Consider the following 70,103-nt stretch of genomic DNA (forward strand, 5'->3'; position numbering starts at 1 on the left):
TCTCAGCACTTGCCATGCTGCTTTACCTTGTTTAACAGTCTGAGCGAGAGTTCTGCAAAGGCTGAAATAGTCTGTAGCCTGTCCGTCCCCAGACGAGAAGAATGTCTGTCACACACTGGATTATTAAGGACAGACCACTGTTTCACTCGTGCCTGCATGTTTAATGAGTACTTCTCCTCCTGTAAGAGCGAGCTGTCCTGGGGTTGGGGATTTAGCTCAGTGGTAGAGCGCTTGCCTACCAAGCGCAAGGCCCTGGGTTCAGTCCCCAGCTCCGAAAAAAAAAAAGGAAAAAAAAAAAGAGCGAGCTGTCCTATGCCCTCATTGTGGTTGTCCAGGAGTGCAAGCTTACATTCAGAAAATGGATGAGACATACGGAGACAGGTCTCTGTCTAAAGCCTCGGTGCCCTGGAGCTCCCAGATCATAGACACTGCATGGCTTACTGCCATGCCTGATCTCCTGACAAGGTCTCGGCGATAAGAGGGTATAGGTAAGGAAATAAGTTCAGATTAAGAAATGTATCAAGGTTCTCATAGTTCAGAGTATCTGACTCTAGCCGGTTGATTTTCAGGACGCACGCCATAGTCACTCACGAAGAAAGACAACTCTAACAGGATAGCCACCTGCAGAAGAGTGACTCCCCTTCTCAAACCATCTACAAACAGATTCAGGATGGATCGGCACCCTACATGAAAACCATAAAACAGAAGTAAACAGGAATAAGCCTTTACTTTGGAATCAACAGTGCATTTTTATGTGATTATAAAAACATAAGCAACTGAATCAAAAAATAGATAAACTGAACTCATCCCCAACTAAAACATTTCTGCATCAGAGGACAGCGAAAGATGGCTTAGCTAGGAGCTACTGTCCATGGCTGAGACAAAAGAAACGCTTGAGTTCCAGAGTTCAAGGCCAGCCTGAGCAACAGAGTGAAACTCTGCCAAAAGAGAAACAAAAGTATGGGGGTAGGGGGGTAGGTGTGTACGGGGTAGGTGTGGGGAGTAGGTGTGTAGGGAGGGTAGGGGTAGGGGTAGGGGGGCAGGTGTGTATGGGGTAGGTGTATGGGGGTAGGTGTGTGGGGGGTAGGTGTGTATGGGGTAGGTGGTATGGGGTAGGTGGTGCAGGGTAGGGGGGTAGGGGGCAGGTGTGTACGGGGGTAGGTGTACGGGGTAGGTGTGTGGTGGTGTGTATGGGGGGTGGTGGTATGGGCCTTGAACCCCAGCCAGTGGAAGGCTGGGGCAGAAAGACCAGCAATCTGATGCACGTCTGGGCTACATGGTGAGACCCATACAAACCTCCCCTGCAAAGAAAGAGAGAAGAAAATCTTTTTTTTTTTTTTTTTTTACTTTTTTTTTCCGGAGCTGGGGACCGAACCCAGGGCCTTGGCTTGCTAGGCAAGCTCTGAGAGAAGAAAATCTTAAACCCCAATTGAATCCAATTTGTATAATGTGCACAGGTCCTGAGGGCACAGATCTGTTTCTCAACTACTTGGATAGCAGGGTGAACTACACCTGCTACAGACTGAGTTCAAGACCAGCTTTCACAGCTTCATGAGGCTGTTTCACAATAAGGAAAAAGGCTTTCCTGGGCATGAAGCTCAGTGGAGAGCGCTTGTCTAGCACACATAAGGCCACAGACTCAACCCTCAGGACTGAGTGGGGCAGGGCAAACAAGGATCTGAATTGACACTCATCACAAAGACTCACAAAGATGTTAAAAGGTGCCCAGCATCATTAGTCATTGGGGAAACGCACAGGCACAATGGAACATCACTTTAAATCTGATAAAATGGCTGCGAAGGGGAGATGGGGGAGGAGGAAGGGTGTGGAGATCCAGGAACCCTCACCCACTGCTGGTGGGAATGTAAAATGGATAACAGTTTGGCAGTCCCTCAAAGACTTAATAGAATTAGCATGCAATCAGAAGCGCCAACTCGATATAAACCTGAAAGAACTGAAAACACAAACACACACACACGCACATGTGTGTGCATTGCGACAACCCATTTCACCACAGCCAAAAGGTAGGAACCGCCCAAGTGCTCATTAGCAGCTGTTCTGATAAACTTACATCCTCACAGAGGCGTCTAATTCACTTTCCAAAGGAAAGACACGGATCTATCCCACACTGTGAGTGAGCCTCGGAAACACGCAAAGTACAATAAAAGCTGGACATAAGAGGTCTTAAATTCTGTGCTTCCACTTACATGGAATAATCTGTGAGGGTTTTTTTATGGAGACAGAAGCACACTGGAGACTGTCGGGGCAAGGAGCTGGGTCAGGGGGTCTGTTTACTGGGCATGGGTTTCTTTTGAATCCTAAAAAAAAAATGTAGAACTAGATAGAGGGGGGCATTTCACAACACTAGGGCTATATTGAATGCCACTGAACTGTCCACTTTTTTTTCTCTTTTTTTTTCTTTTTTTTTTCGGAGCTGGGGACCGAACCCAGGGCCTTGTGCTTGCTAGGCAAGTGCTCTACCACTGAGCTAAATCCCCAGCCCCAGAACTGTCCACTTTTAAATAGCTAATTTTATGGTACATGAATGTCATTGCACTAAACCAATTTTTTTAAGTTAATAAAAATAAAACATGCCTGAGTCCAAAGCCAGGGCTTTCATTACTAACCACACTGTGGACAGTTACAGGGCATGGCCCAGAGCAAGGATTCTACAGTGGCTGTGGCTGTGAAGCCAGCCAGACAAGGGCCTTGAACACACCCATCTCTAGTTCCTGAATGCTATCCCTGCCGAAGGGAGACGGCAATATCTGACCTCACAGGGCTGCGAGAAACTTCATTCTAAAGCAGAAGATATAAACAAGCCGGAACATGAGAGCTGGTTAATATTAATTAATAAGGCACCGGCCCCTCTGCCACCGTTCTAGAGTCCATCTAACAGCTGTGTACTAGCACACAAACGCTGTGTCAGGAATCTTCACGGGCTCTGGGTATTTGAACTGAGGTCATCAAGCTTGCACAGCATATGCTGTGCCCACTAAGCCATCGCCCCAGCACCAAAGACGCTTCTAGGTAAAGTGCTCACTGAACAAGTCCGAAGACAAGAGTTTGGGCCCCTAGCATGCACTCGAAAAGCTAGTCATGGCAGCGTGGGATTGTGATCTCAATGTGAGGGAGGCTGAGACAAGGAAATCCTAGGGGCAGCCAGGCAGGAGTTTCCTGACCAGTTGGTCTAGACAAGCAGCAAGTTCCTGCTTCAGGGAGCTACCTTGTCCAAAGAGACAAAATGGAGATCAATAGAGGAAGACACTGATAGTGACCTATACGCACACACACACACACACACACACACACACACACACACACACACACACACACACACGGGGAACTGTAACAGAGGAAGACACTAACATTGACCTACACACACACACACACACACACACACACACACACACACACACACACACACACGCTCTCTCTTGTCCCTACACACCCACAACACCTGGACCCCTACACACACACACACACACCTACACACACACACACACACACACACACACACACACACACAGGGGAACTGTAACAGAGGAAGACACTGATAGTGACCCACACACACACACACACACACACACACACACACACACACACACAGGGAACTGTAACAGAGGAAGACACTGAGAATGACCCACACACACACACACACACACACACACACACACACACACACACACACACAGGGTGGGGAGAGAAAAACTGTAACATCTCTTTACTAATCACAGTTATAACATGTTTTAGATAAAGGGTATGTATACATGATAAGAGACTAAGAACTAACTTAGGACTAGAAGGGAACTTTCTGACTAAACAACCCAAGAAACAATGTACCCACCAAACCTGCAGCCAATGTCACACACGACCACTGACTGCACTTGGTACAAAGACTGGATCTTCTCCCCTAACAAGATCAAGAACAGACAAGGATATTGATCCCCGTTGTTCCTCCTCAGCACCAGCCTGGCAGCTCTAGAAGTTACAGCAAGGCAAGGAAAAATATAAACATTCAAATTGAATAGGAAGTAAATAAAGTCTCTATTGACAGATGACATACATGACTTTCTATCTAGGAAATCCCATGGAATCTCAGAAAAGCATCCTGCATGGCCTAGGGAGTAGAATGGGTAAAGTGCTCACCACACTTTTATAAGGACATGAGTTCTGATCCCCAGAACCCACGTGTGAAGAAGGACATGACACACACCTGTAATTCCAGTGCAGAGAAAGGGAGGTGGGTGGCATCCAGAAGTCTGGTAGCCAAACAGTCCAGCTAATTAGTGAGCTCAGGTTCAGTGAAGCTCCAGGCTCAAAAAATAGGGAAAAGCGCAGTGGAGGGTGACACCCACTGTTGACAAGCCCTTTCTGGACACTTCCCATGCTCCAAGCATCATCCTGGGTCCCAGAGATTGACAGTGTTTCCAACTGATGGAGCACACAGGTATTCAGCTGCTCATACAAATGGATGTCTATCACAATAAGACCCGGGGGAGAAATGTTCCATGCTGAGAAGACATGAACCAGAGAGGGAAACCCCATCTAAAGGGCAAAGGACTGACTGTTCACCACCGAGGTAAGGGCCAAGCTAGAACCTCTGAGGATAAAGTCTACAGGCTGTGGAACTTTCCAGTACCACAGAAAACATGTCCGCGGGCCCTGAGGCTCAGGGAATCAGATCCCTTCCAGGCAGCAGAGGCACAGCACTGTGGAGTGAAATGGAGGAGTAAGGGCAGCAGGACACCACGTGACACTGGGGGAGGGAGCCGGCCAGGTCCTAAAGGCACAGGACTGTAGGCTGGAGACAGACACCGTCAGATCTGTTCTGAAAATAGCAGCCCAGCTGTCGTGTAGAAAATGGCACGAGAAAGAGGCAAGAGTGCATGTGGGAGCGTAGGCAGAAGGCCAGAGAGAGGTACCGCGGAGTCTGGACTGGGCACGGGGGACCGGGCACCGGGGGACCGGGCGCCGGGAGATGCTGTAGATGGGGGACAGGTCTGGAAAGCAGCCGAGTTTTCGACTGCACACTTGACACACTGGACAATGGGGGAGAGAGGAAGAGAGGCTGTGGATCTGGAAAAACGTACCCCCTGGGTGGCCCAAAGCATTCTTCATCCCTAATAGCGGTTTTCAGAAGCAAAGATGTCACAACCAACAGGCTACCAAGTCAGATCCCTTCCTCAGGCTCATTACTGCTGCCGCTTTGCTATAGAAATTTTAATTGGTTTTCAGCAAGCCACTGTATTCACGGGTAAAACAGAATAAGACAGTGCAAAAAGCACTTCGAATGCTGCTAACAGAGACAATAAGTTTTTTTTTTTTTTTTTTTTTCCGGAGCTGGGGACCGAACCCAGGGCCTTGCGCTCCTTAGGCAAGCCCTCTTCCGCTGAGCTAAATCCCCAACCGACAATAAGTTTTGACAGCTTGAAAAATTACGAGGGACCATCAGAGCTGTCCATAAAGGAGAAGGGGGCCATGGAGGTGCAGCCCCGCCCCTGTGGCAGCTACCTTCCCACAGCCGACTCCAGACAACTGTATACCTTCAATCTAGACACCAGTGCAAAGGCAAAATGAGCTCCAAAGACTCAGGGCTGGAAAGCAGCAGACCACCGCTCAGCCCAACGCTCAGCCCAATGCAGGCTAGGACCTAGCATACTATGATCTTCCCATCATGCCCCATCTCCAGCTGAAATAGGCTCTTCTGATCCCCAAGCCTAGAATGACTTCGACTGGCTGCCCCATCCCCAGGACTCATAATGGCCACTTCCCAATGTACCCTGCTTTCCTATCCCAACCCCAAGCCAAACACACACAGCCTCTGTCCTTATTCCTTTCTGGGACTCTACCCTCATCCGCCATCTAAGAATACTTGCTCTCTTGTCTGCCATGCTACAGAGAGTGTGCTCCTTCACTGTGTTACTGATGCTAAACCAAACCCCGCTAGAGGCAAGGCTGCTGTAACATGCAGCTACACAGCAAACTGGCTCAGGAGGTCAAAAAGTAGGTCACCGAGGCCGAGCCCAGGCCTCTGAGCGAGCAGACCAGATGAGTCACGCCCGCTCAGTTTTCTTCCTCCTTACACAGGAGCATCTACTTAACGCGCACGGAGCGCACAGCACTGCCTTGGTCCTCTCTGCACACACAAAGCATTCTCAAAACAAGAATGAAACCATATTGAACAGTAAGTCTGACTACAAATTATGACAAAATCAGCCTTAAATAAAAGACCTTTTCTTCCTCCCTTCCCCCAACAGGTCCTTGCTATGTTGCCCAGAGTGGCCTCAAACTTGAGTTAATGATCCTTCTGTCATGGCCTTCCCTTAACTGGGATGACAGACACATGGAATCGCGATGGCTTAATAGACATCCTCTCGCATAAACTTTTCTTCCAACTCTTAGCTCTTTTATAAACTCTGCTCTCTGTACATAAAGCCCAAAGACTGATTCATAATGTTACAGTTAAAAGTGAACTTCCGAGCTGTTCAGTCCGATTCCTTGACTTTGCTATTGAAACGGAGGTGTAGTGGAGGGGGAAACCTCAGCCCAACAAAGCTAGCCAGCACCAGACATGAGACTGGAACTCCCTTCCAAGGCCAAGTTCTAGGAAGGAGAGCTGATGCCCACCTTGTTCATTCTTCTGTCTTCTCTAGTAATAAAACCACAACTTTATTAAGGGATGGCAAACCACCTCTAAAAGACATTTCCCAGACTCTTGTCATCAAATACGGCCAATGAGATAAGAGTGTGAGCATATTGGATTTTCAGGCCTGCTTAGGAAAGGAAGACTCACCACCCCCCCTCCATCTCTCTCCTCCTTACCGGAGGAGCCTGAATCCTGGACAGCTCAGGGAATCCCGTAACAGCACCAATAAATAGCCTAGCCTGATTTTTTTTTTAATGAAAAAAAAAAAGTAATTTCTGCTCCTTAGCCCACCATTTTGTTGTTGCTGTTGCTTCAGGAATATGCAGCCAAAGATGACTAACGCGCTTTGTCCCCCACCCTGCCCCCTGCAAACCTGCTCCTTAGCTCAGCCAAAGGGAATTCCTTCAACCAGCCAAGCCAGCCAAAACCTTAGAGTCAATACCAATAATTCCATCTCCTTCACACCTGCATCCATTAACCGTTCCACTAGCAATTCTTGTCAACCAGCCCCAGAAGAGACCAAATCTGCTATTTTTCTCCCTGAGAACTGAAATGTGGGAGGCCAAGTCAGAAGGATTGCCCCCAAGTTCAAGGACAGCCTGGGCTACAGAGTAAGACCTTGTCTAAAAACCAGAGGAGTAAAAATCTAAAAGACAATATAATTTTATATTCTAAAAATAACTTTGATGGCTAACAGCAACACACAACACAAAAAGATCTGAAAACCGATGACCAGCAGTGCACAGGCCAATTTGGGAGACTCCAGAATCCAAAGCACTATTTTAACAGCTACCAAAGATTCTTTCGCAGGGAAAGGGTCAAGCTGCCCACTCACTACCCAGTGATGACCTGGCTGTCCTCATAGATCTCTCTAGCTTTAAGGGACATCCAACTGATTAACTTTACAACATGAATATATATATATATATATAAAGCCCGCTAGGGCAAACTGGTCTTCCATTTCATTTACAAATAATTTCAAGTAGGAGGCTTGAATAAATAATGTTTAAAGATTCAGTGGGTCCTCAGTAAACTTTAGCCACTAAATAGGTCTCAAGCCTGGGACATGTTTGGAGCAAACATATCACTCACATTAAGTCCCCCAGAAAAGGAGGACCACCTGACAAATCACCACAGCTCCCGGTTCCAAAGGACACCAAGAAGCAAGGTTTAGCTTCCTCAAGCAGAAAGCATGCTAGATTTTGTAAGAAAAAAAAATGCAAAGTCAATCTACTTCTACAGTTTTGCTTCAAGGATGCACACTTCTGGGGCCAGTGAGATGGAAGCCTGCAAAACGGCTCTGCACATAAAAGCACTTGCCGAATAGGCCTGACCAGCTGAGTTCAACCCCCAGAACCCATGGTGTAAGGAGAGAATGGCTCTAAAAAATGCCTTCTGACCTCTACACGTACACATGCATAAGCCTGCACACACACACGCGCACACACACACACACACACACCATATATACCATGCACACATACCACACATACATACATCATACACACCACACACACACACACACACATGCACCATATACACCATGCATACATACCACACATACCACACATACACACACCATACACACATCATACACACCACACACACACATATACACCACACACACATGCATGCACCATATACACCATGCATACATACCACATATACACACAGCACACACACACGAAGAATTATACCACATATGATAACAATAAATAAAATAAATTAAGAATGCACACTTCTCAGCCAGGCCGGTAGTGCAGGCTGAGACAAGAGAAATTCAAGTTCAAGACGAGCCTGAATTGTAGTCAGTTCAATGCCATTTAATGAGACTCTGTCTCACAGTTAAAAATGAACCGGGAGACTGGCTTGTCTTACAAACATGAGAGCCTGAGTCCCCGTCCCAAAATCCATGTAAAAATGCATGTATCCATCCAGTTCACCCAGCTCAGCATAACTGATAGGCTCCAGCCCAAAGAGATGACCTATCACAAAGGAAGTGGACAGTGTCCTGAGGATGACAGCCACTGCTGTCCTATAATCTCCAGGCAAACACGCCCCATACATATACACACGATAAAATAAGAAGTAAAACCTAGGGCTGGGGATGCAGTCAGTGACAGAGTGCTTGCCTAGCATGCACATGGTCCTTTAATCACCGGGTGTTTTTGTTTTCGCTTTTTAAGTGAAGGGCTGGGGTAATGGTTCAGTGGTTAAGAGCACTGACTGCTCTTCCAGTGGTACTGGACACAACAGACAATTCACAAATGCTTTTATTCTAGCTCCAGGAGATAGGATGTCCTCTTCTACCTTCCAAAAGCATGTACACGCACACACACACACACACACACACACACACACACACACTAAATAAGTGAAAAAAGACTGCACATACCTTATACATGCTGTGAGGTTGTTGTTCGAAGTCACTGAAATATTCCTTTGGTAAAATAGTTCCCATAAAGGTTAAGTGCTTAGTTCTGAGCACAGATCTCCCTGCATGTGAGTCCACACCATAAATCATTTCACTTCTCCCCACCGGCCTCCCCAGAGTTGTCCATACAAAGATGTGTATGCAGTCGGCAGAGCACAGGCCCGCGGTGTGCAGAAGGTACTCGGTAACTGGTAGCTATTCTCACTGTGTAAGTGGTTGCCTAAAGAAGGCTTTTCAAACCAGCCCCATGTTTCAACACAATATATATGAATGACTCACTTTGTAAAGTACTAGGAAGTCAGGGAGAAAAAAGAGAATGAATTTAAAAAAAAAAAAAAAAAGTTCACTGTTGCAAACAAAAGAGGCATTGGACTATGGACCAATTTCCCTCTGACAAATCTGAAAGAGTGACCTCTGCTGGCTAGTGGAAACAAGTTCCCAAGCACCTCTTCCCATGATTGTGCAAGGGTTGAGCCTACCAAGATCTAGTCCCTGTCGCTGGGACAAACACCAGGTGTTGTATTACAAGGGACAGCCATCTTCACAAGGGTTACCACGCTGTAATTGGGATGTTAACAAAGTTAGAGGCCAGCCTTTCCACTCGCTCATCCACCCAGAAGATTCTTTTTCCCCCTTCAAACCCCATGGTCTCCTATTTTTAAAATACCATAATTGCATGCAAATGTTATAGCAGAAAAACAACACAAGGGGCATTAAAAATCAATCTTCCATGTAAGCCTCAGATTTTCCAGCATGAAGATCCAAGCGCAGAAGTGGTGACAAATGTGGAGAAAACAGTGAAAAACGTCAGAATGCATCATTAGGAACGTTACAAAAGGAAGGAGAACCCTGGGAGCAAGTCTGACTCATCCGTAGTGGAAGGCGGCTTACACACAGGGCCCAGAAACCCTGCTAGGAAGCAGTGCGGACCCCTTTCTTCAGGCTGAGTCTGTTGGCCGAGATGTTTACATATAAAGCACACGCCCATCTCCTAAGGTGTGAGGTATCCATTGTATCAGTATTTTTGTTTGTTTTCAGCTAGTTTCAGGCCATGTTAAAATGGAGATTTCATATCCTAATTCAACCTTCTGCCTTCTCGTAAACAAACAGGGAAACAGACCACCGTATCCCCTTGCCCCAGTTAGCCATGTCCCCCAGTCAGCCTCACTCCATTCCTTATCACCACGCGTTCACATTCATAAACACTGAGTCTGAGACTCTGGGTCAGGGTCATCCTGAACAGTGCTGAGTTTAAGTCTGAACAAGGAGCAACCATGTAAAAGGTACGGTCACTCACATGATCCAAATCCAGACATTCCAGAAGCTCAGAAGTTGCCTCATTCCTTTCCAAGTGAGCACACAGCCTCTCCCCTATCGCCATCCCGACGTCTGTCACCGTGACTGCCACCTCCTCTTGAAGTGTGTACAGATGCATGCTTCCTTCAGGCTGTTACACGGCTTACTCTCTGGATGACTACTGGCACTGAAAGCTCAGGTGACACAGCGTGGCACACCTGTAACCCCAGGATGACACTTTCTAAGCTAGCCTCAGCTAAAAAGGGAAATCATGTTTTTAAGAAATAAGAGTTGGGTAGTGGTGACACCCACCTTTAATCCCAGCGCTCAGGAGACAGTGGCATGTGGATCTGACCAGGCCAACCTGGTCTACAAAGTGAGTTCCAGAACAGCCAGGGCTACACAGAGAAACAAAAAGAAAAAGGAGAGACGGAGGCACAGAACCATAATCCAGCTTAGAGGGAGAGGCAGGACGATGACTGCAAACTAAGGTTAGTCTTCTTGGCATAGCAAGTTCCAGGCCAGCCAGGGCTACATACCCTCACTGCGTTTGAGACTATTGGGGGAAATTCTGTCATAAGCATAGAGATGGCTTTTGGAGAGTAAAGCCCTTTGGTTGTGTACTAGTTGATGGAACTGAAAAGCCCTGTTTAGTGTTAGGAGAGAGCTTACCAATGTTTTCATTCTCCAACTTTTTTTTTTCTGCAGATTTTGTTTTTATTTATCTTAGCTAGGCAATTTATATAAAGAGAAACAAACCTGAGGACAAATGCTGCTGTGTTACCCAGGGCTCACACTTGGCCTCCACGCCTTTCAACAACTTCAGAAGTGCCGCTGGGTTATACGGAAAGAGATTTTTCCCTCTGCACTGCGATTCCGCTGCGGCGAAGAACTGGCAGGTGGACAGAAAGCGGCCCCAGTCTTTCTGCAGTAGTTTTAAATATTTAACAAAGTACTCAAGGAAACAGGTTTCTGAGGATATCAAGAAGTCAAGAACTGTAGAACCAAACGCTATATTCTTTAAGAAGAATAAGAAAATACAGTGAGGGTTGTAGCCATGTCCGTGTGTGGAGTGGATCCATGCTTCCTTTTCTGGAGTCAGACTTGCATTCTCTGGTCAATCATTCTCCAACTTTATGAGTCACTTTCTCCATGGGTCAGCCCTACTCTGGTAGAGTATCTCAGGTAGTTTCAAGCTCCATCTCCCTAAGGCCAGTGCTGGACACCTATCTTCCCTTGAGCCGATGAGATAAATGAGGGCTTTGAAGGCCAATTCATCTTTGCAAATGTTTTTGTATTTTTATCTTTTCCTTGCCTTTTATTTTTAGCGTATCTAGCCTCATGCTTTTACATGTCTTTTGCTAACAGCAAAATTGGTTAACTTTTCAACTGTTTCTCTTGCTTTGCTTTTTTGTTGTTGCTGTTTGCTTTTGAGACAGGACTTCTCTGTGCAGCCGACTGTCCTGGAACTCACTCTGTAAACCAGATTAGCCTTGAACTCTGAGACCCACTGGTCTCTGCCTCCTGAGTGCCGGGACTAAAAGTACTGGTTGCTTTATGATCTTTTAATTTCATTCTTTCTAGTTTATATTCTCTTAGTGGTGGGTTATCCTTAAACTACAGAGCACATCCTGTAACTTACCAAAGGCTACCTCGCTGGACGTGGTGGCAGAGGCTGAGGATGGAGGCGCTTAGGCGCTTGCGAGCAGCCCGGATTACACAGTATGACTCTTCCAGAAAGACCCCAGAGCATTTCCACTCCCAAACGCTGACGTACCTGACTCTGAATGTACGTACTAATTCTCCACGTACTAAAAGCCTGCGAGAGGCTGCTTTGTAAGTCAACGCTCATGCTTAGCTTCCCTCTGCTTTTCTTGCTCCCTTCACCATCTTTCCATTTTCCTGGGGAGTCGTGGGGGGCGGAGTTACCTCCTAGGTGAGTTCATGTAAGGGTTCTCGGCTTCTGTCTGAAACGTATTTAGCCCACTCTGTTTGAAGATAAATGCTGAGTATGGCTCCTGGAGATGTGGTTTTGTTGGTAGAGTGCCTGTCTAGCACAGTCTCAGGTTCTTCCTTGCACTGCATAGCCCTCCACCGTCTCAGATGCCTCTGATCCCAGCAGCAGGAGGTGGGAGCAGACACGGAGTTTAGGCTGCCCTGAACTACTTGTCTAAAAAAAAAAAAAAAAAAAAAGCTGACTGGAATTCTAGGTTAGTAAACAACTTTCAGGACCAATTTTTTTGTTGTTTTCCTAGAACTTTTGTGACTTTTTCAAATCTTATTTGTATAAACAAAAATGAATTGTGAATTCTGTGTATTCCCACGGTTTCCAGTTCTCTGCTGAATTCTAATTTCACTGAGGGATGTTATTTACTGTAGTATGTCTGACAGCTCCATCGGGAACCCCTCTGCACCTACGAGGGCCTGTTGATTTTGTTGGTCGTTACTCGATCGGTCTTCGTGTGCCTGATTACTTTGAGCGATGAGCAGTGTGTTTGAACTGTTGCTTGTGGGAATCAGGGTCCTGGGGTGTTGTTTTCCACCAGAGGATTCATGATAGCTTCTTCTGGAACCTGGAGGTGCTGGTAGAGATCATTTAATTCAACTTAACAACTAGTCTTCCTCGTTGTCCTTTTGCAAAAGGACATACAAATTCCTTTTTGAAGGCCCCAAGTTCCAAACTTTGTCTCGTATCCCGAATCTCTGGGATCAGTCTCCACCTTGCTCTTATCAATAAATGTAGGCTTCTCAGAAGCCAAGCTAACATGCTCATGACCTACGACCTTGCCTCAAGCATAATCGGACACTTGATCCACTTGGACCAACTTCCTTCCATCAGGAATTCGGCTGGCATTCAGAAGCAGCTGGTCAGTTTCCATTACACGTAAGCTCAGGAACTACAGGCAGCTGAAGGAGTAGAAAGCCAGTCAGCAGGGCAGAAGCAAGCCGAGAACCAGATACTGACAGTGCTTGAGTTCTTCAGGGGCATGTGATCCATCCTTGGGCTCAGTGACACTTCCTATGCTGGGAGGACCAACTTTCCTGTTTTGATACCATTTGGGGGTGGAAATTGTCTTGTAGCTAGGAGTGATGACACCCAATCAAGAATCAACCTGGCTTCAAAAAGCCATCCAGTGAAAGGCTTGTGACTTCGCAGCCATTTTCCAATCATTTCTCCGCCAACGATATGCCGGAGGATTTCCAAAACTGGATACCAGCGGAATCAGTATCCAGTAAAAGCTGTGGGTGCAGGCCAGGTGAAACCCAAGCACCCAGTGGCTAAGCAGCAGCCACACAGCTACTGCAAACCCAGTAGAGTGGGCGAGCACCAGGACACCTAAGGATGCTGTCTAATGATGAAGCATTCTGGGAAGCTGCAGCTAACAAAGACAATGCAAACGAATCATCCCTTCATTTCAGAATTGCAGATAAAGGCTTGCTAAAGGTACTGACTGAAATCATGGCAGGAGGAGAGCTCACAGGGTCCAAGGGGAGGCAAATCCATGCTCAGTTTGATTTAATGCCAACTAGGCCAATTCAATGGCTATGCAGTTTGGGGGCAGGTGAAGGACTGCATCAGAGTACACGGGGATATGTGGGAAGGTTAAATAAACTCATTGTAAAGGGCTGGGGCTGGGAAGCTTGGGGGCTGCAGAGATGGTTCAGCAGCTTGCTGCTCTTTCAAGAGCTGAGTTCACCTCACTGGGCACGGTGGCACCTTCCGGTAACCTCGGCTTACTTTTAAGTGATGAGCAGAAGCCAGGCAAGGTGAAACACACCTGTATAGAGCCTAGCACTCAGGAGGCTGAAGCAGGAGAATTACCATGGTTTTGAAGCTGGCCCTGACCACGCAGAAGGGTCTGCCTTCAAACTAATTAACTAGGATAAAACATTCCTAACAGAACGGTAGTAAACCCTTGCTAGGAATGGTTGGGCTGGTGAGGGATGGATGTATTAAGTGATTTAATTTTAACGATGACTGGGGGTTAGGAGAGCAAGAGGCAGCCTTAGCACCTAAAGGTGAAGTTCAAAGTAATCTAAGTCAAGCTGACAGGACTGTCAGCCTGGGAAATACAATCTGTTTAGAAATACTTTTTTGGCAAGAAAAGAAACCTCTGTAAGAGATGGCTTTCAGCACCTGCCGTCTTTGTTTATTTAGTTTTGGAAAAAAAAGAGTCAGACAGACAGACAGACGAGAGGGGAAAAGTGTGTTTCAGAATTCAGTCTCTTTGAAATTAAAACTAAACACAATCATCCACCAAATTAGTCTGGTGTAGGGCAAAAGCCGGTTACGCTAAAGTGAGCCCCTGCGGGCTTCACACACGACGACTCGGAGGCCAAACGGCAATGGTTAATGAAACACACAGATTCAGAGTTCAGTGAACAGTCTTGGCAAAGAATCGCCACTTTATTTTCTACCAATTCAGTATCAATGATATACAAAAGGATATAAACAGATTATCATAAATATCAATAGGAAGACACACAAAACACTCCTGAAGACATCACCACCGGAACCCAGTGTGACTTAGCCGTGTCTACTCAACAGAAGGTTAAGTCTACAACTTTCCCACTACTCTGCAAAAGCAATTTGTGGCTTCCTATGTTCCATTAGAGACACAAACACCGGTGTCGAGAGAGTCGTGGTGTGAAGTCAGAGAAAGGCTTTCAGAGACTAATCTCAGGCCATCGCTTCAGTAGGCTTGTCAGCAGGTTACAACTTCACCCAAGCAAATGCTTCTCTCCTGCTGACCTCCCTCAAGTCCTCATTGTGTGCCCCCCCCCTTTTTTTTCTTAAAAAGGGAGGGCCCACAAATATACAAAGGAAAAAGTGACCCCTCACCTTCCAAAGGCAATGCAGATCTGAGGGGATGGCAGTGTCCTGCTCCCCACCAGGCAGATGTGGTGTGGTCAATACCTCAGACACAGCACATCCGGAAAGATTCATATTGCTATCAAATATACTTTCACCCAGAGGACGTGGGAAAGGCAAGAACCTAAACTGAACCAGACATTTCGTAGGAGTCCGTCCAAGTTTAAAGGAACGCCCTCTTCAGTAGGCTACAAACACGCCACAGTTCTTTATGGAAACATAACATTAAGATTTGTCTCCTGAAATGCTTCGGTCAGAGGCAGCAGCAAACATAAAAGGCCTATGGCTTTAATTCACAGAACACATAGTGCTAGGCTTCTCTGGTTATCTGTAGGAAAGCAACACACTGGAAACACTGAAAAAGAGATCAAGAGAACTTCACACACAAGGTAGACGGGGGATTTAAAAGACCCAAAAACTTAACAATCAAGGTGAGGAATTGTCCCACAGAGACATTTTTGAGGCTAGCAAGATTCATTTGTAATTTGCCATATGCCTGTTGAAGGGCAGTAGATCTGTAAAGATGTGATACGCCAATGAAGAGGACAAAGGCCAGGCATACACATCGCATTTAAGATTCATATACAATACTGTACTGACTTTAAAGAAAAAGACAACAGCAAAGGACTTACAAAGGAGGCTTTGGCCCAAAGCTAGTCCAGAGAATATCTGCCAGCAGGACTTCCCAGGATTCATCTCCAAAGAAATGGTCTAATAAGCCATAAAATGACCACATGTACATGTGTATTTGGGACGTACATGCTCCTAAGGACAGTGACACCTGACATTCCAGTTTCACTTGCTTATTTGATGACTATGTGCTTCTGGCTCTAAAGCTTGTCCTATTATATTTTAATTAGCCAGTTAACACAGCAGAGGCTGCTCTCCATGTGAAGACAGACTAGACTCACACCAGAATTGGATCTGGTAAAGACACACAGTAGGAGAAGGGAACCTTTCCCCCTCTTTGAGGACCTCTGCCAACTGTTTAACGTCATTTCAAAAAAGAAAGCAAAACTGGCTGGGAAACGTTGGGGCGCTCCCATCCTGTACAGCATGGTCCAATGAAGTCATAGATGCTGCTCAAATTATTTCTCAAAAGCCAAATGTGAATGCTTAATCGTGTACCTTAAGATTTCAATTTTTCTACATTCCTTTATATAGAGTTAGCATCTGTAAATCGAGACTCTTTTTGGACAATCATGCAAATTTAATTTGTCCCTGGAAACAAAAACACAACTAACAGATTAACAAAATATGTCCTGTAGACAACATTTTTACTGTGAGTTTTTCTCTGCCATTACCATTTTTATCCTTTAGTAAACAAACTAATCCCAAGTTTATGTTTTGTGAGTTTACAAAGAGCTAACCTCTTAGTGCGATTGGGGGACTACGTCAAGACACCCGCCTTTAACTTCTGAGCTGCCTCCACTGTTTTCAAAAGTAAATTCTAAAAACAATTGTGAGTAATTGTTATCAGGTTATATGAGCAAGGCTGCCACAGACGCTCCTGTAAAACTGAATAAAGATTTTATTATACCACACACACAAAAAGCATTTGGTACAGAAAAGGCAGTTTTCGGTTATTCTGCTGAGAATTTCTTTCCATGATTTCTCCCATTAAAGTATAGTTTTCAAAGCAGGCACCACGACAAAGGAAGCATCTAATTAGTCCATTTTCTTCTGATCCAAGAATGCTGAACATTTACTGTCCCATCTGTAGTTGTATCAGCAGGGTAATGAACACAGTTTATATTACTTAACTATTCTTTGAACTCCAAGAACTGTTGAAGTCTTTTCTGATGTTCTGCAGATGCTTGCACAGCACTAAATGAGACATAAATGCAAAGCATAAGCTTTAGTCTACATTAAGCATATTAAGTGAACCACAGAGCGCAGAGTCAATATTTTTCAAAACAATTAAAAATGAATAGAAATCCTCACTTATTTAGTACTTCTGAAAAAACTGGATGAAAACATTTTTTAATCTAATGAAGGCAAGGGCTTGCATCGGGCAATGGCATGTTTCTACCTTCTCAACGACCAGAGCAAATTCAGACTGACAAGTGCGGGCATCACTCTAACCTGCTCTACTATGGAACCTGCTGTGCAGAGTTCCAGGCCCTGCAGTACATTTTCTGGATTTTATTATTTTATTCAAACCAGATTCAAACATTATCTTTGAATTGTGGAGTATTTGAATTGCCTTTAATATAAAATCCTTTAAACTAAAATGTTTGGTTAAAACACAATAGATTCCATTAATCGTTTTCAAAGGTAACAGCTTGGTGGCTTGGATTTATTTCTCCCTTTGAACATGTACTGTGTTGTGGAGGGAACAAAGCTCTCCCTCCACTCATCACAAGCTATTACCTTGGTGGAAGGCAGGCACATACACCCGAGAAGTAGTACACAACTTCTTTGTAAACTTCTGGGGTAAAAATCAAATACAATAAAACCGTTGGTTTTCTCGTTCTTAATTAGTAATAGAATTGAATAAATTCTGGACAGCTGAATTCTCTTCAGCACCACGGAATTCTTGTTTAAATGCCTGTGATACAGATCACCCTAAATGCCGACGATCATCTCTGACACCATGAAGAAATCCCCAATGAAGCCACTCACCACCAACCTGCTCCATGACTCTCCCCTCCGCTAGCAGGTAGAGACTTGCCTTAAACTCTAGGTTCTGCTACTCAAGGACATTTTGATGCTGTAAGCTGGAAATAAGCCAAATGTGTCCAATGATGGGCCAATGGGTGGCTATGATGGCTCACGCCTGTAAGTCCTGCATCTCTAAGATGGGGGCTGGCATGGCCAACATGGCAAGTTCCAGGACACCAGAACTACACAGAGACCCTGTTTCTATCTCATCTGCACCTGTAATCAGGTATTATACAGTCATAACCCACTATTTAGACCTATACATGATCCATTTTTTTTCTCTATCAACACCAAACAAAGCAAAGTAGGAGCCTAAATAGCACCTAGAGGTTCAGAGCTCCGGGCCACGTGGCTCACTGGTTAAGAGTGCAGACATTGCAGCTAGAATTAGTTAGCAAAATCTGGTCTGAATCCTGGCTCTGTAACTGACTATCTGTGTGGCCTGGTCCTGGATGAGATGCTTCAGTAACTTCCCCACCACCCGACAGCCAATCCTGTAACTAGATATAAACCCGCGTGTTTGAGCAACTCTGGAGCTAAGTCTTTTCCTACTGTACCACTCTGTCCTGACTCTGCTCATCAGTGCCAGTTAAATAAAATATAGCTTTCCTCAGAGGAAGGAGAAAGGCAGAACCACAATCCGCCATCTACCACTTAGCTAATATATCCTTATCCCCCAGCACCTGGCAACTAGTGCTGGAAATGGAAAGAGGACAGATTTTTAAGAACAAGTGAGACCTCCTTTCACATTCTAGCACAAACACGCCTTCAGACAAGATTTAACTGCTCTGTGTCTCCACTGACACACCTGTGTCAATTCAGATAACCCCTGCCTCTCACTAAATTGTTAAGAAAAGTAAACAGAAAACCATAATTCATGGTCCTCGTACTGGACAACATGGGTCTAGACATTAATACATAATTTTTGTTTCCTTGTAGGAAATGAAATAAATGTCTCAATGATCCAGGATCATTTACAGTTCTTGTCTATTCTCACACGCCGAAGTGTGCCAGGACTATTTGCTGTTCCTGCTGCCCTGTGCTACGGAAAGAGAGGAAAAACAGAGCAGGCAGCACACAGTATTCTGTTTACTGACTGCACACAGAAAGGCACAACCTCTCATGCCTTCTAGAACGCATTGCTATTACAATAAACACAGCTCAGTTAGGAAACCAGTATCCTTCATCCTGTCCAGCTAGGGCGTTTCATGAGAGCAAAGCAGTAAACATCAATGAAACTAAATATAAACAGGCCTGGCGTTTGTGGTTTCTCTCTGGTTTCTGAAGGTGTTGTGATCTGCCGGTGTTTTTCCAGCATGATTCACAACGTGCCACAGCCTCATTTATGGAATATGCTGCTCATCCCAGCACCCACGCCTTACGCTTCCTGACCAAACTGTAACCAGAACATTATTTAGCATATTCTTTTTTGGAAAGGGACTCAGGACTTTTTTCTAAGGATCTTTTGGTGACTAAAATGTGCGTGCGTGCGTGCGTGCGTGTGTGTGTGTGTGTCTGTATGTGTGTCTATGTGTGTGTGTGCCTGTGTGTGCCTGTATGTCTATGTGTATGTGTGTAAACATATCATACACGCACCACACTTGCTATTTTGCAGCTTTGTCATTTGCAAGAAATCCCCAAAGACAGTCATAAACATTTAAATATAAATACCAAGTCCATATGTAAGCCCTTAATCCCAGAGACCTATCAAGGCCCTAGAAGGAACTTTCTTTTTTTTTTTCTTTTCTTTTTTTTTTGGATCTGGGGACCGAACCCAGGGCCTTGCGTTTGCTAGGCAAGCGCTCTACCGCTGAGCTAAATCCCCAACCTAGAAGGAACTTTCAATACACATGCCTTCTCATGTTGGCTCTTGAAGAGCTTCTGAGAATAGGCCATCGGTGTGATCAGATGGGTTAACTTACTTCAGATGTTCACCAAACGTGGTGGTTATACGGTAGATAGCGGTTTTCAGTGAGGCCCTGAAAGCAAATCGTAATGTTTTGTAGGATGTGTCCACGAGGCTTCCTGAAGTTCGGGGTGGTTTACTAGAAGCGTGGGGCAGCTTGAAGTACTTGTCAACAGCCTAGACCAGAAAGACAGGAAACATTAGTTCAGACTATCATGAAGGGCAGGGTGGGTGAGAAGGCCTGCGAGGTCTTGGTGGGTAAGGACACTTGCAGCAAAGACAGATGACCTGCATTCAGAGTTCAATCTCCACACCCCACCTAGGAGTGATCTGACCCTTAAAGCTGTCCTAACTTCCACATGCGCACTGCATGCCCATACCCACCAAATAAACAAATGCAAAAAAACCAATTTTAAGTAAAAAATGTTTAAGTCAAGTCAATCTAACAAATGAAATTGTTACTATAGATTACATAACATCTACACAGTCATGTGTGCTCCTCAGTGACCAATCACAACACTTGGAAACACCTTTTCAGGGCCATCCCAAGTTTCCATGGCTCAGCAGAGCCCCACAACCCCATGCTCTGTTCATCACTGGTGACAGGGGATGACTTATCCCGATCTCAGCAAAAAGGACCAAAACGTTAGCCTTTAATAAAGAAAAGCCATTACTAGTCTCCTTTTCTCTTTCTTTTTGATTTGAACTTAGGTTTTGCAGTTCTAGGAGATGGGTGCTGGTGAGCAGGTAGATGGAACAAGAGAGAACATACACGGTGAAGCTGTTAGGAAGCAAAAGCTTTTAAAGGCCAAGGACAAAAAATACAATTACAAAATACCACAGCTGTTACAGTAAGACGGTCGAAAAGTCGAGCTGTCGGCTGTTAGCTCTGCCGGCAGGAGAGACTTCAGTGGGAGCACATCACAGTCACTTTACTCACACCAAAGACAGCCACCAGGAGTGAAATGACTCCAGCCCCTGTGTGTCATCTTGTTGTTCTTTCTTATTTTAGCACCCTATTTTTGCTCAAGGATAAAACATCCACTATTCCTATGAATTTCGATAATAGTTCTTGATTTTTCTATTTCTCCCCTTCTTTTGGTTTCTATCAGCCATATTTGAGACTTTCCTCAGATCTGGTGATGCTTGGCTCCTGACTGCAAGTGGAACCTTCCAAGGAGCTGACTAAAGCTTCCCAGAACTGTCAGGCTTCCTGGTAGGTGATCAGCATGGACTCTGAGGTGAACTCCACCCTCAGTCATTTGAAGTCTTTGTCCCTAGATCACCCTAGGGACAGTCACCTACTACCCTGTGTGAAAGGCTGGGTCCCATGTTCAGTAGAACTCCTTTTGTGCAGCCAGTCCAGGCCATGTCCTGGTCTCCTGAGGATGAACCTCAGGCTGCAGTGGGAAAAGAGCAGACGGCAGCAGAGGACCCACGGTCCGACTGGCATCTGATCCACCCTCCTGTGGAGCCCAACCTTGGTTGTAAAGGCACCCAGAGTCTCCCACTGCCAACGCAGGACCTGCCCCTGGAATCTGCTAAGCGTATCGACTCAACATCTGCCTTCCAGCTTCACGAGCTGTGCTGCCATTGAGTCCAACCCTGCTTATGGATTTATGTATTTTAACAATAGTAGAATTTTGGAAAAGGAACAAAATTTAATGCATATGTTAAGTCTGCCATGTTAACTTCAAGTCCAATCATTTGTTCTTTCGCAACAATCACTTATTAGAGCATTTCCTGAGGCTGAGACATACTTGAAATACTTCTAGGCAGTATGGGAGGTGGTGTTCAGAGAAACATTTGAGCAGTTTTAAGTAACCCCGAGTCATAATGGAGACATTATTCCCACTGTAATTTTCTCACCCTAATTAGTTACTACCTGGATCCACTAAACTTGTGATTTTTAAAATCTAAAGTTACCTTACCTCCTGAATTCCACCCTTCATGCCACACATCCACATAAAATCATATGCACACGCACAGGCACATACAATAGCCTACAAAACACTGACAGAATGACAAAGTAATGTAAAAAACTAGGGTTGGGGATTTAGCTCAGTGGTAGAGCACTTGCCTAGCAAGCGCAAGGCCCTGAGTTCGGTCCCCAGCTCCGAAAAAAAGAAAAGAAAAAAAACAACAACAACAACAAAAAAACTATACAAATTCAAGTCAGAACATAAAGGTAGCAAACCTTTATCCAACATTTTGAAGTTTTAGACTAAAGACAAAAATAAAAACAAAAACAAACCAGGATATTACTATGCAATCCTGACTGGCCTGGAGCTTGCTGTGTAGACCAAGCTGACCTCGATCTCAAAAGATCTCCCTGCTTCTACCTGCTGGTATTAAAGGCCTGGGCTACCACACCTGGCTCACATTTTTCAGATGAAAGGTAAGATGCAACTGAAATGGGAAGTTATCCTCTGCATGCAATTAGGTGCCCAACAGCTGCCATGCAAAATCTGAAACACATCTCGTCTGTGACTTAAAATCAAAGATGTATTGTTATTCCTAATACATCCAAGCTCACCAATAGTTCTGCTGTGTTCCTACAATCAAAATGCAATTACTTTTTTTTTTTTTTCTTTTCTTTTTTTGGAGCTGGGGACCGAACCCAGGGCCTTGCACATGCTAGGCAAGCGCCCTACCACTGAGCTAAATCCCCAACCCCTGTAATTACTTTTTAAACTTTCTGAATCTTGTTGAAGAAAACATAGACAATATAGTTACAATTTGCAATATAGTTACAACCAATTTCTGTCAGGTTTATAAATACAAACCCAGGAACTGATACCAGGACCACATTCATTTACGACTGTTCCTGTCCTTGTCTGAACATCTCCACCACTTGCCATACTCTCATAAATTAAATTTGAGGCACAAATACCATAAGAGATCAAGGGAAATCACCATGTAGTCTCTGGAGTAGATGATGACCTTATAAACACTGTTCTTGCTGCTGAGTGACTACTAGTGGGAATCCACACACGTTTTTCTTTCTTCTTCAGAATATGCTGTTCTATGGCTGGCAAGATAGAGCAGCAAGTAAAAACCTTGCAGCCAAGCCTGATGACTGCGATTCTCATAACCCACACCGTCAAAGTGGCAAAGGCGCACGTGCATATATTCACATACAAAAACAGTAATAAAAAGTTTGTTAGAAAAATTTGTCCTAGAGCCAGGAATAGTGACGTGTTTATAACTGTGAAGACATGGATCCCTGGGCCTCACTGGCCATCCATACCAATGAAGAACCCATCTCAAAAAAGAAAGTGTTTGGCACCTAAGAGTATTCTCTGGCCTCTGCAGGCATGCATGTATACATGAATGTGCATACAGTATGTGTGTACTCATGTGCATGTGTATATAGATACAAACATACACTTATATATCCACATACACACATACAGAATATTGTTCTGTCAAAACTATTTCTCATGTATGTGAATTACACATATGACATAGTGCCCGTGTGTAGGACAGAGGACAGTGTCAGCTGTCAACCTGCACTCTCCACTTTAAGACAGTCTGTCACTGTATATGGCAAGCTAGATGGCAATGGACTTCCAGGAATTTTCCAGTCTCTGCCTCTCATCTTGCCATAGGCATACTGAGATTAGAGCTATATCCTGAGGCTGGAGAGATGGCTCAGCAGTTAAGAGTACTAGTTGCTCTTCCAGGACCCGTGTTCTATTCCCAGCACCCACACAGCAGCTCACAACCTTTTTAACTCCAGTACCAGAGACACTAACAACCTCTTCTGGCCTCTGTAGGCACCAAGCACACAAATGGTATACAGACTTGCATGTACGCAAAATATCCACACATGGAATGATTTTAATTTTTTTTTCTTTTTTCTTTTTTTCCGGAGCTGGGGACCGAACCCAGGGCCTTGCGCTTGCTAGGCAAGCGCTCTACCACTGAGCTAAATCCCCAACCCCATGATTTTAATTTTTAATTACAAAAAGGATATGCACTATCATACTCAGCTCTAAATGGGTTTCAACTAGGTCTACATGCTTACACAGCAAGGGCTTTACCAAACCATCTCCCTAGATCTGTCTGTTTTTTGGGTAGAGTCGTTCCATGTTTCTAAAGCTACTCTGTATCTCAATGTGTATGTAAGGACTGGCTGGCCTCAAACGAGCATTCTCCTGCCTCAGCTGCCCAAGAGGTAGATTACAGGCATGTGCTGCCATGCTTGATTTCCAAATCTTACAAGATAATCAATGTCACCAAGGTCATTAAATTTCAGAACCATGCTGCCGAACTCAACCACTGGTCAGTCATAGCTGCTGGGCACTGAAATATGACAGCACTGAATTTAGACGAGCTGTACAGTGACATGCGCATAGGATTTCCAAAGACAGAGTGAAGAATACAAAATCCCTCATTAACAATTTTATACTGATCAGAGTAAGATGAGCTAACTAAACTACATGAACACTAACTCGAATTGCTAACAACTGCACTGTGTTGACGTAACTCCACGAAGATGAGCCACTGCTGTCTGCCTGCCCTCTCCTGCTTTGTCTCAGCCACTGCTGAGTAGAGCAGCACTCACCCTGCCTCCGCCGGCTCCTGTGCTCTGGCACAAACAGCTGACCTGACCTGACCTGACCTCATAGTCCTCACCTTCTCACCCGCCCACTGTATATGCTTGGTGTGAACAGTCACTAAGGTCCTCATCCTCTTCTCAGTACCCACCTCGGATTCTGTGAGGAGCATAAGAGAGACTGCTTATGTTAAGTCTAAAGTGGTTCACTTGAAATAATCTTTAGGAACTGGGAAGAGGACCGAAGTCCAACACCCAGCACCCACACAGCAGCTCACAACTGTCAGTAACTCCAGATGCAGGGGATTTTACCCAGACACACATGCAGGCAAAACAATTCACATAAAATAAAAACAAACAAATCATTAAAAAAGAATTTTTAATCTAAGTCTCAAAACATGATATGGTTTGAGACACCACACTATCTTAAACATATATTCTATCTACAGAAGCCAAACTAGACTTCTACTTTTAACAATAGCTATGTTTCCTTTTAAATAATTAAGTTAAAATGAACGACTTAAAATATTGCACAGATGAAAGTTCAAGTGGTTAATGGTTAGGACATGAACGTGTGGTGAGGAGCAGCTACGTCAAGCTTTTGAATGCATCAACAGGTCAACACGGGCAGCTGTGGTTCACAACAATCACTGCAGCACCGGAGCCAGAACTAAAACGCTCGTCAGCCGACTCCATGCACGCATCCTCTGCCTGCGGCCCCTGCTCTCCATGCAGACCACATGTGTGAGGAGGACCTCGGAGAAGCAGCAAGCATCTCAAGTGAAGAGTGGGCAGTGACACCAACACAGCACACTCACGGACAAACACCCTGGAGAACAATTTACCACTACCTACCTTTGGGCCCAAGGAAGCCTACGGAGAGCTTGCTATTATGAAAATAACTGCCTACTTATACTTCCACAGTCATACATTAGCAAAAGCCAAAATAAAGACAACAGAAGTGTCCTCAGACATTGCTAAATGTCTCCGAAGGGACAAAATGGCCTGTGGTTGAAAGCACTCTCAGTAGTGATGACTAAAATAAGGGACTACAATTATTGTGTGCCAGCAACTGAGGACAGTGCTTCCAAAGCATCACCTCAAGTAACAGCGCTAATGCAGCCAAGCACGACGAACTCTGTTCCCGTTAACAGCACCTCAACAGGTAAAGAAACCACTCTAGCCCCTTATAACTAAGTTATGCCTGATAACCTTCATAAAGTGTGAATATCCTAATCTAAAATTTTGAAGTTCAAAATGCTTTGCAATCTGAAGTGTTCCAAAATGGATTCTGAGATATTTCAAGTGAGGGATCCTCAATTACTAGAATCTATCCAAATATTCTCAAATCTGAAAACCTTAAAATCTAAAACACTATGTGTGCGGGTGCCAGAAGTCAACCTCAGGTGGCACTCCTGAAGCTTCTTACTAGGAACTGGGAGTCACTGGTTAGATAAGCTGACCAGTGAGCCCGGGATCACCAGCTCTGAGACTGTAAACCACCACACCCGCTCTGCCATAGTTGCTGAGGGTCAAGTTCACCTCTTCATGCTTATGTGGAAGCACTTGACCATTTCAGTACCAAGCACTTCAGAAGTGACACTGACCATGCAGTTCTACTCTATGGCTATGACACTGATCTCAGAAAGCAGGAGTAATTATTCTGTCTGGCCACCCGGGAAGCAATGGCCTGGACGTGAATGTGGAGCTCTCCAGAGCTGGGTGCCCTGGATGGCTGGCTGATGGCTCTCCCAAAAACTTCTTAGGGCAAAGCCCTGATGTTAACTGGAAGCTCTGTTGCACTGCACAGGGGTGGTGACAGTACAGTCACGAGAACAAGCTCTTACTAACCAACCACTTATGAGGTCAGATAACCTGAGTGCTATACAGAAAGGCACAGAGTATACATTTGACCCCCCACACCTCCTGAGGCAGGAACTACTCAAATCACCCAGATGTGGACACTCGGATATACTGGGCCTACAATGTATCCTTTTCTGCATTTCATAATTCCCGACATGGAGATGAAGCTTCTAATTAATGGAATTTTGAATGCAAAAAAATACAACAAACGTCTTTTCTAATAAAACCCAACTCTGTTTGACTCCAGATCTGACACGCTGGCACTTGTGTCAGATTGCCCTTCCCTCTGCAGAAGTGAAGAAATGTACACCTGTGCCAAGCCCTAAAGAGGTAATCTGATACATGGCGTGCTCAGGATTTGGGGTCCAAAAGCCTGGTTTCCAATTCTGACTCAACCATTTACTGGGTATGATCTTGATTGAATAAATCATAGCAATATGTAGCCTTGCAAGAAAAATTCAGTCATGCAAAACAAGCCTTGTTTTAACTTCCCAAGCTGTTACATTTTTATAAAGTATTTCCTTTTGAGTACTGTACTGTAAGTTAAGTCAAACTACATAAAATTCTAGAGAAATGACAAATCCACCCTGACTGCAGGATTCTGGTGAAAACTCTCTGGGCTTTTATCAAGGTCAATTTTCACTGTCAACTTGATGGGATTAAGAATCACCTAGGTGACATACCTCAGTGTACACTATGAGAGTGTTACAGGATATTTGATCACGCTGTGAACCCTGAAACTGTGTTATTTACTGAAAAAAACCTGTTTCTAGTTGTGGTGTGGTTCAGCTCTTAGCAAATACCTTTGATCCCCTCTGGCTAGAAGGCAAAAATGACCTTGGTATACACCTTTACTCCCAAACAACAGAGGTAAAATTAGTTTGCTGAAGGAAGCACCCATGTTTGAAAGTGATGTCTAATTGAGTGGCAGACAAAGTGATGACTCAGAGAAAGATTTGACAGAATAGGATCTGCCCAATTCTTATGGGAAGAAAGAAGAAAGGAAAGTGACTTAAGAGGCCATGAAAAGAGAGAGGCAGTTTTACAGAGACAGGTTAAAAAGAGAACAAGCTAGATACAAGTAAAGATAGAATGAACCAGGGAATGAGAAGCCAGAAGATTAGAACAGACTGCCAAAAGTTAGTATGAGGCCAAGGAGAGCAATTCAGGAGAGGCCAAGAGAGAGAAGGCAGATTGAATCAGTGAGTTGGAGAGGATTTTGAGCCAGAACAACAGAGTTGAATCAACCAGCCGGAGAAAGAACTAGGAAAGGGTGAGCTTATTCAGCAGCAAGTCTCAGAAGCTGAAATTCTAGGCCTAGATTAGATTATAGGAGGAGAGAAGCTTCCAGGACTAGGCCTAGGTTAGCAGACTAAGACAGTAAGCCTGGCAGATGACAACCAGGCAGACAAAAGTTACTTTTACATGAGGGGCTTTCCAGAGGTGAGATTACTTTCCTTGAATGTAGGTAAATAACCCCATGCCAGAGACGTAGTGATGTCCAGACTAAACAAGGACAAAGCGTCAGACTATGATCATTGGAAATCTTCTTTGCTTTCTGGTTGGTACCGTGGACAAAAAGCTGCTCCTACCGTCATGCCTCCTTTGCCATGATGTACTGTTTGCCTCTGAACCCCAGACAACCCCTTCGTCCTTCGTCCCCTAAGTCATTGTTTGTCAAACAGTCGTAGTGAAGAGAAAATTAACTAGCACACCTTCAAACTTAAAGCTCTAGCCCTCAAGAGTATTTCTTTTCCCCGCTTACTTCCTTCCAACCTCTTCATCCTCAAGGAAGCTACTGGCCAAGGCACCCTTTCTACCTCTCATTCCCAAAACTATCTTAGTTTGGGGCTATCAAGACAGTTCAATGGATAAGGTACATGCTGTTAAGCTCGCTGCCCTGAATTTGATCCTTGGGACACACATATGGTGGCAGAAAACCAACCCCTGCCAAGGGTCTTCTGCCCTCCACCACAGTCACACGCCCCGCAACCTCAGTTTAGAATCATGGTATGCTCTGTCACCATCCTGCATTTATTTCTATGCACTGAGTCCTTAGGTCTAGCATGCAGGCTCCTATTGAACAAGAATCATGTCTGTAGTTCCCACTCTATATGTCATTCCATGGTAAGTACTGGATAGCCAAGCATTTGTTGGATGAATGAATCTGTGAATAGAATCAATTTCAATATTCCAAGATCAAAATCTAACTTGTAGATGATGAGACAGAAACTAGACAGGCCGATCTCCTAACAAACCATTTAAGGTACTATGCTCTCCAGATGAACAGGATTGGTGGTGCTGAGGGGTCACAGGGTAAATGAATACACCCAGGCCACACAACCGCGCAGTGACGTTTCTCCCCGTACTTTGGGCCTTCTACCGACAAATGCTCCACCACTGAGCTAATCCTCAGCCCTCTTGATCCTCTTTTATTTTAAGAGGAGGTCTCTTAAGTTGCCATAACTAACCTTGAACTCATTTTATAGCCTAGGTGAAGAATGAGGTTGCAATTTTCCTATCTCATCCTCCCAGAGAACTGAGTTTTTATGTCTGCACCACTAGGCTAAAAATAGAAAGGAAGGAAGGAAAAGAAGGGAGGGAGGGAGGGAGGAGGGAGGGAGGGGGGAGGGAGGGAGAAGGGAGGGAGGGAGGGAGGGAGGGATGATAAAACTTTTAAAGACAAGGTCTCACTATGTAGTTTTGGCTGTTCTAGACCTTACAATATAACCAGGCTGCCCTGTAACTCATGGATCCATCTGTCTGCCTCCAGAATGCTATATTAAAAATGTACACCACCATACCCAACCTAAAAATAAAAACGTTTAATAATATAATTTTAATATTTATTTTAGCTTAAAATTTTTGTAATTAAAAAATATTCATAGGCAGGTGCTAGAGGCACAGATCTTTCATCCCAGGACTCGGGAGGCAGAGGCAGGCAGACCTCTGTGACTCTGCAGCACGGAGTCCAAGCCTGGTCTGTAGAGCAGTTCCGGGCAGCCAGGGCTGCAGAGAGAAACACTGTTTTGGGGTGGGGTGGGGGACACAAACAAACAAAAAATATCTTGGCCCACAACTTTTTACCTCTAAGGACCTCTTTAAAGACAACTACAGTTACTGATATTAAGCAAGAAGGCAGTTGTTCCCTAACCACCAATGACAAATTAACTGTCACAAACTCTGTAATGCTCTCAAATGAATTTCTGCATCATTCCAATTTTAGTATATGTGCTGCCGAAGCTAGCACTTAAATGAATTTCTATTTTAACTAATCAAAACCTGAGGGATACAGTAGCTGGATACTGTTAGGATACGGGTTACAGATGACCTGGCCACCAGCAGGAACTTCTTCGGGATGACCATCTCTCCAGTCCTTGACTCAAATAGCTTAAAGAGTGAGAGTCTCCCAGGCCTTTCCATTTTGCCTTTAAAGGCTCACAGCTAAATGACTGATGCTATCGCCACTGAGAAGTAAAACAGACAGAATAGCACCTCACAAATGCCTCTTAGTAACCAGCCAAAAGCTAATAATACTACACAACTTGCCTAGAATTACTGAAATACAAGTTACTCTCTTCACTGTGAGCAATTATCCCTTCAAGATCATAGAACATAAAACCAAAGACAAAAAAGAACTGATGTGACTGGCACAGCACGGCTGCCTCCTCCAAGTAAGGAGCAGTCATCATAATCAGCCCACAGCGTCAAAACTGTCACTCAGCTCAAGACCCAGAAGAGATGAGTTCTCGTGTTTATGCAGTAGCTCAGCAGATGAGCAGGCACCCAACGAGCATCTTCATAAGCACCTGTCACTAACCAGGCACCATATCATATGGTAGGAGCAAGAGAATGAGAAGATGGGTCCTGGCCTCTGCTCTACTAATTCAGTGTTGACATGGGAATCACAAAGCAGAGCCCGTAAAAAGAAAAGCACATTCGAGACAAAGAACAGTCATGTAAGTCACACTTGAGGGGATCTGGAATGATCTACGATGGCTTTAAAGCAGATGGCTCAAGGGAGGAATGGCAGTCAGTCTAGTCACAATGAGAGGGATCTCAGGTATGAGGTGGGAGTGAGAAGGAAAGGCCTGAAGAAAAGTCAGGAACAACTGGTAAAAGAATTGGTAGCAGATACAGGAATTATGTGGGTTTGTGGGTGGGGAACCTAAAACCACAAAGATACAGGATCTAGTAATAAAGTGGTTGAAGTAATAGACTGCAAGGCCTAATCTGAAGAGGGAAAGACTCACGGCCAAGGAGGAATCTGAAAGGCAACCTGAGGGCAAAGAAGCAGAGAAACACAGCAGCAAAGAGGGCTGTGCGTGGAGGAAGGCTCTTGTCTGGGCTTCACAACACTTACCTTCCCAAAGCTCTAAAGTATAATTTAGTGTTGACTCTAATTATGAATAGGGACATCAAATCACAGTGACATTTGCAGTTTCTGTATTAAAGAAGTCACCACTATCTTCACATCCTATTGTTGCTGTTCCAGTGTCCTCAGAACACCATTCACTCACCTGCTTCAAAACGACGACAAATCGCAAACTCATGGACAGAGCTTCCTACTTAAGCACAAAGTGCTAAATCAAACACTTACCTTGATAAATACGACGCAATATAATTGATTTCCTTTCTAACCCTAAGGGCTTTAAGAACACTACAGGACTGGTAGGATGGCTCAGCAGGCAGTAGTGCTAGGGTACAGGTCTGAGGATATCATCTGTGAATACAACAGGAGCCCCACAAAGGGACCTGAGTTCTCAGAAGTGAAGTGTCAGCTCCCTAGGGCTACTACTGTCTGCCCCTCTGACTCTCAACTGCAGAACACAGCCTCTTTATCTCTCTCTCCTCTGCCCTCAGTATTTCCATCTCAACTCCTTTGTGCTTCAAGGAAAGGACTGACTTTTTGACAAATCTGAAATCTTATCTTCCCACTCAAAGATATAAGTAACTGCAATAAATGGAAGTAGACTGAGTTTCTTCTAGAATCCCATAGGTGGGGTAAGTGCGACCGGAATAACTGAATCAGGGAACACTTGTAGGGCAGAGAGACCTCTGTGTAGTCAATGAGGTCACCGTGCTCAAAGGAAGCATCATATACTCAATTTCAATGAGTTCCAGGTGGTACTTTTTAAGGAAGTTAAACAACAAAATATTAAAACACATTGCAAGCAAAGTTAAGTACTGTGCCAGGAATCTTGAAATCTTGATTCTATTACACATAGACAGACAGACAGACAGACAGACAGACACACACACACACACACACACACATTAGTTGAACAAAACATACTATATAGATCATGTGCCAAAACATTTCAAGGATAGAATCATACTTCCAAGAATCCTATGTGGATTGGACATGACAGTAGACAAGGTCAGGAAGGATGATGGATGTGACCTGTTGTTCTCCATAGGGGCCACTACACTGTTAGTGTTCTGCAGTTAGTCCAGGGTAAAGCCTGAGGCTGCCTTCTCGGAGGTTTCTGTGTAAACTCGGATTACATCAACGCACAAGTGAGCCTCTTTGTCTGTCATCAGAGTGACTGCTCACTTTACAAGGTAGGAAAGAAGACGCTCCGAGGACAGAAAGCAGCTCGAGTGCTGACTGCTCTATTGTATGGCAGTGTTGAGCTGGAAGTGGGTGGCACCTAACTATAACCCCAGCCTTGGATGGCAAGGGCGGGGGGATTAGGACTTTATTGGGTCATGTGAGCTACCTAAAGAGACCCCATCTCAAAATAGGCCCCCAAAATAAAAAACTCAAACAGAATATTCAAAGCAATAAAGAAATAGGGAAAAAAATTACTGCCTTTACCAAGTAAGGTTTCCTAAGTGGTGATAGGAACTGAATTTTAAACAGAGTAACTGTGGAGCAAGTTTTTTCCTCCTTTCCAGACCCAGAGATGCAACAACGATACTCTTTGGCCCAAGCTTAGCGCCTCCTGTAAAGAGCATACTGCACTCAAGCACTGTGTCTATGTGCCCCAATCTCCTTGTCTGTACCTCCCATAGCCACAATAACAAAAGACAGAATAAAACAATCACTCAAAATCAGAAAGGGCTGGGCGTGGCAGCATTTGTCTTTAGTCCCAGCACTGAGGAGGCAGACAGGTCATCTCTAACAGTTACAGACTGCCAGGACTACACTGAGATCCTGTCTCAAAACCAACCAACCAACCAACAACACACACAACAACAACAAGAACAACACACACACACACACACACACACACACACACACACACACACACACACACACAGTGGAGTATGGTGCTCTAGTACTTGGGAGATACAGGCAGAAGGTTAGAAATTCAAGGTTGTCCTTGGTATACAGAGTTTAAGGCCAGTCTGAGATACAAGGGATGAACTTGAACAGAAGAGCCTGCACTCTCTACCTGAATTCCAGCAGCCTATCACACAAGGTTAGCATACTTACTTCTTCAGTTTCTGGAAAAGTTTTAAGTAAAGTTTTTCTTGTTCTCTCTTTTTTTGTATTAAAAAGATTAATTTTATATATGTGAGTACACTGAACCTGACTTCAGACATCAGATCCCCATTATGGAAAGTTGTGAGCCACCATGTGGTTGCTGGGATTTGAACTCAGGACCTCTGGAAGAGCAGTCAGTGTTCTTAACCACTGAGCCATCTCTCCAGCACAGACTGTAATTTCTTAAGGGCGAGAACAGGATTTTCACTTCCAACATGTTTTGTTACTAGACTGAAGAAATAAACTCTGGACACTGGAGGATAGCCCGCACTCACAATGAACACTGTCACTTACCTCCTGCAGAGTCAGCAGAGTATTAAGGATAGCTGGGAGCGTGGTCTGGACAACTCCAAATCTATCTTCTGTAAATGATGCTGCTACTAAGTGAGACAGACCTCAAGAGGGGGAGAAAACAGAAAAGCAAAATTACAATTAGACAAACCCACCTGGACTATGTCTATTTGGGAAGATGCTGATGGTCTGGATATAAGGGGAATTATAAAGAAAAGCTACAAAACAAAACTGGACACCAGATGGAACAAGCCCCAAAGAAGCAATCAGATGCCTTAGCACCGCAAAACAAAACAAAGAAACCCTGACAGCTGTGAGGATATTTACATGCTGTGGTCAAGAAAGTCCTCCCCCAGTCTCTGAAGTATCATGAAGGTAGTATGCATAAGGTGCAACAGTTCTTTACCAATCAAGTTTTCACATTTCCATGAAAGCAACCATAAGTAAAGATTATCTATTGGTTACACTTTATTTATATAGAAAGATATGGAAGACTCTTAGCCTCAACTTCTTTATGTACAAGAAAATTTCTACCCAAATCAAAGCCCATCTAGGCTTATAGCTGTGACTCAGCGGGGTGGGTGCTTGCCTAGCAGTAAGGAGGCCCTGGTTCTGTGCCTAGGACTGGCAGGCCACAGAGGAAGGTAAGAAAGCTATCCGTATAAAACAAAGATAAAGATATTCTGAAATTTAAGGGCTGAAAACCTAATACCAGAGCTGACCTTTCATGAACAGACTTCAAAATTAGCTGATTAAAGTCAACAGTCACAGATTACAGTTCAAAGATACTACTTACCTTCTAAAGCCCAAATATGCATTTGGGCATCTGAAAAAACAGCCTGAATGGAGGCCTCTGGATGCTACAAATAAAACAAAAATATCTAAGTAAAGTCCCCTGAGCAGAAACTGCCAATGTACCAGCTGTGTGGTCTATAAACAACAAGGCTGACAGATGTCTCCCAAATCTTAAACTCAAATAATTTCTTATCAAAAGATTAAGTACAAGAGAACATCCAAATTTACTGTGTAACCCTAAGTTTTTAAGTATCTCAGAATCTCATTTAAAGTAAGAGTTGCCTGTGATCAGCCTAGCTCAGGAAATCAGCAGAGTGATCACTCGAGGAGAGAGTTATTAAAGTTCTTTTTAAAATAAAAGAACTGCCTAACTAGAGTTACATTTCATAACCATCTGCTACTTTTAACCCAATTTTTTTTTAAAAGGGTAGATTAATATTTTATTGTCATTTATAATCAGATGGCAGTTGGGTATAGTCTCTCCACACTTCATAGGTTTTTTTGCAAATTAAAAAAGGTACAGGTTTTAACCCGCTGGAGCTGGTCACACTTTTCAGAGCATGATTAGGCAAACTCCGTAAAAGTGGCTTCGAGCTTTTCCTTGTTAGCACCAGAGAACTCCCCAACCTTTTGACCCTTTTTATAGAACTGGAAGGTCGGCATGCATTTGACTTCACAGTCTGCAGCAACATCCTGGCAGTCATCCACGTCTACTTCAAGGAACACCACATTGGAATACTTGTCACAGAGGGAATGAAAGAAGGGCTTGATCATTTTGCAAGGTCCACACCACGTGGCAGAGAAGTCCACTACCACAAGCTTGTCCCCCGCAGCGGTCAGGGCCTCCTGAAAAGCTTCCTTGCTCTCGATCAGCTTCACCATTTTGGCTGTTGCGGGAACCCGATGGAAATGGATCCTAGGCACCCAACGGAGCTTGCACTCAACCCAATTTTAAAAAACAAAACCCTGTGACTTTCTTTAATTTGGCCTGGGTTAGACATTATGAAGCAGCAACTGGCCCATCTGAATAAATGCTGGCAGGACTAGGCTGCACAGGCTTGTAATCCCAGCTACTAGGGAAGCTAAGGCAGGAAGATCTGAAGTTCAAGGCCTACATGGGCTACAGAATGACTTCAAGACCAACTGCAACTTATTGAGAGCATCTGGAAACCCACACTAAAAACCGGAACCCAGGTGTCTTGCAGGACTGGGCTGTTACCACAGTGCTTCTCAGCATCGTCTACACTCAACGGCTCTTGCAGAATGAGAATAAAGGAGATTATTACTCACACAGGCAAAGATTTTTCTGCTTGGAGAAGAAACATTCTTCTTCCATAAAATTCGGACCAAAGACACACCTGAGAGGCCCAGTATTGGGATTACAGGAGGGAATTTAAGGGCCAGTGCACGGCATGCATATGGCACTTAGAGTAAGCTTGTTTCCCCGGTGGAAACCAAGAACTGCAGTAAACTTCAGAGAATTCTCATCTTCTTGGTGAGGGATAAACCCTTGTTGCTAGATGGTCATAGGTAGACTAGTCTTTGGAAAGGCAACTGATCATTCCACAGACCTTCCCTTCCCCTGGAGTGAAAAAGCAATGTGGAGAAGCTAAAATGGCTCGTGCTATGCATATCCAAGTTGTTCAGTTCTTTCCCCATCATTGTTTGGCTTCAGAGAGTAAAATGAACAAGGAAAACCTTTGCCTGTGTGTAGAAGGCTCCGTTAGCCGTGTCACTAACACTGTAATACTGCCGTATACACAGAAAGGTAAAGCTCCACCACCAAAGGCACAGTCCTCTGCCTGCATGTGGACAAAGGTTCTGCCTGAGAAAGGACTGACACAGAACTGAAAACACAAATAAATCTTTAATTTCTACAACTCAGATTTACTGCCCAGAGACAGCAGAAAGGGCTGTTTGTTCAGGAGATTTTTGTGCTTGTGGCTGTTGTTGTTGTTTTGGGGGTTGGTTTCCTGGGACAGGATTTCATAAGTTGCCAGATCTTACTTCCAACTTTCCATCTTCCTGCCTCAGCACCTGGAATGCTGGGATTACACATGTAAGCCACCATGCTGGGACATACTACAACATTGTGGCCTAAAATACAACTTTTTAATCCATCAAAAATTCAACACCTATCATCTAATTTAGTCTGCCCCTCCCCCCTTTTTTTCCCCCGGAGCTGGGAACCGAACCCAGGGCCTTGCGCTTGCTAGGCAAGCACTCTACCGCTGAGCTAAATCCCCAACCCAGTCCGCTCCTTTTTTTTTGGTTCTTTTTTTTTCGGAGCTGGGGACCGAACCCAGGGCCTTGCCCTTCTTAGGCAAGCGCTCTACCACTGAGCTAAATCCCCAACCCTTTTTAACAGGCCACAAAGATGTGAGCAGGGAAATGAGTCATCAAGCACCCCAAAGCTGGACTGATCACCAGCCAGCATGGAAGGGTCAATGCTGAAAATCAACACGAAGCAGACAGCAGTCTCAGGGGGACCACCACCGAGGCAAACCCCAGGAAGCCACGGTGGCATGTATGTCTAGGGAGAGGACTCGTAGGGAGCGTCTGTAAAGTCCCTAAGTCAGGTCGTCCTTCCATCTCACACCACTCCCATTCACAAGGTTGTACCTTCACAGCCTTACCTTACTGAAAAAGTACATTATCAGCACCCGTTTTGACAAGAAATTCTTAATCTGAGTTGAAAAAAAAAAAAAGAAACACAGCTATACTTTCAAGTCTACTCAAATGGAATACACATTTCTAAGCTCTTCCTGGAGAAGTTTTCTAAACTAAAATGTAGCAATGAACAATATTTACAACAAACTAAGTGAATATCTCTGTGCTACAGGCTGGATAACTAAGATAAGCCATCTTACCTTTAACTCTGTTCCCAAGCACATACACTGGACATACAATTAGATCCTTGCCATAACAAAAGGAAATCTAAGCTGTCTGGGTAGTTTTTTCGTTGTTTTTGTTTTTTTAAGCCTTTTTTTTTTTCTCAATTTGAAACAACCGCTGGCCCTTTAACACCCCAACCTCCCTAAGACATTTACTACAAGGTGACATTTACAGAAAATAAGTTTTCTCTATTAGACTCTAAGCCCACTGCCTTGTTCTCCTCTCACCCACAGCCACAGTAAACCACAGGGATGTAGAAGGCTGAACTGGTCTCACATCAGTTCCTTTATTCCATACTAACCTCAGCAAACATGTTTCTTTTTCTCCCATTTAAGAAATTAAGATTCTTTAGTCCTTGACCCCTCAACTCCTAACAGGTGCAGGTCATTTTCTCCCCATTAAAAGCAAAGCCCTTGAGAGACTGGCTTCTTTGGAGGTTCCATTTCCTCTCCTAACTCCTCCTGATGCAGCCTCCTCTACACAAGAGTTCCTGTTCCAGGACAAGGAACAGACAAGATGGCTCAGGCCTATAACCTCAGAAACAGGACTTCAAAGACTGCCTGGTTAGGCTACAGGGAAAGTCTGAGGCCAACCTGGGCAACTGAGGAGATCCCGATCCCAAACAAAATAAAAACCAACTGGGATGTAGCTCACTGGTAGAATGCTTCCCCGTGCAGGCCAGACTCTGGGATCCATTTCCAATAGTGGACCTGGTGACACACCATTCCACTCTCAGGCTGAACGTCACTCCCACCATGCTGCCACTGCTCCTGTCACTGTCCTGCTCTGGGAAACGTTCTTTTCTCGCCTCAGCTGCTGCTCCTTAGACCCCCTTCACTATTGCCTCTCACCTTCTTGACCCTCAGTGAGTGGAGGGTCCAGCTCATCCCTTCTAGAGCCGCACTGAAGAGCACTGAGTCTCACAGCCTGAATACTGTCTGAACCTCACGGCTTCCAACTGTGTTACACACACATGCATCTAATCTTCACCTGCTCTCTACACAGGACCCTCAGATTTGCCATTCCAAAGTTAAACTTCAGCTCTCCACTTCACCACTGCCAAAGCCTTGAGGATCAGTGGTAAAGTGCCCCAATCAACTGCAACTATGTTAGTCAGTTCAATGCCTCAGGCCAAAGTCCTAGAGGAAACACTGGAACTTTCTCCTGAATACCAAAAGCAAATTAAAGCAAATCCTGTTATGTGGGTATGAATACATGTATCCAGGCCTTGCCTGTACCTTACAGTTGCCATCACAATTCCTCACCTACCACTCCCACTACGTGACTGCAGTGGCTTTAACACTGGCTCTCAGCTTCCATACTGCTTAGGATTCAAACTTGAGATATGGAAAGTCTCACTTCAACCCTGCTTTAGAAAAGCTCCTTCACCTCTTGCTCTCTTTTGCCCTCTCCCTCTCTTACTCTCAAACCCTCTTCCCCATCTGTCCCTTCCACCCACCCACTCCCGCCAGGAGCTCATGGCCAGCCTTTCCTTCCCCCCTCCCTCCTCCTTCTCCTCTCTCTCTGCCCCTACTACCCTCTTAACTCTCCTTCCCATGCCCTGAATAAACCCTATTCTATACTTAAGAAAAAAGAAAAAAGAAAAAGAAAAGCTCCTTCACAATTTAAGAAACATTATAGCATCCTACATTCAAAACAGTATGGTGGTTTTCTGCCTCACTGGAGGTAAAGGCCAGTGTCAGCACCATCCAGTGCAGCCAGAACTCTGGTTCCTGACACCTCTCTGAGCTCACCCCTACCAAGCACTGTCCCTACCATCGTCCGTCCCTGAGCTCTAGACATGCTAGAACCTCCTGTGGGCGTGTGCACCTTCTATCCCTCCGACTGCCCAGTCACTGTCAGCTTTCCCATGAGACTTCTCTGAGCAGTCCACGTAACACTACCCACCCCTGCCCTTAAGTACTGTCTCTAACCTCATCTACTTTCCCTATATAATATCGAATATACTAAATTTCTCTTCTTTGAGTATATTGTCCCTATCGTGGACATGACCAATCAGGATGCAGCTTAGAATTAAGTGTATTTCGGCATGAAGCAACTTTTGCTCTTAATAGTTGTCAGAACAGCCCTGACATTAATTCAGTTAGTAGCACTCTAAATTTTAAAGCTATATAGAGTAATATACTTGCTTATTCATCTACTTCCCCTACTAAGATATAAACATATGGGAAAGAGCTTTGTTTTACTTGCTGTTTAGACCAGAGCTTAAAATTCAACTATCTCTTAAAGAATTAAGTCATGTGAAATGCAATATAATCCAAAACATTCAACTGTGGGTGATTTCCTGAGTCAATCTGAGCTGGGAGCATAAAACAAACAAAAAGCTACAGCTGTGAGAGCCTTCATCGCCCACTGGTTCATATAAAATAAACCCACAAACGTGTCTTCCTACCTGCTCCCGTTTATTCTGAATCCACGAGTAGAGCACACTGGGCTGCCTCACTGCCTTGCCCTCAGCAGTGACAGAGGCACAAGGAGAGGGATTAGAGACTGCAGACACTTGCTGATCTAGAAACAGAACGATGAGGTGAGAGTGTGAGCTGTGTAACCTACACCTGTGCGACTTCGAATCTGGAAAGCAAACAGCCCTCACCGGAAGTGTGAGTCCACAGTCTCGGCCCTCTTCTGACGAGCTGAGGACTCTGGGGAGATCCACAGCAGGTGTTTACATCAAAAATTCCAGCCATTCGGTTCACTACACTGGAGCCAAACGGAGTCCCAAAAGGACTTGAAGCGTCAGGGGTACTTAATTTTGGAGAAAACAATGAGGTTTTAACTAGTGGCGGCACGGAAGGCATCTGGCTAGGTTTTGGAGTCTGAAAAGCAGTTTCTTCTGTAACAGAGCAAATGCAATGCTGATAAGGAAGCTTGGCCCAGGCAGGCAGCACACGAGGGTTCAACTTCCACACCCCGACCCCTTAAGGCATTAAACCAAAGCACAGTGGAGGGCCTCCGTTCAGGTTTAAGTCCCAAAGTCCAGGTTTTATTTTTGTAATCCAGGAGCCACAGGAGTTTTAGATTTGTTTGTCATGCACACTAGTACTGTGAGTGTATGCTTAAGAGCAAGGCATGTGTGGAGATCATGGGACAACTTTTAGAGTTGGTTCTCTCCTTCCACTGTGGGCTCCAGGATCAAGGTCAGTTTGTCACACTTGCAGAGCGTCACCGGCCTGCAGACACCTTTGTTCTGTGGCATCCCTTGCAGCATAACAGCTTCATTTCCAAGCTCGTTTTCTCTAAGCACTGAGTCAAATGAATTCACCATTTGCATGATACTGCATCAGTCTGGCTCTGTGCTCCTATGCTAACTACTAACTATACACGTCAAAGTTATGGAAACCGCTAAACATGTATGCCTCCCACATGCAAAGTCAGGAACTCACTACTGTCACTTTTCTAGGAGCAGACACATTCCCCACCCCCTTGTTCAGGACTGGGAGTCACCTGGAGAACTCAGTCTCTTGGGTTCCACTGAGTATGAGGAATACATCCTCCCATTCGTAGCAGCAGCTTCTTGGTAGAGAACCAGCTTCTGAGTCATATCATTTAAAAGACTCAAACACTCCCTCGAAATAGCAGTCCAATTGTGGGGATGTCCACCTATGGTAGCCAAACAACACCTATTAAAATATAAAAAAACTCCTGTATTCCTTCCCAAAGCTTGGGGTGGGGGCAGTCAGCAAGAAAAGCGCCGTTGACTTTACACCACCAGTCAAGCTATTATTGTTACTCACGTCATCAAACGTAGCAATTTAAGAACTGCTTGGCTGAATCAATTTGCTCAAAAGCCTGCAAGCGAAACTTGGTATTTTACCCTTAAGAAGCTCTTAAATTGGTTGCCAAAATTAAGCGAAGGACTAGGCAAGGTTTTTTAAGACCAGATTTACTTCTCTAGCAATGCTTAAGATTGTTAAGTCCATGAAAAATGAACCAGGGCAGTGAAAACTCGGATTATGACGATAGCTCCAGGGGATGCTGCCCCACCCTGTCTACTCTCTGTGTTTCCTTACATTCCCTTCCCAGGAGCTCCTCCCAAGCAACAGTTGCACTCTGCACTCCCCAGTCAATCATGATCCACATACAGCAAGCAGAGCCATCCAAAAGCAAATAATCCTTACATTTTAAACAGGCTATTCTGAATAGCATTGCTTAATCCGTAACTGACTACTCTGGACATCAACCACGCCCACATCCAACATACTCATGCTAGCAGTGACTACCTAACCCTCTAAGTTACAGCACCAAATGCTTGTTCTCAAACACATCGACTTTCTTTAATAATGGCCCCACTGCACAAGAGCAGAGATAGTAGCGATTTCACCATAGAATATTATTATAACTTCTGTTTTCTTCTGATTGCTGCTCACCCTTTATGGTGTTAATTCATACATTTTATCATAAGTATACAGGTAATATATGCATTAGGAAGTACCAGATACAGAGGGTTCACCACCATCCCCAGTTTTAAGCACCATTGAGAATCTTGGAACATGTTCCGTAGATAAGGGAGAGACCATGAGGAAGAGCAGTAATCACACGGGGTATGCTGCTGCAGCAGGTGGATCTCTGAGTTTGAGGCCAGCCTGGCCTACAGACCTAATTCCAGGGTATCCATGGCTACACAGGGGAACCCTGTCTCAAAAAAGCCAGCATTTGCTATTATATCTCTAGGAGTGACTTGCCTGTTTGATAAAGATCTTTACTTTTTTTAATTTTTAAAATCTATTTTAAACGTTAGTATACCAAAAAAGGCAAAAAAAAAAAAAAAAAAAAATTTATACACCAAAAAATTTTTTTTTCTTTTTTTTGTCGCTGTGGACCAAACCCAGGTCCTTTCGCTTGCTAGGAAAGCGCTCTAACACTGAGCTAAATCACCAACCCCCCAATTTTTTTTATACACCAAAATTTAACACACAAATTTACAAGTCAATTCTTCATACTTGGAGATTTTATATATGTGCCATTATGTTATTTAACATGAACTAATAGTTCTCATTCTTAAAGAAAAATAAAAAATAAAAAACAAAAACCCCCTCATCTGTCTTTAATTTCCCAAGACCTTTGCCTACTAGAGTTGTCACATGTTCCATCATGTGTTAAGAATAGCAGAAGGCACTGTAAATTCCTCCCATCTCACGTCATTCATTCCCTCATCACATGATCACTCTTAAACATACTCCTTTAGTACCACGTACGGGGACCATCACCTAATACACAAGATACTCATCAGACTGAGATGTAACTCAGGACAACAGGAGCTGTATAATAATCCAATTAAATTTTAATCACATGCCCCAGAACAGTTCTCTGGCAAAGCACATGCTAACTTGTCAGCTGCTTGAATAACAAAGTGCAGAAGATGAGCCCAAGTGTGACAGAAAAGCACAGCAGCCACTTTTCTCCAGAGTACCAGCATGGGATTTCCCACACTAAAAAGAAAGCAGCCCTCATCAATTATATTTTTATATAGCTGGATTTCATTTCCACATCACATTTAACTACAGACGATCTTTTACAGTCTGGGAATTGGCGAGCTTTGGAAAATGATTGAGAGCTAATTAGAAAGCAGATGAAAGGTTACCCAGGCTCGTTCCCACCGGGGATAGTGCTAGGGCTGTACCATTTCTAAGCCAGGAACATGGATGGTGAGAATTCTGGCAAAGTCAGTCTTGAGCTCGTACAGTCTTGGCAAGTACAGTAGAGAACGCCAGGCCTGCCAAGATCACCCTCAGTCACTATCAGATCCAGTTTCTGCCTAACTTTTCCTCTAAGGGAGGCAGAGTAACCTAGCAGGAGCAGGGAGCTACGTCTACAGGGATCAGAAGATAAATCTGACTCCAGTCCTTACTCCCACCCAGGAAAGAAGTCGCCTGGTTTTTAAGGTCCTCAACAGCACTACCAGAGCTAAGATTCTTAGGCTGCTTTTCTCTGTTAAGACACTGAACAATTTCTTCAGATTCAGGTATTTAAGAAACTGAAAACAATGAATATTCACAAATGAATGTTTTTCCTACTCATAGCAGTGTGACCGCTTGGGCCATGTGAGATTCAGTCCAGTGTTCATCTAAGGATGCAGGATGTGAGGTGTGAATGAACTGTACCTCTCTTCCAGAGGCTCTGGGGCACTGAGCACACACAAGCACAATTAAGTCTGACTCTCAGCAATACCTGGTTGGCTGAGGCTGAAAACTTCTTGCCTTCGAGAAGGAGAATACTGAGAAAGCAACATCAGGTCCTGTAAGGCCAAATACTAAAAGGAACAAAGAAAGAAAGACTATTAAAGCTTTCACAAAAATCATACCATATGTAAAAACTAGATTCATGAAATAACCAAGGAGAAAAGAACATTTCAGAACCACAACCTTCCTTTCTAGATTGTAGCAACACTCCGGCTCCACCTTCCTCCACACTGTAGGCTCTGGCTGCAAGAACTACAGAGCTGTACTTCCCAGGTCTGCGGGGTTAACTCCAATATCCCTCCTCCTGTGACTTCCTGTGCCCGCACCAACACACTAACAGTTCTGGGTCGTGGCACCCGGGCCTGCTGCTTCATCTGCTTCTACTCAGCAATGTGAGGCCCACAGGGTCAAGGACATCGCTTGGCTCACTACGGCTCTGCCCTCCTGAAGGGAGGGCCCAACACACAAATCACTCTGCTACTGCTCTTTACTAAAATCCACCTCCTCTACCTGGCAAGCCTCTGTATGTCTTCAGAGCATCAGTCCTGAGCAGTTGGTGCAAGGACCACAGGGAATCAAGTAGCACTGTCGTGTGTGTGTGTGTGTGTGTGTGTGTGTGTGTGTGTGTGTGTGTGTGTGTGTGTGTGTGTGAGTCATTGTCCTACCCAACACAACCCACAGAACCTGACACTAACATTCTAATAACATTCTAATAAAGATTTAGTAAATGGCCAAAAGAGTAGCTAACACTTACTAGCAATCAGTTGCAATAGCTCATTTTCCTACTTGTTTACACTTCTCTAGACTGTGTCAGAAACACTGGGTTCCAATCATTTCTTTTAACTAATTTTAAAGTACTAATCCAGCTGGGCATGTCAGAACATGCCTGTTATCTTAGCACTTAGAATGTGGCTTAGGCTGGAGACTTGCAAAATCAAGTCAAACCTGGCCTACATAGCAAGATCCTGTCTCAAAAACAAAAAAAAAAATTAACTAAGGCACTATGATTTTTAACAGGTAAGACATATCCTGATACATTTAGATATCCTTTACAATTTCAAATTGCAATTTGAATCAAAACAAAATTTTCTTTTACTTTGATTTGTAAACTTCTTCTTTTACAATTATGATTTGTTTTAGAATTAACTTGTATATCAATGCACAACCAAGCACACTACCTTTGACCACAAACTCTGCATGAATAAAGCATGTCCTGACCCAGCAATTTAAAAACACACCAGTGTTTCTGCTGGATTATCAGGAATGGTTCGTCACAGTTATGCATTTAGATGCCTATCACTGCATCTAATGCTTGAAAGATGTGCATCTTATGCATGTCTTCTACAGACAGCTAGTGTGTTAGCACGTGCCAATGGCCTTCACTACTCAGGAAGCTGAGACACAGGACAGCATGGATCTAAGAGTTAAAGACATCCTGGGAAACAGACATCCATAACTGGTGCATACACAGGGTACTTGACTTTCATATTTAATCACCTGAATTTAAAACAAACAAAACAGACTAGCAAGTAGGTAGTTTTTACAATACCAATACTAGAAGATTCTGCACTAGTGGTTCTCGGCTTTCCTGATGCAGCAACCGTTTAATACAGTTCCTCATGTTTTGGTGACCTCCAACCTTCATTGCTATTTCATAACTAATTTTGGTACTGTTATGAATCGTAATGTAAATATCTGTGTTTTTAGATAGCCTTAGGCCACCCCTGTGAAAGGATCATTTGACTCCCCAAAGGGGTCACAACCTACAAGTTGAAAACCACTAGTCTAGGCCCTCAAAAAATATATCTCAATGCCTAGCTATGCTAACTATGACCTCTAATTCTGAAAGATAAGTCAAAGATAACTGTAAAGCGATAAGATGCACATATCTGGTACCTTTATGATGAGTGGGGGATTGCTATTTAAGACTTTAGGAAGGCATTCATCTGATTCTTCCGCAAATGGTGGCTGAACAGGGAACATATAAGCCTGTTGGATACAATCAGATACAAAGAAGTGAAAAGAACTCTTTTCCTGGCCTTGTTATAGTCAGTAAGCACTGGCTGACATTACAAAGAAACAAATACAGTCAAGTCAACCTCTTCAGCACTGTTTAAAAAGAACTGCTACTGTGTGGGGACTGGAAAGAAGGCTCAGCAGTTACTGGCTACTATTGCAGAGGACCTAGGTTTGAGGACCATACGTGCCCGGCTCTAACTCCAGTCCCAGGAGATCCAATGGTCTCTTCTGGCTTCCAGACACCAGGCATTCATGTGATAGATACAGGTGGAGGCAAAACACTCATACACATGAAGTTTTAAATAAAAATAAATATCCTTCCTCAAGTGTCACTGTTCCAATTTTATTAAACTGACATCTATTAATAGAAATAAAGTCCAGGAACAGAAATCCTGTGAAACCACTGAAACTTACCACGAAGATGGTAAGATCAAATAAAAAACACTTCTATGACAAACACATCAAAATCACTTAAAAAAAAAAAAAGGCAATTTTTCCCTTAATACTTTTGTGGGGCTAGAGAGATGGCTCAGTGGTTAAAAGCACAGACTGTTCTTCCAGGGGTCCTGAGTTCAATTCCCAGCAACCACATGGTGGCTCACAACCATCTGTAATGAAATCAGATGCCCTCTTCTGGTGTGTCTGAAGACAGCTACAGTGTATTTATATATAATAAATATATAAATCTTTAAAGAAAAAATTTGCGGGGCTGGAGAAATGACTCGGCAGTTTGGAGTAATGGTTGTTCCTCTAGAGGACCCAGGTTCAAGTCTCAGTACCCACTTGGCAGCTTATAACTGCATATTAACTCCAGTTTCCAGGGATCCATAACAAACGGCATGTACCCATACACATAAAACTGTCCGTATCAATTCAATTTTCAGAATCATTTCTTCAGCATAAATTTCAAGATGTTTTTCAAAAAGGAAATATTGTATAACTACATATTTTATATGTTGATAGCATCTATTTTAATAGCATAAAAAATTAATTTAAAATCTAGGACTACCTTGTACTCAAAATCCCAAGAAAGCCAGGCTCTAAGTAAATACAGTAAATACCACCCTGTTTAACTTGCAGATTCTCCCTCACAAACACAGAGTGAACAATGCGACTGAAAATCAATCCAGTAACGTGGCTTTGAGCAGAGCTCTGCTGAAAGCACAACTTTCCATACTCTGAAACACAACAGTAGTGACACACACACACACACACACACACACACACACCCTCCAAATACTGACCTCTGTGGCATAGATTTTGAAGAGTATCCATGAGATATACCAAGTCATCAAGAGGAAGACACCACACAGCCAGACATGGTAGAGCAATGAGACGTTCAGGAGACCGCCTATCGTGTCAAGAGGCCTGTGAGCCTGCCTACGAGAGCAGAAAGTACCATTAACTCCATGGGAAAGACAAGGACTCCGTGTGAGAGACACCCTATTTGCTGGTACCTCTCTGGAGCTCTTTCCCAAACACTCTCTCAGAGGAATGTAGGAAAGCTGATGGGATCTCAGGCAGGGACTGGCCCTGCAGTACCATTTACCAGAGCAACATCTACAAGTTAACTACTCAGGACAGGTGAAAGTTTACTACTGCTAATTCATCTTTAAACCTATTAAACATGTAGGGAGCAGGGTATGGTGGCTCATATCCCTGTGTGTCATCCAGCACATAAGAAAGGAAGAAGGGAGGCAAGAGTATCTCAAGTTCAAGGATGGCAGTCTCAAAAACATGATTAGGACTTATGGATCAGACATCACCTTCACCTGTGCCATATAGACTGTTTCAGAGTATTGCACATGCTTCAAGAACATGTCCTCTCGTTTTTAAACAATTTTTAGAAACTATTAGAACGTTAAGAAGCTACAAGTTTGGGCTGGAGAGATGGCTCAGCGACTAAGAGCACTGACTGCTCTTCCAGAGATCCTGAGTTCAATTCCCAGCAATCACATGGTGGCTCACAACCATCTGAATTAGGATCTGATGCCCTCTTCTGGTGTGTCTGAAGACAGCTACAGTGTACTTATATATAATAAATAAATAATCTTTAAAACAAAAAAAACAAACTCTAGTGATTTTCAAACATACATTGAAAGAGGACCCACCTGGCATCTTTAGGTAGCTAAGGAGAAGCAGACTAAGGCAATAGCACAGAGCATATGAGAAACTATTAAGTTCACCACAGGATAGACTGATGAGGAAGCCAGAAAGAACACGGAGTCATGGAAAGCTCAGCCTTCACCTGACCCACAGCAGCTAAGGGGTGAGCAGCAGAGTGGAGTTCAGCCTGTGAACAGGATGGGAAGAGGCGGGAACCAGCACCTTCCTGTTATACCAAGTACCTACCTCTCTTCTGCGACTCCCATTTCAACTAAGAGGAACATAAAGGATAAACCTAAACGAAGCTGCTAGGAGGGAGCCAAATTTAAAAGGAAGGAAACAGAGGTCAGACCAGACTTGACTCACTCGTCTGTGCGAAGGTCCAGAGCAGTGCTAATCCACGCTTTGGGAATATGACCTGGGGGAACGACACCAAGAGGACATGAGAAGTTAGTAAAAACAACTCTTCACCATGCTTTACACCACCAGGTTCAAGAACACAGGGAGCCCTCAAGTAAAATGCTAGGCTGTCTGATTAGGAATAGAGAAGAAAATAATTTCTAAATACTGGAAGTCTTTTCTTACGATTCTGACACACACACACATCTTAGTCACCATGGTTATTAAAACAAAATAAAGCAGGACAACTCTGATGGGCTGTGTGTAGCACTTCCAGCTTTTCAGTACACAAAGCACGTGGATAACAGATGTGCATGGTGAACTATGACCAATTCCACTACTATCTCAATCCACAGGTGAGACGTCACTCTTCCCTGCCTCTCACTCATGCAGAGAGCAAAGCATGTAGCTGTGGAGCTTCGAGGCTGGCGAGATGGCTCAGCAGGTAAAAGAGCTCCCCACCAAGTCTAATGACCTGAGTTCAATTCCCAGAACCCACATGACAGGAGAGAACCAACCCTTGCAGCTCTGGCTCTGACACGTTTACCATCTTGAATCCTGCAGTACAAGCTCTCGGCTCTGACTGTTGTGCACAGATCTCCAGAACTTTCTCACCACGAATGACTGAACACTGGCCCTGAGCAGCTCCCCTTTGCCCTGCTCTCAGCCGTCACAACGGCTCTTCTGTTCTGAGTTGTGCAGCCTGTTTTCCTGAGGTGAACGGAACTGTTCACAATTTACCTTTACTGCAACACAAGAGAGTTCTCTATTTAAAAAGTATTTTACACACACACACACACACACACACACACACACACACACACTTCCTTTAATAAAAAACTCCCTTACCAAATCCTGACAAGTCAAACAATGAAATCAGTTGGGCTGATCAAACACAACAATATAAAAAAAAAAAAATACTAATTCAATAAAGAGTGACATTTTCTACACTATGAGCTAATAAACTATATTAGAAAGTAGAAATTCTTACCAAAAAAATAATACACAATGCAGAAATTTCTGACCATGAACAGGGATTCCACACAGCTATGTTTAACTAGTAAGAGGAGAGATCTCCGGAAACGCAAAAATTTGTACTGCTGTGAAAAACAAGAAAGAAGTCAAATGGCACATTCAGCATGGTCCTGGGTGAACAATGACTAGCACAGCAGATGAGACACAGGCACTCAGCTAGGGCTGCAGTTCAATGCAGCAGTTTGCCTATTATGTGTGAGGCTTGGGTCAATCCCCACCACCAAAATCCAAATCTAAACAAAGGCCTATGAGAGGGCTCAATGGATATAGATGCCTGCAGCCAAGCCTGTTGACCTCAGTTCTATTCCACATGAAGTCCATACAGCACAAGAGAACCAGTGCCTATGAGCTGTGCGCACGCACACACAGACGCACAGACACACACACAGAAATGTAATTTAGAACTTAAAATTGTACAAAAAGACAAACTACTGTGATGCTTAAATAATTTAACAATTTTTATACTATACAACTAAGATCAGAAATAAGAAAATTAACAATACCAATCCATATGATGTTAAGAACTTACGATATGTTGATCAGAAACAAATGAGAAAACATAATAACTCAGTAGCCCCCTCTTTTCCGTGGGGAATAGATCCCAAGACCTGGTAGATGCCAAGCAGTGCCAAACCCTATATATACTGTATTTGTCCTACATATAAAACATACTTATGATAAAAAATGTTTTAATATAACAACAATATCTAATAAAAATAAAATGCTAGTATCTAGTTCTTGATTAAAATTTACTATTTGTGGAATTTTCTGTTATAGTCAGATTGTGATTAACTACTGAGAATAAAATTGTAGAGATCAAATCCATGAATAAAGGGAAGCAAACAACAGCAGGGAATGTTCTCCTGGCACGTACTATGTCCCAGGTTGTTCTAATCACGTTTAAATCATTTACCCCTCACAACCCTCTACAGGGAGACAGATTACTAGTCTTATCTTACAGATGACAGAACCAAGGAATGAAGAATGCCAATAACCAATCCAAATGGCTGGCCCAAGGTACATCTGGTGTATAGATCCCAGCCGGTCAGCACCAGAGCCCATACTCTTTTTTTTTTTTTTTCTTTTTCTTTTTTTCGGAGCTGGGAACCGAACCCACGGCCTTGCGCTTGCTAGGCAAGCGCTCTACCACTGAGCTAAATCCCCAACCCCCAGAGCCCATACTCTTAAAGACCACTCTGTGCTGACCCCGCAGACTCTGCACTAACTTCCCTGTAGGCCAGTAACACCAGCCCAGGCATCAGCGTGTGCAGCCTCCAGTACACTGCAACCCTAAGCACATCACATTGCTCTATTTATCTGCAAAATTCAACAAATTTGCTAAATAAAAGTAGTCCCTTATCATTTGCCAATTATAATAACAAAAAAATTACTAAATTAAAAAAATAACAAAAACATACTTCAGAAACTTTAGCTAACTGCTTCTCCTTTCCACCATTCACTCCCCAAATGCTAATAAAACACTGATTTTTGGGACTGACCCTCTTTTAAGGAATTTAGAAGCTAAAAAACAAAGAATCACAGTAACAGATGGAAACTACCTTAGTACCATGATTATAGCACAGGTATGTGGTCACAAACTGCACAGCTTTCACTATATTGGTGTAGTAAAAGATTTCAAAGTACAGAGGTGAGAGTGTATTCTTCCACGCAGCCACTGGTGCTACCACCCTATCACCTCACAAGAGGAAGGATACAGCCCTCCAGCAGCTCTTAGCATCACTACCAAGACAGAGAGAGCACCCACCATATCTTTACTTACTCCCAAGCTCAAATGTTTTTCAGTCAAGTTTTAGGGGGTAGCCTTGGCTACTTAATATATACAACATACTAGATGCTACACTAACGCTCTACAGCTTTCATCTGGTTAATGCTTGCACAAAGGGCATGTTGGTAGAGGAGCTCGCTTCTTTGTCACTATTAGCATTAGGAATCCTTCCCCTATCACTGCTGTCAGTTAAGGGGGCTGGAGAGACAGTTCAGTGGTTTACAGCTCTCACTGCTTTTGCAGAGAACGTAAGCTCAGTTCCCAAAATCCACATCAGGCAGCTCACAACTGACTCACTCCAAATCCCAGAGATTTCCAGGTTCTTCAGGGCTCCTATACTCAAATGCACACACACCCGCTCACAAACACATAATGAAAAAAAAAAAAATCAACCTTTAAAAATAAGGACTCTAGACAGCATGTGATGGTGCACAACCTTAATCCCAGAACTCAGGAGGCAAAGGCAGGCAGATCTCCATGAATTTAAGGCCGAGTTGCAGGGAATCTTACAAAGTTAATCTAAAGTGAAAGTTTATCATCTTAGAATAAACTTTCAAGACACAAGAATCCAAAATTTTATCAAAAGCAATTACGAAAATAAGTACTAAAATTTGGCACCATATGGTAGATACAATAATTTATCAGCAACATCAACTATTAGCGCCTGTGTTCAATGTACATCTGTTAAAGAGATGGTTGACTTCACCTCAAGACCCAGCCACTGTCTTATTTTCTCCAGCACTTTCTTTTTCTCCTTCTCTGTATGTGTTACACTTGGACTTGATATCACAGGGCGTTCCTGTATGGAACTTCTCTCCTTGAGATGCTGTGAGTGCATCCACTGTCACTCCTCTTCACAACAAGAAGAGTTCCTAAGGAGGAAGCTTTGTTCACACACTCACAGATGTAGGAAGGTGAGGATGTGACCTCCTCACAGATGTGCTCTCCCCAGATCTGCTCACCAGCGCAATTGGCGTGTGTCTAGCCAGGCAGGGAGAACCCTAGCATTCCCTCCTCATGAACAACACTCTTCTTACCACTCGCTTCTTCTCACCAGTGCCCAGGCCTCCCAGCCAGAGCAGAAATGGAGCACCCCAAACACAAGCAGTAGGACAAACACAGCTCAGCTCTAGGCTCATTCCGACTGGCTTAGCTGGGGTTTTGTTTTCTGAATTTTTAAAATTTAAATGTGTCTGTCTGTTTACGTCCCCAGGTAAATGTGTCGAAATGCACATCTGGAGGTTAGACGACACCTTTTGAGAGTTGACCTACTGTGGGACCCAGAGACTGAGCATGGATTATACTCCAAGTACTTCTAACTGCTTAGCAGCTCACCTGTTTCAGTTTGGTTTGTTTTTTAAAACAACCTACTAAATAAGCTGGGAAGATGGCTTAGTCAAGTGTTTGCCATCCAGACATGAGGGCCTGAGTCAGCTCCCCCACACTCATGTGGAAAGACGGAAATGGTAGCACATGCTGATGATGGTAGAACCAGGCAGGTCAGACAGGAGGATCCCTGGAGCCCACTTTGCCAAGTTAATAAATTCCAAATTAACTAAGAGACCTTGTCTCAAAATCTAAGGTGAAAAGCAACTGAGGAACACAGCCAACATCAACCTCTGGTCTCAACACACACGAACAAGCATACTCATATGCACATGTGCTACACACACACACACACACACACACACACACACACAAAGCCTAACTGAAGCACAGTTTTGGCTACACCACTCAAACCAAGTGAAGTTTTATTTACATATCCATGTCTTGTTCTGAAAAGGGCCTGAGACAATTAATTGATGCTCTTAAATCACTTGCCCGTCCCTAAGCATGTGAGGACACAACACTGCGAGTGAATGGTGCCATTCTCCTCCTCCAGCCTGCTCCATCACAGCAAGTGTGACTACTGACCAGGAGAGGAGACGGAGCGGCACTTGAGGGTGGCAGCAGGAAAGCATGGCTTAGCTCACAAGCCATCCTAGGTTCAGCTGTGTTTAGGGTAGGTTCTCCACTACTAGAGCCCAGACTAGCTGACCTCAGAGCTCCGAGAGGTCCTACAAGCAAACTGGGACTACAGACACCTGTGCTTCTGCACTTTCATGAAACCTGAACTTGGCTGTCAGGCGATTTTACCCACAGAGCTATTTTTATTTTACTGATCAAATCTTCAAGTAATGAGATGAGGCTGGTCATATGCATAGACATGGCAGTGTTGATATTACCAAATTATAGCTAGGAAATGCTCAAACTGTATCTTACCTGTATAATAGGAAACGGAAGATAATTCATGTTGTTAATGAAATACAGAAGACTATAGCTATAGCCCATGAATGCTCCAGACAGTAGGAAAAACAGATGATATTCATTCATGCAGGTTTGAGCAGCAGGGCTATCTAAGCTGAGGGAAAAAGTTAAGCTATTAATAGTTGAAAACACATTATCATTGTTTTAAGGCTATTTGCCAGAAGGCAAAATTCCAAGTTAATAACTTAAGAAATGCCCCAAATTCTAACCAAATGACTCGCTTTAGGTAAACGGGAGCAAACAAATAATGAAGCAGTTTCCCTGACACACGGGATTCACTATCGTTCTGTTTCCTTGGAAATCTGAGGTTAAGAATGTGTACAACAGTCACCTTGCTTCCAAGGATCTGATAAGGAACTATAAATAACCTGCATGTACCTAATGGAGGTGCTGGAGCTCTGAGCGTCTCATGTCTCTCCTTCTCAGGGCCTCGGATAGCAGACCTGGGGAGCACTAATCAGGACAGCCCACGCCTGACTCATGTGGGTCGTGTTTCCTTCTCCCTAGATAGCTCTCCACAGCCATGTCATAGCACTCTCAACTGTCAAGCAGCTTAGAGACCATCCCTGAATCACCCTCAGGAACCCAACAGTGTCTACACAGCACCTTCCACACATAACTATCTTGAAAATTTTGCTAATTTTCTCAGACATAAAATATCACTTAACAACTCAATACACAGAAACAGCAATTCCTGTAGAGTCTAGAAAGTGGCACGAAACCAGTGACTTCCCTAGGCCTCCTGTGACTTGGCAAGTGAACAGGCTTCCTAGAAAGAAGAAAACTTTACCATACCTCTCCGTTCCAGTGCAGGGAACTACCAGAGACCTGGACTGGCCCTTGGTCATGATGGCTGCACACCAAGCCACTGCCATTCCCATCACAGCATGTATGAAGGAGTGCGTGAGCTGCTGAGGGTGAAGGATCCGTGCTATCAGCGCCAGTCGGGAGCCGGGTATGGAGGGCACAACTGCAGAGAGCACAGTAGCACAGTTTTCTAACAGTGGCACCATAAACACACACCCAGTCAGTGTAAAATCCAGTATGGAAAACTCCAGCTAATGACCCTAACTTTAAAATTCTTGAAAAACGGGGGTTGGGGATTTAGCTCAGTGGTAGAGCACTTGCCTAGCAAGCTCAAGGCCCTGGGTTCGGTCCCCAGCTCCGGAAAAAAAAAAAAAAGAAAAAAAAATTCTTGAAAAACATAAAGAAATATATACACAAAAAGAACTAGAGAATCTAGATGGGGCCTTGAAGGGACATAATTAATATTTTTCAACATTCTTGGTTTTGTTTGTTTGTTTGCCTTATAGACAAGGGCTCGTGTTGCCCAGGCTGGCCTCAAATTGTGCAGTGGAGGACGTATCTGAACTACTGATATTCTCCTGCCTCTGTCTCCTGACTACAGATGCATTCTCATACAAATGGCCTTTTCATTTCTTTTAGTTTCCCTGATAGTTAATATAATGCTGACTCTGACATTTTCCAAAGTGACATAAAATAAATAATTTAGAGGATAGCTCCAAATCACATTTCAACATTTGAGATTCATTTAGAGTTCATCTGTAAAAAATAAGCCACAAAGACATAAATCACAATGACGAGTATCAAATGCTTGTAGAGTTATCACAAACGTGTGCACCACTACACCAACTCCGAGTAGGTATTTTCATTACATTAAGTCATTTATTTGCAGGGAGGTATGTGCAGCGGTTAGAGCTAATTCTCCTTAACCCACTGAGCCTCCATACTAGCTCCTACAGGTATTTTTAGGTCTTCTCCAACAATCTAAAAAGTTCCTTGGAAGTGATGTGATAGACAGCTGTGGGAAAGGAGTAAAGGGTGTTTGTGTGTTTGTGTCTGAGACCCGCCCCGCCGGCCCATGCTCCCTGACACGTAATAACCTTCTTTTAGTCACCCAAGGAAAAGTGATGACAGTGTGGGCAACAGCCAAGCGTGGAGAAAAGGGCTCAAATCCTTGGCATTTTAGGAAAGAAGTGCCTAACACTTCCTCTTCCTCACCAAAAATGCTCCCAAAGCCAGTTATGTAACTGACTTCCTAAAATGACAAACCCTGCCATGTCACTCAATATTTTTTCAAGCTCCATCTTCTCTCCAGAAAAATCATTTCTCTTCATCTGCTTAATATAACTCCTCCTCAAAGTCTGATCCAGTCATCAGCTCCTCTAGAAAGCTGCCATGCTGGGTCAAAGGTACCCTTCAGTACCCCCTCAGACCTGCCCAGTGTACACTTCACAAATCTTCAGGAGCAAGTCGGAAACACACGATGCATGGCACATAGTACGCACACAGGGCCTACTCCTACAGGACAAGCCAAGTGACTGTGTGCTTTTATTCCCAGCACTCAGGAGGCAGAAGTAAACTCAGACACTGACTTTGAAGCCATCCTGGTCTACAGAGTGAATTTTAAGACAGCCAAGGCTACACAGAGAAAACTGGTCTCAAAATATAAAAATAAAAATAAAGTAACATAAAAATACTAACTGGAGCGCCCTCCCCTGGCCCTACATACTGAAGCTGGCCCAGGAGCATAGGACAGAGTGAAAGAGCACAGGCCATAAGCCAAGGAGTTCTCAACAGGGCTTGACTAGACAAAGAGACCTAGCCACCAATAAGGCACTAAGAAAGCAAAGTGATACATATTACAATATCCAGTAGGGACTTAAAATTTTACATACTATTTTTTAATATAGAATTATTTTAATACTAAAGAGCTAAAAGATGTTACAGCAAAAAATATAACTAAATGGCATATATGAATAAGTAAATAATCAGAAAAAACATAAGTGACCAACTCAGGAATCTGAAAAAGCAGGAAAAGAACAAATCAAGTGAGAACTGCTCTGGAATCCAGGATGCTCCCAAGGAAAAGCCCAATTTTTTTTAAATATTATAAAACCACAAACTTTATTATTTGGGGAAAGAATAAATAAATAAATACCCACAAATTCAGTGGCATATGTTTGCAATCCCAGTATCCAGGAGGCTGAGGCAGGAGTATTATAACTTTGAGGTCAGCCCAGATGTGGTTCCCTACCTTACAAGGAATTTTCTTTTTTTTTTTTTTTCTTTTTTCTTTTTTTCGGAGCTGGGGACCGAACCCAGGGCCTTGCACTTGCTAGGCAAGCGCTCTACCACTGAGCTAAATCCCCAACCCCTACAAGGAATTTTCTAATAATTCATTTGCTAACTCACAGCTTTAACACTAGCTGTGAACTATTAAAAGGTTAAATTTATTTTTTTTATTGTGGTAAAATATAAAATAAAATTCACCTTTGAATCATTTTAATGCACAGTTCTAATACAGGAGGACACTCACAGTGCTGGTGAGTCACCCTAGACCCTCCTGACCTTTGTCTGCAGCCCCTGGCACCGACCCTCCACTGTCTTTATGACTTTACCTCTCTAAATACCCAGCTTCCGTAAGCAGACTCATAGATGTCTATCATGTCTATCAAGGCCTCATGTCTCTTCAAAGAGAAACAGCAAAATAACTGCAAGCACAACTGAACGGACAACATGCTCAAGTCTCTTAAATTCCGCCCTAGGTAAAATCAAACATTTTTGTTTGTCTAACTCACTACCTGACCAAAGCCGGTCTCAAACTTATGGTGACCCTCCTTCAAACACACTCAGTGTTAGGGTTACAGGCACATGCCACTACAGCTGATGCTCAAACAAGATTAAAGTTCTAAAACCTACCTGTATAGAACTCCACATTGAAAATACTTATTATTATAATGACCACAGCCAGCAGCAGGAGGTAAAAGATTACTTGGGAACTATAGAACTCATTGAGAGAATCTAAAACACAAGAGAAATGAATTAGTGATGCTCATTCAGTCTTCAGTTGTGTGCAGTACACTGCAATACAACGAGTTTGAATACAGCTATGGTGTTTTTAACTTCAGTTATTTGTGTGTACAGACGTATATGTGTGAACGTAAGTGTATCTGTGTACACAGCACAGGACTGAGAGAGCGCTAGATCCCTCATGGCTAGCATTATGGTTCTGTGAGTGTTGAGATTCAAGCCCTGGTCCCCATACTTACTTACACAGCAAACATGCTTAACCACTGAGCCATCTTCACAGATTCTACAACTATAATTTTAACTTTCCAAGTGTATTTTTAAAAGAATTTATTTGTATGCTGCAGTATGATAGGATATCAACACAAGAACTCCAAAGTGAGTTATTCAGACTTTGTTTTGGGTACTGGAAATGGTACTAGAATTTCTTTTAAATCACACAGATGTTAGTAACAGGGAAAATACAGCCATATAAAACATTTCATCATGGGAATGCTACCATAGTAACACACCAAGTTTCTTTTCAAAATGTAAACAGTATTTTAAACTTTATGTAGTAAATGCAATTAGTGCCTACAGCTAAGTAAAGGAACGTGGAAGCAATGAGGTCCCATGAAAGCTAAAACACTCAACAACCAACATGCTTCCGAGTTTAAACTAGTGTATGTTACTATCTAAAAGTGAACAAAAAAGACATAAGACATGTTGGCTGAATAGACTCACTTAATAATGAAAGCAATTACTTTCAAAGTAGAATTTAGAAAGCAAAATTAACCACAGATTTCCTAAGCCTCCATAATTAATCGTCTGCCATCTCTGCACTGGCTTACGGGCTAATTTCATCAGTCCTGCATGACACGTATCAGCCGAAACACGACTGTACTGCTTAGCAGCAATACACCCAACAAATTCTAACTCCTGATGACCTACATGCTCTTCTAAGAAAAATAAATAAACATATTGTTAAGAAAAGAATTACTTTGATTTCCAAAGTAATTTGTGTTTTTTTTTTTAAAGATTTATTTATTTATTATATAAGTACACTGTAGCTGTCTTCAGACACACCAGAAGAGGACATCAGATCCCATTACAGATGGTAATTTGTGTTTTTTAATCTCAGGGAATATTTTCAAGACTTCAAAACCTATCGTGTACATTTACGCCTTTTAATTTTTTTAAAAAAAATTATCTATTATGTCATACCATGGTAAATAAAACCTGAAGACAGATTTCAGTTACTCACTACTTGACCTAGATGCTGTGAACAGATCATTTTAACCTGAACCTTAGTATTATACTTCCAAATCAAATAGAATAGCACCTTGTTAAGGTGGATTATAGGAAAGAGGTACTATACATACGGTACTCAGGGCCTAGAACACAGGACAGCTACCGCTGACATAAGGCAGTGCTGTTTCAATGAACTCATGGATCTTAATCACTTTTGTGCAAGTGTGCTTGCTTATGCGTGCACGCATCTGAGTGTGCTTGCTCATGCATGCAATGCATCTGAGTGTGCTTGCTCACGCATGCACATGTGAGGGCCACAGTGACACTAGCTCTCTGTGACTTTCCACTGTGGGAGACATCATCATACAGGTGAGGCAGGTACAGGATAGAACAAGGCCTGTCACTGGATGAGAAGGAAGGATGGGCGGGAGTAAAGTTTGAAGGAAGGAGACTGCAGGTAGCCTCAGAGAGAACACCTTTACAGGTTGTTATGAATGTTCTTAAGGGATGGATGTCTACAGGGCTTTGTATGTTTAGGTGGGCAATTATATCGTATCAATTGGATCAGAGGTTATTGTGTTGTGTGTGGTGATTTAAGTTTAAGAGAGTATGTGGCGGCTGGGACACTGGATGTATATTTCTGCCATGGTGGCAGCCTGCCTTGGGAACTGGATGGGTAGAAAGATTGTTGCCAGGCCCAGAGAGAGGCCTTCGGTAGTGTGATATGACATGGAGCAAAGGGGTGAAAGGCTTTGCTGACTGAGGTGAAGATAACTTGGGGCACTGCGGTGCCGGACCTAGTGGAGTAAAAGACAGCATTCTCATAATTTTACAATGACATTCTAGCTCACTTGTTGAGCTAGGGTCTCACTGAACCTAGGGCTTGGCAGCTGGCTGGCTGGCCAGTGAGCCCCACCACAATGGGTTATGATACACATCGCACAGCTGGCTTTTCTGGGTGCCATGAATCTAAACCTGTGCAGCAAGCACCTTACAGCCGCTTTCCAGCTCCTAAACATAACTTTATTTTACATCCAAGGATTCCAGTAAGCATTCAGCCTGCTTCCGTCTCCTCTTCCTCAGCACACTTTGTATTGAGTTCTCCCTGACATTCTTTATTTTTGGCCTCTCTTTCCTTTGTTGGCTACAACATAAGAATAATGTACTCTTTAAATATCTATATAGCTTTTTCTTAATACCTTTTGAAATAGTTTCCCTGTATGTACCCCAGGCTAACCAGGAGCTCCAGAGCCTCCTGCTACCGTCGCCTAGAATATAGGAATGTGCTACTACAACTAGCTAGCTTAGACATTTTTTTTTTAAATACAGGTCATAATTTCCATCTACAATTTTAAATGGATGACAGGGAAAAGACCGAAAAAAAGAAGGGAACTGGGGGCTGGAGAGATGGCTCAGCAGATGGCCCTCCCAGAGGACCTGGGTTCAGTTCCCAGCACCCACATCGCAACCATCTACGATTCTTTGGGGGATGGGGGGTGGGGATCCTAGGCACCAGGCATGAACATGATGAACATACATACATGCAAGTAAAATATTTATATATGCAAAAATAAAAACAAAAGGACAAATATTTTTGTGACTTCCTTTTCTATGTATCTAGGGTCTTACTATATGCCCCAGATTGGCCTTGAACTCAGGTCATCCTGCCTCTGCCTCCCTTGACACTGGGCCACACCATCATACCTAACTGTTTATGCAGGTTTCTAATGATCTGTCTGTCCTATCATCATACATAATCTCTGACACACTTAACTGATTTTATATAACAAAATTGGCAGTTCTGTGAGTGCCTTTACGTACTCTCAAAGTGAATGTTTTAAATGAAAATCCCCACTTACCTGACAGCCACTGTATAGGGTGGAATAAATCGATGCTGCTGAAGACTATAAATGCTGTGATGCAGACAGGGAGAAGCAGCACTGACCAGACGACGCTGGTAACTATCCTCCAGCCCAAAACCTAAAATTAATAAACACAACTCCTAAATCACGAAGGCAGTTACTCTAACTTAGTCATGCAAATCCTGCTTCTCCATATAGGCTATTAACATTAACCACTACTATTTGCATTAGAAAAAAAAGTCTTTACTTCTCTCTTAGCGACTGCCCAAACACAGAATGGATGCAGGGAGGTGAGATCTCCTCAGCTGAAGCCTGGAGTAAGCAGTCTTAAACCAAGACTGTATGCTTGGTCTAGCGTCTTCCTCCAACCCCAGCGTCTGCGAAGGCCACATTCTTTCTACACAGAGCACCCCTTCCCATTTCCTATCCCAAGGAATCAAGCCATTTATTATGCTGCAGCTCGAATCACTAACTTTCTGCTCTACATCTTTTCTGCCCTGTCCAAATTTCCATTCGGGTCATCCCACCCACGCTGACAAACTTCCACTTCGGACTCCAGCTCAACACCCTTGATCAAACTTCCACTCCGGGACGCCCACACACCCCTGTATCCAATCCCCGAGATGGTCAGGTCCCTACGCGCTGTTCCTAAACCGCCCCAACACAGGCCCCTTTAGCCAAGGGTGTAGGCACGGCCAAATTCTGGCCGCCCGGTCAGAGAGGGAGGGAGCGCCACAGCGAACTAACTCACGCGCCAAAGGATGTCCCGCGGCGACCCGCCGGCGAAGGGCCCGCTCGCAGCCGTGGCCATGGAGATGGCGGCCCCCGCTCTCAAGCGTGCTGGGGACAGAGTGCCCGCCCGCCACCACTGTTCAAAGGCAGGAAGGCCCCAGGAGGACCCAGCTGGGGCTGCCCGGAACGCTGCCTGGACAGAGTCCTGCAAAGCCGCCAGGCCATCTCTCCGCAGCTTCGCCTGAACAGACTCAACCGGCCAGAACTTCCCCGTAGCCACATGCCCCCAGGTGGGCTGTGACTCGAAGAACCGTCCTCTGGAGTCCAAAAAATCCTTCCGAAGCAGGGTCCATCGGGGCGTCAAAAACAAAGGGCGACGGTGCTGCATGCTGGGAACTGTAGTCTCGACGACCCCTGAGAACCAAGGTGAGGAGGAGCGTTGCATTCTGGAACTTGGAGTTCCAGAGAACAGGCTCGTGGTGTAACGTGAAGCATGCTGGGGTGTCCTAGAACTGGAGTAACAGTTGTTAGCTGCCATGTGGTTACTGGGACTTGAACCTGGATACTTGAGAGGAGCAACCAATGCTCTTACAGGATGACTCAATCCCTCCAGCCCCTCCCTTTCTTTTCTATTCTTTCCTTTTTTTTCTTATTTTTATTGTTTTATCCTAAAGTTGTAATAGCCACTGGGGGTGAGGAAGGATATTAGGCAGTTAAAAAGAACTGAAAATGTGATTTTTCAATGTTTTAGAATGCCATTTTTCTAAAAGTGAAATCACAGGATACTGAAGCCTTCTTTTTTTTTTTTTTTAAGATTTATTCATTTATTATATATAAGTACACTGTAGCTGTCTTCAGATACACCAGAAGAGGGCATCAGATCTCTTTACAGATGGTTGTGAGCCACCATGTGGTTGCTGGGAATTGAACTCAGGACCTCTGGAAGAGTAGTCGGGTGCTCTTAACCGCTGAGCCATCTCTCCAGCCCTGAACCCTTCTTAATACTCAGTAATTTCACCAAATTCTTTTTATTAAAAATGGGTGTTTTATTGATAAGAAAGGTGTGTTTTGGGGTTGGGGATTTAGCTCAGTGGTAGAGCGCTTGCCTAGCAAGCGCAAGGCCCTGGGTTCAGTCCCCAGCTCCGAAAAAGAAAAAAAAATCTTTAAAAAGAAAGGTGTGTTTTGGTTTTTAGCTTCCGCTATTATCCTAGTTACGTGCAGCAGCACTTTGATTTTTTTTGAGTCTCTATTTCTTCAGTATAGAATAAAGATAAACACAATATCCTGTTGATGGGGTGAGCATGGGAATGCTATGCTATAAAACAACCATTGAAAGCTGGGGCCGTGACTGAGTTGTAGGATGCTCTCCTGATGTGATCTACAATGCCTTTCAAAATATGGCAGCACTCAAGAAATTAAGGCAGGAGGACTTAAAGCTCAAAGCCATCCTTAGCTAGTGAGTTTGAGACTAGTCTGGAATATGTGAAACAGCTGTCTCCAAAAAGAAGATTCCTATAGATGGAGAGGTAGCTCAGCCAGCAAAGTGCTTGCTACATAAGCATGAAGACCAACATTCAGTACCCGGGCCCCAGGTGGAAAGCCTGAGCATAGTGTGGGCAGGTGCTGGGCAGGTGCTAGGCAGGTGCTGGGCAGGTGCTAGGCAGGTGCTGGGCAGGTGTGGGGCAGGTGAAGATAGGGAGCTCTGTGGGCCTTATGGCCACTGAGAGAAACTAGGTGGGGGGAGCCTAAGGAACAACAAACAAAGTAGTGCTAATATCCTTTTTATGAAATGCTAACAATCAACACCCTAGAAAGGCAGAGAGGGGGGTTGGGGATTTAGCTCAGTGGTAGAGCACTTGCCTAGCAAGCGCAAGGCCCTGGGTTCGGTCCCCAGCTCCAAAAAAAAAAGAAAAAGGAAAAAAAAAAAAGGCAGAGAGGTAGACAAAGTGTCTTGTTCACTCTGTATAAACTCATGGGCTACTGAGAGAAACTGAGATGGCACAAGATGCTCTGTACCATTTGCTAACAATGGCTTCCTGGCTTATTTAAGGTGACATATTAACTTCCAAAATTACATTAATACCAATCACATCTAAACCAAAAGTCAAATTGGGACTATATTTGGTTATCAAGTCACTGTCAAGAAGAAACCCTTCTGAGTCATGGAGAAAACTTTTAATGAATCAATTTACTTTAAGTGAGAAAAATATTTAAGGGAGAGAGCATTTGTTTGAATGCATGGTTTCAGATGTCTTGGTCCACGATCAGCTGACTCCTGCTTTTAGACTTGGTGAAATAGAGCATTGTGGGGCTTGGGGCATGAAGTGGGAGAAGACTGCTCACTTCAAGGGGGCTGGGAAGCAGAAAGACAGCTAGGAACAAGATATACCTTCAGTGAATATCTCGGAGACCTACTTCCTTTAACCAACTCTCCTAATTTCGACTGCTCCCAACACTGCCATTAAATTCTGGATCCATCCATGGATTAACCTGAGTGGATCAGACCACTCGCCATAGAATCAGTAGTGAGTTAAAATGTCAAACTCTGGATTCTCTACCTCTAGACTGACTCACTACTCCACATATGGTGTCGGAGTAGGAGAGGAAGGTTGGAAGGGGTAGCAGATGAATAGCTTTACAAATAAGTATTTTTAGATCAGTCTAAATAGGATTCTGTAAGTACACCTGAGGTTCCAGGAAATCAGGGGTTAGTTTCTGTGGTACAGACTACCAGATGCCTACCTCAGTATCCCCCGACTTTTTTCAATTGTAGAATCCCAATTATAAGAGGCTGATATAGGGGACCTATACCCATCCTCCTGTACTGGTCAAGTGATTGAGTTCAGGCCAATGCTATAATCAAAGTGCATGCATGCACACACACAAACATGCACACACACACATGCACACACACACATACACATACATGCACACAGACACACGCACACACATACATGCACACACACCACAAACACACACACCACACCACACACACACACACACACACACAGAGTTTCTCACTGGCTCCAATCCCCCTCTCTGATTGCTGCACCGCAGCTCCTCAGACATGGAACTAAGTGAGTCAGTACTTGCTCTCCTCTTTGGTTTGCTTATTTTTGTTTTTGGGGGAACCAGGTTTCTATTAGCCCTGGCTGTCCTGAAACTCACTTTGTAGACCTGGCTGGTCTTGAACTCACAGAGATCGGTCTGTCTCTGCCTATGCTGGGATAAAAGTCATTCACCGGGGTTGGGGATTTAGCTCAGTGGTAGAGCACTTGCCTAGCAAACGCAAGGCCCTGGGTTCGGTCCCCAGCTCCGAAAAAAAAAAAGAAAAAAAAAAGAAAAAGAAAAAAAAAAAAAAAGTCATTCACCACCGCAGTCTGGCTTCATTCTTCACCTCTTAACCCCTTCCTCCATTCATCTGCCTGGATTTGGGGTGTGGTTGGAGACCAGGGCCATATTGCACCACAGGAAGAGGGTCACAGCTGTGGAAAAATAAACCATTAAGCTTAAAGGAAACTGGTATTTAGAGCAACCACCACAGTCCAAAGGACCCCGCCTTCACCTTCTCAGTTAATTTTCACAGGGAAGATGAAGTCTTCAGGGTAAAGACAGTTTACTTTTTATAGAATTTCTCACATTGCTTTGCTCTGCAGGACATTTGGGGCAGGGTCTTTCTGTTAGTCCAGACTGGCCTCAGCTTCCCTTAGTGCTGGGATTCCAGGCCTGGGCATGGTGCCCATGTTTATAGTCATTAAGTCATCTTTGCAAAGTATCTATTTTTGTTGGCTGTCTTGCTGCTTATTGTTTCCAGAGCGCTTGTCAAATCAGCAAAAGTCCAAGAATGCTTATTAAATGGCCAGAATAATGAGGAAGACAACAGAAACTAAGGATGTCAGAGAATGTCCATCCAGAACGACTTTTGATATCTAGTTCAAAGAAAGGTGTAATGTGGGAAACTGACCAGTGTCGAAAGGCTCAAAGACCACAGCAGGCAAAGGACAGATTGCAGGCTGAGTGGGAGAGCTACTGCCCAAACAGAGGAGGCCACTGCTTCCCAGCACACACCCAGTGAGACCATTCAGGTCAGACTGCAGAAGGAGAGGAGAGAGATGCTCGCCACTCACCAAGCTGTCAGCAGAAACTGAGGAGTTAGTCCCCTGAAGTGGTTGAAATAACCACAAGCGCCCACACCATCCGCAGTCGCTGTGTGAGCCCCAATTTCCTCGCCAATGATGAGACCATTTGTAAGCTGTTGGACTGAACGAGGTTTTGCTCAGAAATTATCTGGTACCTTATAGGAAGTTACAGGCTCCTGGTAACCGTGTTGTAACTAAGTCCCCAGCCACTCAGGAGCTGCTAAGTCACTTCCTCTTTCCCAATCTGTGAAAACTAAACAGAGATTCAGAAAATGTTCACAAGAAACTATAGCCCCTCCCCAAAGAGAATAAGATTAACTAACATGTGATGTGAATGAATCAATACCACAGTGTGTTATAAAAACTCAGTAATTACAGAATTTAGAGAAAAAGAAAAATAAAAAAATCATAAATGGGAGTTGAACTAGAAGGAATTCAAGGGCTAAAAAACACAACAGCAAGAGGATTTTTGGTCATAAAAAAAAAAAAAGAAAAAAAATAGGATAAAAAGTGACTGACAAGGGGTTGGGGATTTAGCTCAGTGGTAGAGCGCTTGCCTAGCAAGCACAAGGCCCTGGGTTCGGTCCCCAGCTCCGAAAAAAAAAGAAAAAAGAAAAAAGAGAAAAGTGACTGACAGGAGACTGAAGGGATGGCTCAGTCATTAAAGAGTAAGCTGAGAACCAAAAATATAAATGTGACTAATAGGAAAACAACAAAAACCAAAGTGACTAAGAGAGGCCGGAGAGATAGCCTAGTAGTTATGAGCACTGGCTGCTCTTCCAGAAGACCAGAGTCTGATTCCCAGCACTCAGGACCAATTATAACTCCAGTTCCAGGGGACCCAACGCCCTCTTCTGGCCTCTAAGGGCACTGTACCCCCATGGTACACAGACATACTTGTAGAAAAAAATGTATCTATAAATAAATATCTGAAGTTTTTAAGTAACTAGTCTCTAGAGAAGACTCTATTAACAATAAGTAAAAGTAGTCAACAGAGAAGTCAGGAAAAGAAGATCTTGGACAGCCGGGCTCCTGAAAATCCTGGAACCCCCCCAGGCTAAGCCACCCAATCACACACAGAAATGCAGAAATTTCTTTTTGTTTTAAAATTGCTGTAATGTTTTTAAAATATTAAAAATTTTCTAAATCATTCATTTCAAATTCAATTGTATAGATTTTTATATTTTCTTTTTTTTAAATATGTTTATCTGGCTTCCTTTTTTTTTTTTTTAAAGATATATTTATTTATTATAGATGAGTACACTGTAGCTGTCTTCAGACGTGCCAGAAGAGGGCATCAGATCCCATTATAGATGGTTGTGAGCCACCATGGGGTTGCTGGGAATTGAACTCAGGACCTCTGGAAGAACAGTCAGTGCTCTTAACCGCTGAGCCATCTCTCCAGCCTTATATTTTCTTTTTTTTAATTTTTTAATTAATTTTTATTTATATGAGCACACTGTTGCTGTCTTCAAACACACCAGAAGAGGGCATCAGATCTCTTTACAGATGGTTGTGAGCCACCATGTGGTTGCTGGGAATTGAACTCAGGACCTCTGAAAGAGCAGTCAATACTCTTAACCGCTGAGCCATCTCTCCAGCCCCAGATTTTTATATTTTCTAACTAGTAAAATAAACGGGCTGGGGGTAGCAAATATGTTAGCCTTCTGTCTAAGCTCCACCCCCACAGTTACCTGGCAACAGTATAACAGGGGCCGCTTGCCCCCTCCTCACTCTCTTGCTCCTGCTTTCTCTTGTTCTCTCTTCCCCCATGTCCCTTCTCTCCCCATTCCCCTCCCCCCTTCTCTCCACATGCTCATGACTGGCCTCTACTCCTCTACTCTTCTATTTCTCTACTTCTCTCTCTTTCTGTGCCCTACTACTCTCTTAACTCCCCTCCCCATGCCCTGAGTAAACTCTATTCTGTGGTCATGTTGTGTGGCTGGTCCCTCAGGGGGAAGGGATGTCTCACCATGGGTCCACTGAAGCACCCCCTTTTCCCAGACCACCACAGAACATAACCCCACTCTTTTTTATTAACACAACAAAATAGCCCTTCTTTCTGCCCATTTGATTAGCTTCAGACTCAGTCCTTCCCAGAAAAAAGGCTCTATTTACTTACCTATTTACATTCCATGTAAGTTGGTGTTTTCCCTACACGTATGTCTGTATGACAGTGTCAGACCCCTTAGTGTGGGGCTTTCAGGGTCCCATTTGAGGTGCTAATAATAAAGACTCAGAGACATCTGTATAGTTTGAGGGTTTTGCCCTTCTTGCTGGGGCAGTCTCTCAGCTAGCCCATCTAACTTAGACCAATTTCTCCATCTCTCCAGGTAGCTCACTGCTCTTCCTCCATGCTCCTTCCCTGTCTCCCTTCTGTCTGCTCCTCTGTCCTTCCCCAGCTCCTGTCCCAGCTGCCAGCTCTTTATTAACTAAAAAGCCACACTCCTTACTCATCCAGTTGGCACAGAGAAGGTCAGAACTACAAGGCATCTATCTAGCCTTTTCTTTGTATGCAGATGAGGAAGTGACGTTTATATATCCTGCCAGCCTGCTGCTGCCTGCACAACAATTAACAATTGGCAACACTGGGATACAATACTGTGGGCTTTCCCAACACCCCCTAGAACTGGAGTTATAGTCAGTTGTGAGCTGCCATGTGGGTTCTGGGAATTGAACTCAGGACCTCTGGAAGAGCAGTCAGTGCTCTTAATCATTGAGCCATCTCTCCAGCCCGGGCTACAAGCTCTTAACAGAATGAAATTAGCCTTTGCAGGAGACATTCACTTTGAAAACGGCTCCTTGGATATCCAGCATCTCTTGCACAGCCACATTTAGTGAATGGGGCAAGAAAAGGAATTTGAAGCACAAGGGTGAGACTTTCCTGTGTGGTGTAGGAAGCACACGTCTCAGGATAAGAGCAGGCCACTGTTCTAAAGACCCAATCCTGGGCCTTGATAAGGACTTGAAAAAGTTCAGTTCACTGGTAGGCAAGCTCAGGCTCCTCCCTTCTCCCCAGTGGGCAGGTTGTACTCCTTGGAACCATGTGTTTCACGGGGGTCAGAAATCTCAGAAACCAATGTCGAGGGGGGAACCATGGGGAAACCCACGTAAGAGAGCAACCCACGCAATCCAGGCACACATACAGATTTTCACACTTTCCAATTGTTATTTAATCTCAGGTTTTCTACAAAGGTAGATTTAAGGACATGACACAGGTGGTCAGATGAAACCCACAGGTCAGCAGGATTGTGAGAAAGAGGCTGCCCCACTGCTTTCCACCTGGACAATCAAGAGTGTCCACAGCCATGGGTAAAGGGCTCAGAGTGGAGCAGATGCGGGAGAAAGACCAGAGCCCTGTGTACAATAGCAAGGGTTTGAACAAGTACCTCAGCCTCAGTGTTGAGTAACTCAGCTGTAAAGGAGGACATTACTGTATACTGTTTATTCCCACCAACGTACTGAAACTGAATCTTGAGCGGTCAGCCACCTTTCAAATAACCTGTCAGCAGGGCCACATGAGCTCTTGTGAGCACGACTGCCGTGTATCATTTACAGCCAGCAGATTTCATTGCACTGGGAGATGCCCCAGAGACCTTTTGCTCTGACACAGTGACCAACAAGGTTTTAGAACCAGTTGTGCCTCTGCCTCAGTACCTGGGTGATGGAATAGACTATCTCCCCATCGACTTGTAATGAATTTGTAATAAGAAACACAAACAACACTGATGTTTTAAGTTGGAGCTCTGGATTTGGTGAAATAACGTATCGCCCTCTCAAACAGCACTGACAAATTCAGAAGACTGTTGGGAGGCAGGCCGCTACCAAGGCTTTCAATGGGGCCCTGAGGAAAGGCCAAATAGAATTAGGTCTGTGTCCTTGTCCAGGGGCAGACTTGGCAAACCCCAGTCTGGAGCTAAAGATAGGGCCTTGAAAGAAATAAGGTTTTGGTTCCTGGGAACTTGGGTTTTTTCTGTAAAGAGACCAGAGCCATTGTCCCAAGGCCATTGTGCTCCGTCGATGATGTAACACTGCTTGACTAGCTGCCTGCTGACTCCATCTCACTGTATGACAGCTTCCTGCTGACTCTGTCCCATCCTCCCCTACCCCAAAAACTATATATAAGGCGCTGTACTTCTTATCAAACCTGCTGGGCAGAAGACATAGCTTCTGCAAGACCTGTTGATCCTCAACTTTCCTATCTCTTCACTGTCTGATTCCCTGGTCCTCCCTCTCAGGAACATGTTACGGAACAACAGCCTGCTGGTCCAGGTCCTTGAAACCTTGCTGCCTGTATCACTTTGCTCATTTAACCCAGCAGCACCCACTGACCGAGGAGTAGAGCCAGGCAACGTGCTAGATGCTTCTGTCTGGGATTTAAGCTTTGTGTTTAGCTGTTCTCTGTCGTCATGGATATCAACCAGAGCCTGGAGGAACTGGTTACTGTGTTTGCTTACAGTTGTTCCTGGGCACTGGACTAAAACAGGAAGCAGAGGTCTAAGGAACTGAAACTGGGGGCTGGAGAGATGCTGAGTGGTTATGAGCACTGGCTACTCTTCCAGAGGACCTGGGTTCAATTCCCAGCACCCACAAAGGTGTTCCTGTAACTCCAGTTCCAAGGGATCCAACATCTTCTTTTGACCTCTAAGGGCACCAGGCACACACATGGTGTACAGACACATATGTAGGCAAGATTCATTCATACACAGAAAACTTAAAAACGTCTTTTAAAGACACTAAATCGTACTTGTTTATAGACCGCTCCCCATAGACCCCTTACTGTCCACTAAACATGTTGTTTTCTGTTCTCTCTGTTCTCTCTGCTCAGAGTGGACTCCACCACCAAATCCCTTTATGACTCTGCTGAAGGTGGATTCTACTGTGAAGTAAACCCCATGCTTCCAACTACATACATGAGACTCATCTGTAATAATAGTACTTGGGAGGCTGAAACAAGAACACAGGCTTGAAGCTAGCCTGGGCTACATAGCAAAGTGCTGTCTCAAAGAAATAAATCAAAACACAAATCCATTCATCTTAATAAGATTATGTCTAAGTGTTTATTTCTGTGAGGGTTTCCCTAGGTATGAAGTGTGTCCTGTGTATACATTGTTATGGGGTTAGGAGGTTAACTGGGCGTCCAGGTCTTACGCTGTTGCCCAGAATGGCCTCTAACTCCTAGGTTCAGCGACCCTCACCTAAGTCCTCCCCTTGCCTGCCCCACCCTCGCCTTTCACCCCCAGTCAGTTTTGGTCACCGTGTTGGTCAGTATGCAGGAAGAAAGAGCTGGACGACACACCAAGCATCATCGGTGCATTTTACTTTCAGGGCCTCATGTATGTGAGGCAAGTGTTCCATCATGTGCCTGACACCCCAGACTAACAATTAATTCTTGTTAATAGGTGATGAGGCTTCAGTGCGATGACAATCGGTTTCCTGCTGATGCTGGCCTTCTGCTTTCCAACAGTGGATGCTGTGTCCAGAAGAGCCGCACCTTCCCAACAGTTATCTGGCTGAAGGAAAAAAAGGAAAAAGTGAGGTTCAAGATAAAGATTCCAGAGCTAAAGAGCAGAAAAGATCAGGGCTGCCTGCTGCCCCCAAACCACAGATCCTGAAAGTACACCCTGAGTTCTGTACTCAATGCAGAACATTAAGGTAGGGCAATACCTAAGCTTTTCCTCTACTTTCCTGGAAACCTAGTCGACCTTCTCCAACCTGGACCCCCAAGATTTGTTCA

At 44.0% G+C, this 70,103-nt stretch overlaps 3 protein-coding genes across 3 annotated transcripts in view; all 3 read right to left on the reverse strand.

Moving 5' to 3' along the window:
• Positions 1-14,754: 14,754 nt before the first annotated feature.
• Ndc1 (NDC1 transmembrane nucleoporin) lies at positions 14,755-60,637 on the reverse strand. The gene is made up of 18 exons (XM_032900872.1): positions 60,247-60,637; positions 59,493-59,613; positions 56,296-56,397; positions 53,368-53,542; positions 52,528-52,666; positions 48,436-48,544; positions 47,412-47,463; positions 46,184-46,319; positions 44,817-44,909; positions 42,910-42,991; positions 40,186-40,341; positions 39,335-39,574; positions 39,134-39,249; positions 36,462-36,512; positions 33,827-33,890; positions 33,034-33,134; positions 19,839-19,999; positions 14,755-17,079 (listed from the first exon to the last, which is right to left on the reverse strand). Exons 1-18 carry the CDS (start codon positions 60,613-60,615, stop codon positions 17,016-17,018), a joined length of 2,331 nt encoding a protein of 776 aa, XP_032756763.1. The 5' UTR covers positions 60,616-60,637; the 3' UTR covers positions 14,755-17,015.
• On the reverse strand, positions 34,247-34,758 carry LOC116899249 (thioredoxin-like). Its single transcript, XM_032900858.1, has one exon. The coding sequence runs from the start codon at positions 34,705-34,707 to the stop codon at positions 34,390-34,392; it is 318 nt and encodes a 105-aa protein (XP_032756749.1). The 5' UTR covers positions 34,708-34,758; the 3' UTR covers positions 34,247-34,389.
• A 9,027-nt stretch (positions 60,638-69,664) lies between the features above and the next one.
• The window catches only part of Yipf1 (Yip1 domain family member 1), a 37,120-nt gene continuing 36,681 nt past the window's right edge, over positions 69,665-70,103 (reverse strand). The window contains exon 9 of the mRNA XM_032900884.1: positions 69,665-69,879. The gene's annotated coding sequence lies outside the window, so the exon portion shown is untranslated. The remainder of the gene's footprint in view (positions 69,880-70,103) is intronic.

The sequence above is a fragment of the Rattus rattus genome, chromosome 1 (genome assembly GCF_011064425.1).
Source record: "Rattus rattus isolate New Zealand chromosome 1, Rrattus_CSIRO_v1, whole genome shotgun sequence".
In the NCBI taxonomy this organism is placed as follows: domain Eukaryota; kingdom Metazoa; phylum Chordata; class Mammalia; order Rodentia; family Muridae; genus Rattus; species Rattus rattus.

What these genes read in the sequence shown, in the direction of transcription:
- LOC116899249 (XM_032900858.1), bottom strand. Translation starts at nt 34,707, where the DNA reads ATGGTGAAGCTGATCGAGAGCAAGGAAGCTTTTCAGGAGGCCCTGACC.
- Ndc1 (XM_032900872.1), bottom strand. Translation starts at nt 60,615, where the DNA reads ATGCAGCACCGTCGCCCTTTGTTTTTGACGCCCCGATGGACCCTGCTT. An exon ending in CAATGTGGAGTTCTATACAG is followed by an intron (nt 53,543 to 56,295) that starts GTAGGTTTTAGA and finishes TGCTCTCTGCAG; the next exon opens with TTGTGCCCTCCATACCCGGC. An exon ending in TCAAAATCTATGCCACAGAG is followed by an intron (nt 44,910 to 46,183) that starts GTCAGTATTTGG and finishes TGTATCCAACAG; the next exon opens with GCTTATATGTTCCCTGTTCA.